The sequence below is a fragment of the Antennarius striatus genome, chromosome 9 (assembly GCF_040054535.1).
Source record: "Antennarius striatus isolate MH-2024 chromosome 9, ASM4005453v1, whole genome shotgun sequence".
In the NCBI taxonomy this organism is placed as follows: domain Eukaryota; kingdom Metazoa; phylum Chordata; class Actinopteri; order Lophiiformes; family Antennariidae; genus Antennarius; species Antennarius striatus.
This window is the reverse complement of record NC_090784.1, coordinates 19411763-19483851: the sequence shown is the minus strand read 5'-3', so window position 1 is coordinate 19483851 and position 72089 is coordinate 19411763. Positions and strand designations below refer to the sequence as shown.

Here is a 72089-nt window from a genome sequence, read left to right as displayed (position 1 = left end):
ACAATAAATCAGAGGCTCGATCATGCTGATGGAAAAACATCTGTATGGCCTCTTGTGTTCAAAATCTGTCCTCCTTTGGGCGGGAGTAGCTCAGTCCACCAAGTCTTGGCCTGGGGACCAGAAGACCCAGGTGGTGGGCCAAAACATCTGGAGTGTGAGCTGGCAGTGGGAGGTGTCAGTTCACCTCCCTAGCATTGATGAGGAGCCCTTGAGCAAGGATCTGCCCCCCCATTTCAAGCTGCTCATTTGGGGTGTACCACGACGGAGCTGCCCCTCTCTCTGCCTCCAGTTTGTATAAACTGCATGCCTACAGGCCCCTTGTGTGTGTTTGTTTCAGTGGTCTGTACACACATATATGCATGTTTCACAATATACTAAAAACCATGAATGAAAAAAAACAACAATTTCCACAAGGGGATCATTAAGTTTAAAGTGTATTTATTTTTTTCTTCTTTCTTCATCTTTCTGTCTTCTACAACGTGACAGAATTAATTACAAAGTTGAGGCAGAAATGTTCCTTTCTTTTGGCAACTTTTAGTTCTGTGATTAAAATAAAAGCTGAACAAGTTGCAAACAACTAACTGTGTTAAACATCCCCTAGAATGATTTCTATTAATACTTCCTCTGGGGTGGCTTTTTCCCTTGAAAGCTGACACATTCCATGAAAACAAGTTAAAATTAATCAACCCATGTTGACTAAAATGTGACTAAAGTTTCAGGAGGAAACCATCAACCTGACAGCATGCGGACAGTGTTTGATCATTAGTGCCAAGAATGAGGTGTTAATTAGTCTCAAAATCTATGACAGTCCAGGCTTTGTTTTGTAATTACAGTACATCTGGTAGTCTGGCCTAATACCTTTCTGTGCCATGTGTATCTATTTAAAGTGAGGGCTGTGCTGTTTGTCTCTGGGAGGCAATTATTTTCAGTTAAGTAACATGAGAAAGAATGAAACCCAGATGGTATCGTGAATGGGAGAAAACCCTGGAAAAGCACTGATTACACAACCTATTTTCATTCAAAAAGAGCTCCTTCCACTGCTGCTCAAAGGGTTTGATTGCCTTTTGTGGTATTTCTGGGTGTGAACATGTAAAGTTCGGAAACAAGCTGAGCTCCTGGTAAAAGGAGATTCTTCATAGAGAACAGGAACCGTTTGATTCCAGCTCAGTACAACCACTACTGACCTGAGATTGTTTTCAGGGTTTGCTTTTCAGTTTTTGACATTTTAAAACATAAAGCCAAAATAATTTTGGTGAGAAAGACCAATTTAAAACACATGATCATCTTTAAGAGGGACTGTAAGTGTGTGAAAATCAGTAGCTCACAGAGGTCAGTGGTAGCGGTTATAGAGAGGATTTTAATGATATTCAAAAGTATCACCTTACATTATTCGAAGTTAAAAGATTATAAATTGAGTTATAAAAATAACACTTTGCACTCTGAGGTTGGTGCATATTTCACATGTACTGTAATTAGATCTTCTCTAATTATCTGTTAACCCTCGCTGGAGATTGAGCCATCAGCAGGGAAACGGGTTGGTGTCAGTACTTTAACAGTGCGCTCACATTACTAGGGCAATATTTTCACACAGGTTAGCATTAAATTGGCCGTAAATGGCTGATAAATAGTAATTCTTGATCATTTAGGAAGTACTTTTGAAACATTCACATCTCTGAAATTTAAAAGCATCAAAATGGACATCTTGATCTTGTTGCATTTTATTGCACTTGTTTGTGTGTGCGTGCGAGGCGTGTGCGTGTGTGTGTGTGTGTATGTGTGTGTGTGTGTGTGTGTGTGTGTGTGTTTGAGAGACACATTTACAGATATGATGATTTCCCCACAGACTTCCCTTGCTACCTTGGGCACTCTCCTCTGGGGTTAAAGGTACTGAAAAACAAATACAAAGTCTGTTCATCTTATTTTGGTGCCATTCTTGGAAACTCCCCTCGGCATATGTTTTGCGAACAGCGGCACAACGCCACATTTCTAAAAAAAAGTACAATGTTTAGAGCATGTGCAAGCTCGGCAGAATTCAGAAAAAGTAGAATAGAAAAGATATTTAAATAAAAAAAAGTTTAAAAAAAGTCCAATTTATCATAAAATAAATACTCAAGTACAAATATCTAAAATGAACCAGTTGTAGTCTGTTACTTGCTATCATCTGCGCTGTTTTTTGCTCTGTAGTCTATAATGGACACATTACCATGTTTAACAGACATTTTCATTTCCACAATGACTTGATGAAAATGACATAATTCTTCCAGTTACACCAGAAGTGAAAAAACAAATCACAGCAGAACATCTGTATGACATCAGTTAACATAATAAAGACAGAGATGAGGAAACGCTGGTCAAGCTGAAACTAACTTTTCTGTGGTTTTACAGTTTCAAGTTTTGCCCTGGCACATCCACACAAATCACTCAGTATACCATTAGGGCCTCAAAAGTGGGCTTCAGACCAGCGGGTCACTGGCTTTAAACTTTAAACTGGCCGTAAATATCTAGGCAGCAACGTGAATAAGTAAAGTTTTCCGCCAGCTACTGTTGACGCACCATTAAGAAGGGACTTTTACTGCACTGAAAGAGCTGCTAAGCAACGAAGGGATGGGTTTGGAAGACAATCTGTGAATCTGACTCAGTGTTATTGTATGTTAAAAAGTGGAAGTTACTTGAATTTTTAAGGATTACAGGAAAACACATTTAAGGAAACCTTATTCAAATTGGTGCTGAACCTTCCCATCCATCCCGTTTCCTCTCGGTGGTGAAATACCTGCTGGGGTTCGCACCTCCGAAGGAAACACTTTCAATATTCAAGTCACGGTGTGTAGTTAATGTGCAACCACCTGCAACATTCACTTAGCCAAAGTAAATGGAACATCAGCACCGAAGGCCATTAATGACAGCAAGACAAATTGAAATACGTTTGAAAAAGAAATCCTGTTTGAATAGAAACTTTCTAGTTGAGCCTCTGACTTGTATTCTAAAATTTTATATTAAAGCTGCAGTTGAACATAGTTTGAGCGTTATATATCCACACTCAAACATAATTTTGGTCATGAAGACATGAAGCATGGGTCTTCTTCTTTTCCTTTCGGCTTTTCCCTTCAGGGGTCGCCACAGCGAATCAATTTCATAGGTTTGATTCTCATATTTGATTTGGCAAAAGTTTTACGCCGGATGCCCTTCCTGACGCAACCCTCTGTATTTATCCGGGCTTGGGACCGGCACAATAAGACACTGGCTTGTGTCCTCTTGCGGCTACATTACATGAAGCATGGGTAAGTGATCTAAATAGCAGACTGTGGTCAAGCTGTGATTACTTTCAGACGTTCCTGTCATGAATCCTGTTCCCTCAGAAATCAGCTTTATTTTACTTTTCAGTTTCATGTTAAGTAACCGCTAATGGGCTTTCAACATTTCCTGATTTTTCATAATAAAAGCCATTAAGTTAGGAAATAACTAGGAATTTTTATTGTAAAGACAATGCTGAATATGAACGTGGAGAAATATTCTGCGATCATTTGGGTTTTACATCTGCTTTTTGGACATAACATTCATTTCGACTGTTTTTTTTGTCCCCATCGATTTAAAACATTTGTACCACCAATTACAGATATACAATACTTTAATAATCATGTGGAATTTAACAAGGCTGTCGTGTGAAATTGTGTAGGTTGTGAAAATGCAAAAGGTAACTTTATATTTTGATTCCATGAAGATGCATTTCTACTTGTCTGTTGTTATTATTAATGCTGAGACAAACCAAGTAAAGTTAACCCAACATCTGCATCACAAAGCACCACTTGTGTGCACCTGGACATTGTTGTAGACTTACATCTTTTCAAACTAGTTAGTCATAAAACAATTAACCACTAACAGGTGAAGTGAACTTTACAACACAATGTTCTACCAGGACACATTCACGTGGATCATTTGAGATGTACAACCCTCCTAAATGTTGTTATAGTTCATGAACACCTCCCCAGATCAACAGTATTCCTTCATGGCAGAAGCCCAACTCAAGAAAGAAGATTCCTTATTTGAGAACATTCTCTACATAGCTGTTGACAGATCAAATGTTCTATCTTGGCTACTACATGACCAAGCCACTGTGAGCTGAAAAATTCTTCAAGCGACACGATCGTGAATGAGTGAAGGAATGGACAGCCTTTCAGTCTGACCTTCTTTCAGCCATCCATTTTATGATGAGTAGGAAAAATGTAGCCCTTGCCAGCAGCCTGTAAAGGCCCAGAGTTCACCACTCCTAAAGCCGCCAGCCCAGTGAGAGGCATCTCTTGTCCAGGCACAGAAGGAAAAACACAGCGGGCCTGATAAGACAGAGCTTCTCCTCTGCCCGTATGTATTTTGATCTCTGCCGAGAGCAACATGGATCCACATTTCGATCAATCACATCCACAGATCAGGTCGAGAGTGTGTGAGATTCTGTCGACTGTATATAAAAACACATAGTCTTGATGGTTCATTGCAGTCTTCAGAAAACTTTCCATTGCTGCTCTTCATTTCCCAAATGAATTTTATTTAGAGACAGTTTCATGCAGCAGAATCTTTCTGTATCTATTTATTTAGAATTCATTGCTTTTGTTTGCCAGTGTTTCTGCTTTCCTTGTACTGTTTGGACCTGTTTGTTGATGCAGACTGATACGAAGCCCTGCGGTAGGCATCTGCCTCCACTTGATGAAACCAAGATTTAATTTTATTCCCTCTAAGACAGGGCTTTTCATTGTGAGACAAGAGGAGTAAAGCCATTTCTTGAACCACAGAGGTAAAGGTACTTTAGGTTACAAATAAAGTCTTATCAAGTGTCTGCTCCACTTGATGCTACAAAATACATCAAAATTTTTAATGCAATCACAGATGCTGACTTTTTAACTTTTTAGCTGGTGACACTCCAGATGGTCCTTTTCTTCATGAGCCTGCAGAAAACAGCATCTATGATTTCAAGTCACATGGACGGAATCTACATTCGTTAGATGCAACCACAAACTGTGTTTACTGACAACGGCTCCAAAGTTCTCCTCGGCTCATGTTATGATCCCCTTCATGGAACCATGTTGGTTTTAAATACCGTGCCATCTCACTGATCAAAGATCACAGGCGTCCATGTTTGTTTCATCCCTTCCCTTTTTATGCTTCTCCAGATTCTAAGTCCGGTTTGATGATATTATGGACCGCACATGGTGAAGACCTCGAGCCTTGAGAGATGTTGGTGTTGAACACTTTACTCAATAAAACTCAGTAAGAATAAGCACAGATTCACAAAAATCAGTGAAGCTCAGGAGACAATTACCCTAAGAGTGGTCATAGTCTAAATGAGCAATGATTCAGCTCTGTGAATTTCAACAGCTGAAGTCTGACTCACTACGTTACTCAGTTGGCAGACATAACCGAGGGATTCCTGCAAGAAGCTGTAAGGCTCTATTCCTGGGACATGAAATATTGATATGATTAACTTTTCGCCAAGAGGTTTACCTCTGGAAGAAAATGCTTGGCTGACCATGAAATAATGAACAAATATAATTCATATGTTGTGAAGTAACTCACATTTCTTTAGTGATGGTAACAATATTTCTAGCTCTAAAGAAGGCCTTCATTTAAAGAAACTGATGATTCCTGATTTAGTTAAGTATACTACGCTCATTTGAAGTTTATTTGAAGCTTTTATTCCCGAACATGTTTTTTTCTCCTATTATTGCATGTATAAAATTATATTCTTTCAAACTCATGACAGCACAAGGTTATCTTTAATTAAAAGGAAAAACTGAGCAGTCTCTCAGATGTCAGGCGCCATATGCACGTTTTATGATGGAATATATAGCCGTTTTTTTTATGCAGCCTGTAGACTGATTATGTTCTCTGGTTACCAGTGATCCACTGGAACGCTAACTGTAAGTGAAACCGATGACAGCCTATCTTACTGAGTGGCAGTTCAAGAAAATAAGGCACCAAAAGGTTGGGTGGATTTTCACGGACACTAATTTTATCCATGGAGGATGACAGATATTGTAGGTGTGTTCACATGCAGTGTCTCTTCTGTGTTAAGGTGCTAATAAAAGTGAAAGACGGGTTAGCTCTTTATCCTCTCACCACATGCACAAACAGCCCCGTTGACTCCAGCTGGGAAGAGAAGGGTGATGATGTTTTCTTTTATTCATGTACCAGATCACAAACTACCCTCTGTGGGACTCGGCCAAGTCCTCGATCACTTGGGAGAGAGTGGCAGCCTCAGCTGCTCTTGATCATAAAGACTTTATCTCCGGGCATCTAGTTGCCCCGGGGGATACCTCCTTTGGGGTTCCTTTGCAAACTGTGATGGAAGCTAAAGTGTTTTTCCATATGCACCAAGGACACCCATGTGCAGTTGGCAAAATGGAAACAAATACAGGGGGTATAGAGCTACTGGCATGTAGACACTATCTTGATTGAAGGGTTAGACTGAGGAACCCTGCAAGTTGTGAAAATCCACACATATCTGCCTTCCCACGGGAACAGGAAGTAACTGAGTGATAATGCTCACAGCAGAAAATGATAGTTATTTATCTTTATCTGATCAATCACTTAAAGAGTGACGCACCGCTGATGTTCTTTTCTCAGCAAAGCCTCAGCTGCTGCAAAGAGCTGAATCACACCACGACATCTGTTTAGTGATATCTCTGGGGCAAAAATGTTCTCAGGCTTGCTAAAATGTAGCTATAGTTGCCACCAAGACCATAATAAGTACCTCTACCCCATGAAGCCATGCTCACTTCGTTATCCTTCAGTAGGCTTATAGAATATCAAATCTGAGAAGCTGTAAAGCAGCAGAAGGTAAGTGACAAACAGGATCCAGTGTCTGAGTTTGCAAAATATTTGGGGAGATGCCACAAGAGGTATCATGTGGTCTTAGTCCTCGGAGTAGTTCACTTTCTTGTCATTTATTAGCCATCATTAGCTGCTAGTATAGCCTTACCACCTGCTGTCTCCTCCTGCTGCGTTGAATTACCAATGAAACATCATAAATCTTACCACATTAGATAGAAAGACTGAAAGACGCTAAAGGAACAAAAAGTCTCTCCACTTATTGGTATCTCACGTCGGTTCTGTATTTGGCTTGGACTTCAAGTGCAACATTTTCCAAGTCCCCCCCCCCCCCAGGTACTGATTCATCAAAACATCATACAAGGAACTTTTGACCCCTTCCCTCCATCAATAATCCCCTACTTGACGCAGACTGCTCTTTGCATGTAACTCCAACTGACCCAGCTGCTGGGCGGTGTGTAAGCAACCAGCGCAGGGAGAGTTCCTCTTTTATGAGGCTGGGGTGCTGCATCATATGGGCAGTCTATTTAGGTCCACGGTGCTGGCATGGACCCTAAGTGGGGATTTAAGCACCAAACTTAGTTGAAAGAAGAAGCCTTGCAAGGGAAACTGACCGCTGGAAAAATGACAGTGAGCAAACCATGATATCCTTGGTGTTATTTTGTGTCTCCTTTTAAAACAGTGGGAAACATTGAAGACAAAGGATGGCAAGTTCTGACAGGGTTTGATTTGAAGACAGTGAGGGTTTGGTTCCAGACACAAAACATGTTAGAACACTATTTGGTCTATTTTTAACTGAAACTCAAATTTGGACATGTATGGAATGTTCAGAAGATGCGTTACTTCTTTTTTTTGATTCCAGATGGGTAGGTCAGGAAATAAAAGTGACTAACTGTGGGAAAGATGATCAAAACACTTAATCTGGCATATAAGAAGAATAATTCATGATGATGCCAGTCATGCTGGTTGAGTTACATGCAGTATGTACTTTGGTCTGGAGAAAAAAGAACATAAAATAAATTCCAGAGACAGTAGCTGCAGTTTTGTTTTGTTCTTTTTTAAATGCCCTTTGGATTCTGAGCTTGACATGTGCTTTCAATGCAAATCACATCTTTTAAACACACTTGTCTCTTTTGTTCCAAACTTTTTCTTCATACTCTGTTTTGTTTTGTTTTTTGTTCAGAACTGTAGGCTTGATCTCAAACTCATGTTAGAATACACACGTCTCTTTTCCAAATTACAATTTTCAATGTGAGTTAACGGATGTGATCTGATTAATTTTCTACCTAATTTCACACCATGGTGAATGAATCTCAATCATCGATGTCAAGTCTTAAATTTCAGATGCATGAATTAAACCAGATTCTGAAACACAACATTCATTTTGATAATGAGACAATTTTAAATAAGGCCATATCTCCTGAACTCAAGTGGTTCAATGAAAAACAAGGTTATATATAGATTATGTGAGGACACATGATGAACTGTTAAATCCTGTTAAGCCTGTATGCGGACATGCATGTAGCGTTCTGTGGTTCTCCACAACTGTATATTAAAAAAAAACCCTCAACAAAATAAAAGCTTTCAGTTGAGGCTCACATTGTCCTTTCATTAAAGTGTTTTGAATTTTAAATCATACTATATTGGAACAGGATGGAAATTCAAAGACTACCCATTGTTGCAAATCTGAATAAACAAAAGTGGAAAAGGAATAAAAAGGATTTAATTAGGATTGAATAAAAACAACATGTGCACAATGTAATGCATCCATTGCAACAGCCCTGGAATTAACATAAGCAATTCAATCATATCTTCTTAATGTTGATTTTAACAGCCAAAGACTCATACCAGTATTAATTCTTGCAGCTTATAATAAAGTTGTGCCTACTATTTCCTTTTAGCTGCAAAAGGAAGTAAAGCAGATTTTACTTCAGCGAGAGTTTTCCATAAAGACACTTTGGTCCCTGTCTATGATAGTTCTTCTTGGAGAACCAAGACATAATTAGAATGGATGCCAGACATCCCTCAAGGACAAACAATGGTACCCCTCTTTAAGCATGCCTGGTCCGTGCCCCACCCCTCCACTTAGTTTTGCAAGTGGAGAAGAAGGGCAATGCTGTGGAAAGTAAACAGTCTGTACCTCTGTCTACACAAAATCCTAAGGGCTTCTTCCAATTTTGTGTCAATCCATGCACTAGATTTTTGAAATTTTGCTCAACATAAACAAATATCAAAAAAAAAGAACCAAGAGAAAAATAGAAGAGACAAGGTCAAACATAGAACACTAGAGATGAATGTAAATAACTCATTACACCGTATTATGTTAGAGGCGTCAGAGGTACAGGCACAGATTGTTCTCACTATCTCATTTCAACAACCGCACACTTGTACTATTTAATATGACTTTTTTTGGCTCCCTTCGTTCGTTTCTAATCACATCAAGCCCGTAATCATAACTTTTAAACCTCTTGGGCAACCAGCTCCATCTTGGGTTCCCACCTTTATCCGCTATCACTGACATGGTTTCTGATGGGTGAGGGTGTGATTCAAGCCCAGCAGAAACATCTAGAAGGTGATAATAGGTTCTGGACAGGGGTCAGGGAACCCTCTGGGGGTACGAGCAGCTGTCCTGCTTATGTGTTCTTCTCTTCAGAGATAGTTGGTCTGACTTTGACAACAAAGAGTACCAGAGAGAGATCCATCACGTGTCGGGGAGGTGTCAGATAACCTGAAGTGTACGGTGATGGGAAAGGACAGTTTGGACAGCATCAGCATAATGAGTGTCTTTGAACTTTTTGGTTAGATATAATCAGTCAGTAGCATAGGAAAGTTTGATCTGCATGATTGAGCTAAAACACATTGCCTTTATTTGATGTCGATATTTCTGCTGAATGATGGTTATGGTTATTCCTTTTAAAATTAGCCGTTTTCTCTTTGAGTTCATCTCAACTAAAATAAGGAAACAACCAAGGAGAACCAAAATCAACCAACCAAAATCAACCAAAATTTATCAATGATTTGTAGGGAAGCGGAAAATGGAGAAGTGCCAGTTTTTTGTATTTGACAAAGAGTTGAAACTGAGTCTGGAACCAATGTGGGATTTGACAAGGACACATCCTGTTGAGCCACAGGGAATCTACTGTCGCCATGTGTGCTCACAGGCAGTGATGTTCCAGTGTGAATTAGAAAGGATTTTTGTTTTGTTTTTGTTTTTTTTTTTTTAATATAGCTATTTTTGTCTTTAAAACCATTTCCAAATCTTTCTTTGAAATAACTCTTTCCTGATGGACCCACCACAGCGACAATAAAGACGAATTACACAATGAATCACCCAGAAATTAAGAAGAGTTTAGCTCTTTATAGAAGTTAAGCATAACCAGATTGACTTTATCAAAGTATTTTTTTTTCATAAACAAGCTTCAATTTGGCAGAGCATTCTGAGAAATAAAGTGATTTATGTAGAAAATAATTATATATCAAAGACTATCTTGTTAATTATAATTTTAAAAAACAACAACTCCAATACAGCTACAGATCCTGTAGCCTCTGTAATGTTGCTGTTAGGTGCAGTAATTAGAAGTAATGTTGAACCTCTGTTAGTTCAGCCATTTCAGCAAGGTGACGGACAGGTCCAACAGGTGGGAGGGATATAAAGTAGGGGGAGTATGAACTCTTTTATCCTGGCGCAGAGGGAGAAAGTGGTGTCAGAGGGATTGCCCAAAATAACTTGCCTGGTGTCTGGACAGTGGTGATATGATGCAGAACTAACAGGCAGGATAGATGCATGGGACGGGGGTCATGGGGCAAACAGTAGGGGCTAAAACAGGACCAATGGATGAGTGACTTCTAACGAAAACAGTGTCAAGGTTATAAACTGGCGATGTGTTTTTGGGAATGCCTGACATTACTGTGTAATGCATTTGAAAGCGGTAGCACATAAGACAGTTTTTTAGGGAATCATCATCAACAAATAAATACAACACTATAGGACTCCTCTTCTGAGAATTATGAATGTACTGCACCAAATTTCATCATCAAGTATTGATGAGATTTGTAAAAGCATGGCTTCTATGAAACAGTCGTTCTCAGAACAACGATACATGTGACTAAGAACTAACACAAATTTCAACGTCACAGCCCACTTCCTGCCTAATCTACCTTGCATCTGCCGAACCACAAAGGCCTCCACTTTGCCTACATTAGCTGACTTGTGTACTCTATGGTATCAGTTTCCTACTCGTCATATTTTCAACTAACCAAATGAGCACTTCAGAGGCACTTCCAGGATGAGTCAGTATCATTCCAGTGCAATTCAAGGGTGAATTAATTTCCAATGCAAATGTACAGCACTGATATTTGCTTTAGCACTTTGGAAGAGCAAGACAAGAGATTTTATTTACATTGCTAAAATTTACAGTATTTACAGTACAGTATTTGGACAAGCTGTTTTACTGGATAAAATAGTAGTATATGGTATAAAATAAAATAAAAAGCTGATAGTGTAAACATGCTAGGAAGAAACAGAAATAGATTGAAGTAGATGGATAAATAATGAGAGAAGGAAAGGATAATGCATTTGACCACAAGGATCCTACAGAGCAGTGACTGAATGCATGAAAAATAAATCATATTTCAAGACAAAATGTTCATTTGCTGCTCAACACATCCCAACCTCTGATATGAGGAGATCATTAATGTTATTAACTGAATGCTCTGGCTGACTGGAATCTATCACATCCTACATCTGATCCTACATCTTCATTTAATTTCTTTGTACAACGTCAAGACGGATTTGTCCTGTTGAGTAAATGCAGTCCAACTGTGCATCTGCATGCAGTACAGCTTCACAGATGTTTGCAATGACATGTCTGTAAAACCAACAGACGAGACTTTGTAGCTTTTAGATTATCACCCTGTAAACATAATTTTGTGGTAAAGACTGAGACCGAAACAAATTTGGAGACAATAAGTACAGTAGTTTATCATTATATATACTGTCATTTATATATAATTCAGGTTTGTTGTGTCAGGGTTGAATTATAGGTACCCTGTCCCCTGTTTTCTGATGGCACTCCACCCATTCATCATCAATGTCTGGATTTGTAAGATTTTAAAAACATACAAAAATCATGTGACACTGCAACACATATGTTGGTGAAGCATGGGAACAAATCCCTTGTGACCTCAACGATGCTAACAACTGTCAGTATTTGCAGGAAGGTCAATGTGACACATCGGCTTTCAAGGTGTTAATGACCTCACGGGTGGTTAAATATCTAGAAGTCCCCCTTTGGTCAATTAGAACCGATGAAACCTCTCGGATGAGAAATGAAACACATTCAAACCTGAAATAGAAGTCCAGGTGCTTTTTTTATTTCACCTCTTAGGATGACTGGTTTTGTTTTGAAGGGATTACATTTTTTAATTCATTCCAAGTCTATAAAGGAAGCTTCAGGGAGGGGATCAAATAGCAGCAGTGTCTCACTACATTCATCAGCATTTCAGTCAGTACGATCCAAAGATTAAAATCTGCAGATGTGACTCATTTTGTGTCAGATTTGCAAAGAAGCAGCATTTTCTTTTGGCAGAATGGAAATTACTCTGTTATAGATCATTAGCCCATATAATCCTCCAGTGAAAGGATTATCTCCAGTGGAGACAGTGTTCCTTTCTTCAGAGGTCAGGGGTGGTCAGGGTAGTCTACTGGACATATACAGTACATGCACATGTATTTAAGTGTGCTCTTCCATGTGCAAAAGAATAGAAGAGCATGCTATTGCACATGGAAAAACATGCTCTTCCATGCTTTTGCAAGCTTTTTCATCCTCTATTTTGTGGCTATATGTTTCTTGTACACATTTAAAGTTTTTTGTGGATGTTAAATGTACACAAAAAATATAGCCACTTAAAATGAATAACAATTCACTGTTATGTTTCTGCCTGTCTGAACACGTGCAGTGTGTTTAATGTAGCACAGATGTCCACCCACTGCAGGAATCAGCTGTACTTTACATTTAGCATATTATTTATATCAGGAACCTAAATACGCCCTAGAATGAACTGGTTACTTGTCCAGGGCGTACCTCTCACCTGGGAGAGGTTACGTGGTAAGAAGCATTTGTATTGCTGGGTCCATCTCATTTACTCATGACTATGACTGTATGGGCCGTGTTACTGCTGGTTATTGCTGTCTTCTCCTTATGTTAGCTACATCACTACTAGTCATCCAGGTCCCAGAGTGACCACATGTTTGATGAGACCCAGTAAAGGAAGACCAGTCTTCAGTGAGGTCACGCCTGACCCAGTCAACAGGTCCCTGACGCCGTAGCCTCACCTCTACACAAATCATTTACCTGTTTATTTAAGTGTACTAAAATTCAGTCTGGTTCAACCCCCCATCATACGTTGCCCATATATTAAAATTTCGTTCATATAGTCATAGGAATGGAAATCATTATGATTTAAGAGTTCACAGCAAGTATGCCTGTATGTATGCATGTATGCCCTTGTGAACTCAACATATATCAAAGAATCTACATTTAAAAGCGGGTATTAATGAGGTACTGATGTCATTATGTGGCAGCGCACCAATCAGGATTCTCCTCCAGCGCGTCACTGAACTCCGCTCCCGTTTGTCCGCGACGCGACGCGTTCAGGCTGACGGCGGCGCAGGCGGAAGGAAACACGAAGCCCCGACCCAGACGGAGCGCTCACACCTCCCTCTGCCCGAACACACGCGCAACCCGGACGGATCGGCCAGACACACACTGGAAACAGCAGCAGCAGACACACACACACACACACACACACACACACACACACACACACACACACACACACACACACACACACACACACACACACACACACACACACACACACACACACACACACACACACACACACACACACACACACATAGAGGAGAGAAACTGGCTCATCCCTGCGTTATCACACAGTCCCGACTGAATGTGACGCGAAGAGGCTGAACGACGAACCCGACCGGTGAGTAGATTTATTTATTCATATAACCTACTTTTTTTTATTTGACTTTTTAAAAACATCTGAAGTAGAGGATTTTAAATACATCCATGTATTCCTATTTCCCAGTTATGCTATTGCACAACACGTGCCAAAAAGTCAATATTTCCTGCATATTCAGCCTGGAAATTACCTTCCTGACCTCAGATAAATCAAAAATTACTGAATTGATGTGTTTTATTCTAAGAGGGAGCTGAATTTTCACCTGTGCATGAGGATGAAGCTTGCACTGTCCATCCCACCCAGCACCATTTTTGCTTTTTATTTTCTACTTATTTTGGAAATATTTTTCTAGGGATGATTTATTACCTGGAAGTTCATATGTGTATAAATACTGTTTGTTGTGAGCGTTAAATCAAACTGCATGCGGTGTAAAGGAGGACTGAGCTGTTATAAAACTCACCAGTCTGAGTGCTCTAGGTCTGACTTGGTGTTCAGCATGATGACACAATGATTGATTGCAGGTAAAAGTAAACAACCAAGTTCAACAAATCGTGTATGGGAGCAAAAACAGAAAAAAACCTGTCTGGAGGACGAGTATTCTTTAAATACTTATGCAAATGTTTCGATAGAGCACGAGTAAATGATTTGTAAATGGGTTCATGACTGGTAGAAACAGGTTTGAAAGTATTCTTAATCAAATTCAAATCCTGACTTCAAGATCCTGTTTGAGGACAATCCTATTTAACAAATACCAGCCGCGCTAAAAGCAAACACAATGTAAAGGTGTGTCTATGTATGCTGCTACGTACTAAAGTTGTTTCACAGCAAGAGTCATGTGTTATTACATTTTATAGAGCGTTACTGTCTCTATTGTTTAAATCCACCTGCCACGCAGTCTAATCCTTTCAAACCACTCACACACCTCAACCAACAAAATGCATCCAAAAATAACAAACAATAAAGTGTGTCTGCAGCTCTATGCAGAGAATTCATTTTTTCATTTACAGTAATTTTTTTTAAAAGAAAAATAATTTCTTTAAACAGTTGGTTATGAATACAAAAGATCTTGAATCTCATGTCGGGTTGTTCCAACTTGGGACTAAAATAAGGTGAACCTTTCTTCAGATGATGAGTTCCAGCGTTGAGTGCAGCGGGCTTCTGATGTGGTGATGACAGACAGCTGAGAAGCATGTCGGTGTGAGGATGCCTCAGCGGCACCCTGCTGTTTACCATTTTCCATGCAACTGTAGCCCGACATACAAACGTATAGCCGCTCCGGCCACTACGTCTCTTGAATGACAGATTGAAGAACAAGTGGTACTGAATGTAGAATGCTGAATGACTTTTCTTCACAGCAGGATGTCTCTGAAGCAGATCTTTTTTTCAAGCAGCCTATGCTCCATTGCCAAACACAAACAAGAGTCAGATAATAGTTATCCTGAATGAATCATGCTGTTGGAAGTTTGTTTTTTCTTCCATTAATAACACAGAAGGAAGCCGTGAGGTTTATCTTAGCTGAAACAGCAGTGCCAGTGGCTGTGGCTTCGGTGTCCATAGACCCCCCCACCCCACCCCCTGGAGTGCGAGCTGTCTGGACGGGATACCGAGAGGGACTGCCACATTTCAATAACCCAAGATTGTGCCAGTGGCAGTTGCTGTGGCTTTTCTGAAATAGTGAGCAGGGTGTCTCAGGGACACATATAGATAGCAAATGTGATTCCAGCTGCCACTGTGGCATCCCAGTCTTAATGATAGGGCGGTTGATTGAGTGGAGGATTTCTGCTTTTACGCTTTGAGCTGTGTATCAAGTTGCCTGTCCATTGTTGATTGCAGCTACATTAGCTTTTACATGGAATAAACAGGTGATGAGGCTACAGCTGCTGTTCTCTACTCCATGGGGATTTCCTTAATCACGTCTGTGTATGCGTGCATGGGCCGTGAACTTCATTACGTTTTTTTCCTGTTTGAAACATTACTGTCCAGCATACTCCCTCTTCTTCTGTTGATTAATTTCTTTCTTGTAATCTTTTTTGTATCTTATAAGATACTCCTATTCATTCTAGAATCACACACTTGAGTCCTCAAGCATCAAATTCCCAATAACAGTAAGAGTAATAGCAAAAAAAGAAAAAAGTAACAACCCCAGCTGTGTGTGTCGGCATTGGCAGAAGCGTTAGCTCAACAGTCGGCAGTCACACGGATGAGGTCAGCAGTCGGTGAAGTTGTTATTACACTGTTATGATATGCAAACAAATTAGAAAGTAGACATCAGTGACTCAATGTGACATTCAGAACAAATCCACATGAGTGCATTTGTACATGTGTGTCAATACGTGATGTTGTTTGCACAAAGCTAGTAGTTAGTGATTAAAGATCGGGCTTACGCCTGCCTTTTAGAACGGCTGGAATCTGTGACTAGGCTCTGACCACACAATGTAGAACAGGGACAGAACAGAACACCAGCTGTTATCAATCGTGGGCTCAACTTGAAGCTATCGAAGCACATAACTAAGTTCTACTCTATAAGATAAGGCTTTTTCAATACTGGAATCAAGAACAGTGCTAGCGATCTACTGTTTTGCCCATATACTTTGTTTTAGATACACACTTTGCTAAAAACAGGTTATTCTGTGGGTCATAATCTATTACTTTCATTATTTGTGTGGGGGCGTAGCTGTTTTGTGTACAGTTTCTTCTCACACTCATTCAGAAGTTTCATTGAAACCATTTTCAGCCATGTGAAACACAGATGTTCCATTAATTAGAACCGAAAATAATCAATGAGGTTACGCTATAACAGGCTAAGAAAGGGATGCATGTGACTGCCATTCTCAAAATGTGCACCGTAAGCAAAATTGATGGTCTGTTAAGGCTTGATCTTCAGGAAACAATCCCCCGAGAGCCAAAAACAACAAGCTGCCAGGAAGTTGGAGAGAAGGAAGTTCATAGAGTGTAAGGAGGAGAAGGAGGAGGCAGGACACGATCCATTTCAAAACCCTCCAAGACAGTAGAAGGCAAACTGTGACCACAGTGTGAGCTGATTTTGAAATCCAAGTCATGTGTAGTCTGCAATTTCCTCCTTCCAAAGACCCCGAAGACGACTCTTCTCCTGAAAGATCAGTTATTTGATCTCTAGGATTTAGCGTATTCCCAGAATCACGTGTCACAGATGATGCCTTTTGGACCTCAGGAATAAACAGATGCTCTCACCGTTGAGTTGATTTAAGTAGGAAGTAAATCAGTGAAGCACCGGCAGCGTTGTCTCTCTGCTAATTCGGAGCAGAACTTTAACCACAAGCAAAAGTCATATAATGAGGTGGCTATGGAGGAAATAACCCATTCTCTCATCAAAGAGCGGTGAAGGTGGTGACTAAGAATCTATCCTTGAACGAGAATGAGTTCAGAAGTTTATAAAGATTTTGATCAAAAATGGCCAAACAATGATAAATTTAGTCCAACGTTACATTTACTGCCCATTCCAGTGTGAAAATACATTGAACAGTGTTTCAGTCTTAGAAATTTCATTAAGTCCTCACATTCAGTTAGGATTTAAGGACAGATGGGATGAGACTTTGAAGGAGACGTCCTGTCATACTGACTTTCCTGAGAACAAGAAAAAAACAATTTTCAGTTTCAAATTTTTCTAACTTATTGTAGATATTTACCACGTCCCTCTTTCAGCGGGAGTTATTCAAAACGCATGCTCCGTGATGCTGATGACACACACGTTCGCTAATTTGACAGATAAGGGACGACCTAAGACGGCCCTCTACGCAAATGACCAGCGACTGAATAAAACTGGTTGTGTTGGGCACCGTACTCATTCACAGATTACTGCCCTGTTTCCACAGCTGTCCTGTTTTTTCACTCAGCTTTTGCATTAAGTCAGCTTATAAGAAAACATCCCGGATGGCTCATCTCCTCTGGATATTATGTTTCATGACTTTTTCTTTTTAAATTCTTGACTTTCTTTGAAATGATTTGTCCTCCGTTATAATCGTTAACTCAGTTGTTGATTGACATTCGTCTTCTTTTCTTATAGCTAATGCCTTGAAAAAGGTGACTTGATGAATAATTATCTGTCTTGTTTTGACTTCTGAAATTTTCTAATCCTCATTCGACCCAAACTCTCCTGTCTGACAGTGTAAGGTGGGCTGGTTGCAGTGATGCCCAGATCCACGAAATCTGCCTCGTCTTCTCGGAGCCGCTCCAGGTCGAGATCCCGCTCCATATCTCGCTCAAGAAGCCGCTCCAGATCCCGATCCAGGAAGCGCCGCTACGGGTAGATTCTCTTTCATAAACAATTATTTCTTCTGAAGAAACTTTGCTGAAGGCGTTTGCTTTGTGGTCAAGGTCAAATGTATTTTATGTGGTTGTTAAAGTTAGCTTTGGCTTCCCAGGCCTATTAAAAGACGTCTTAACAACTGATTGTTTAAGAACTGAAAGGTATTAAGGAGAAGAGTACACACAAATTCAGTGCTTTAAGTCTGAATGACTGGGTCCAGGTCAAACCAGTTGTCATGAAAAGACAAACAGCAGATGCAGCAGACATCAGTGCCAATAATCCAGCTTCATGCTTGGCTCCACCAAAATTTTACGCTTTATATCTTAACTTATAAACCTTAACCATAAAATATTCTGGTAATATTTTGCATTTAAAAAAAAAAGATATGCATGAAGTTTATTTGTCACAGTCAACAAGCAGATCTGTGTTAATATTTGTTTCCTGTTAACAGGACATCTGTTTATTTTTACCTGCAAGGACTCGTCTTTAGCTTTCATATGAGCGGACACACCTAGTGCATAGGCATCCTGGATTTGATGGATTTGGATTAGACCCAAACTCTGTAGGGAGCATTAGTATCCACAGGAAATTGATGTTTGAGATAGAGTTCAGCTGCAGGTTAGTAAACTTAAGCAGTGTGGATTTGATTGCAGTTTGCATTGCATAGGAAGTCATTTCCATAGTGGTCGACCTCAGCGAAATATGAAAATATTGTTTAAAAAAAAAAAAAAAGGGCTGTGTGTTGTTGGTTGCTTTGCTGAAATCAGAACACGCTACGGTGCGATCTGCTGGCTGTGGTGTGTTTTTAAAGTAAGAATGAGACTTCAGTCTGGTGCCTTTGCCTTGTCTGGCAGAAGGATTGTAACATGGCAATAAAAAAGAAAGCACGGCTCATTTCCTGGCAGCGCTGCAGCATGTTTTAAAATTAGCGTAAAGAAGGGACGAGAAAGGAATCCGATGGTTTTTGCTTCTCCTGAACCCACCTTGTATGTTTTGTGTTTGTGTTTGTTCTGAGCATGAACCTGTATTCTTGCTCAAGTTGTAAACACAAAGACTCTCAAACAAGCACCCAAAAAGCAAAAACAGGTCATTTTCCTGCATTTCCAAGGCAGTGTATATCCCAACATGTTTGGAGAAGCACTTTCTCCTTACTTTTTAAAAAAAAACCCCACAGATTAAGACTGAGTAAAACATCTATCTTGGACCATAGTTTATAACTTCTGTTCAAGAGCAGAACTTACACGCTCTATCTTGCACAAAGGCAGCATTCTGCTTTCTATCTGCTGGATTTCTCGGTCATATATGCGAAGGAGCCTCAGTAAACTGGTATAACAGCCTGTGTGGTTGACAAGCAGAAATTATTCCAGTAGATTCCCCCTCCCCCATATGGTCCATGTGACTGTTTCCACCAGAGCTGGCCAGAGGAGATGGATCTGTAGCTCGCACTGTGAGTGTGCAGTGCTGCTCAGTGCGCTGCCGTCTTTAATCACGCTTTATTCCAATGAAAAAACGCAATAGGTGAGTTCTGTGGCTTTTTTTTTGAATGGCCTTTTTTTAAAAAAAGAATTTGATCAAGTACTTTTATACTTTTAATTCAGAATTTTGCTCTGCTGTATTTGGAGGAGTGAATATTTGTATTTGTGATTTTTAAAACTAGATCTCTACTTTTGCATGACTTTATTTTAAAGATGGTAATTGGGAAATCTGATGTTACCTTGTACTGAGAGGTCACTAAATAAAGATGTCTGCATAAATGTAGAGCAGAACTGGTTTTGTGTGCATAGATTTATAGTATTCATAGGCCCCGATGTGTCAGTGGAAAGTTGTGGATGCTGTGTTTACATGCTGTTCTCATTGAACTCTTGATTTGAAGAAGAGAACACACAATATCTTTGTTATAATCTCTGGACTGTTTTATGTCCAGACTGGGGAACAGAAGTCTTCTTATAGGAAGTGCAGCAGCGCCACCATGTGGACCGGCGTGATGCTGCAGCCTATCATAGCATGGCTTTGTGAGATTCCAGTTTTTCTCTGTACACCCCTCCTCTGTGGGCCTCTTATATGCTAGCATATGTTTAACCAATTGCAAAGGACATTTGAACACTGGCTGCAACTGCAAATCTTTTTTTTTTATGGTTCTGTGACATGCATGACTTTTACATATGTTACATGTTGGGCAAATTGTTTAACCACACTTTTGTGGTCACATTTGATGTTATTTGAAGTAAACTGAGCAGACTGGTCTGTTTTGTGTTGGACTGCTCAGAGCATTTAGCTCATATTCTTGTATGAATATGCATACAGAATTTTTCTGGTCACAAACATTTCTAATATTGCATTTATGAAATTCTGTAACAGCTTTGTGCTTCTGTGTTTTCCCTAAAATCTCCTTCACAGCTCTAGGTCTCGGTCACGCTCAAGATCTTTTTCTCCAGCTCACAATCGTGAGAAAAAATATCCAAGGGGGTACCAGAACAACTTTGAGTTCCGGGGCTTCCACCGCGGCTTCCGGAGGCCGTACAACTTCAGAGGCCGAGGGCGAGGCTACTTCCAACGTGGACGTTATCAGCGTGGTGGTGGTGGGGGTTATAATAATAACAACAACAACAACTTTCGCCCCAACTGGAAAAATTATAAGCAGAACCCTCACAGGCAACAGCAGCAGAAGCAGCAAAACTATTCACGAGGACGATATTACAACCCTCAGAAACGCTCAGGAAGTCCCTCTCGTAGTCACTCCCACCACTCTGACCGATCCGCCTCACCCTTATCCAGACACTCGCAGCATTCTTCCGCTTCCTCACACTCCTCCTCTCCAAAATGCAGGCAAGGCTTGTTGTTGACAAACCAAAACCCCAAAGATGTGAAAGAGGAGCTGCCAGCCTCTAAGGAGGTCCAAAAGGAAGGAGGGGAAGATGGGGAGATAGTGGAGCTCATGGGGGAGTTGGCTGGAGACGCCAAAGAAGTCAGAGGCGGAGGGAAAAATGAGGGTACTTGGCAGAGCCTAAAAGACTGCAGCAGCAGTCCAAAGAGAACAGACCCCGGAGCAGCCCCCGCTGTTATTGTTGGTCAGGAAAGCCACACTACTACCAAGTCTAGTCCCTCCCTTAAAATCACCAATGACATCCGCAATGACGCCTCCTCCTGGCAGGCAGGGTGCAGTTCATCCCCAACAAAGAAAGCCTCACCTGAAGGGTTGAATCCAATGCTTTCCAGCTTTGACTTCTTCTCCAAAGAGGATTACCTGGAAGGAAATAAAACAGCCATCTCCATTGCCTTTGGAAAGTAAGAGAGTTTTTTTTTCTCTCAAATTGGCAAGGGTTGTGGATGCATAAATGCTTTCATGTGGCCTTTTAAAACAATATAAGTTTTATTCATAACTGAAATTTCTTGTGTCCTTATGTATTTGTTTCACATTTAACAAATTCCAATTTGTAAAGCCCGTCATATAAAATCTCAAACAATCCTTTGTTTTTCTGTTTAATTTTTGCTGTTGCATGCCCAGTTACATCTCTTCAATCTATTTGTCTCTGTTTAGGTTTTTGGAGGAGCAAAATAAAAAAGCCAAATCTCGAGAAAATGGGAAGAACCCAGACACGAATGATGCAGATGCCGAACAAAGGAAAGTAAATGGCAACGCATCCGCGTTTCTCTCTGACTCAAGAAAAAACAAAGAAGATGTGGATGGTGAAGTGTCTCTGAGAAGCTTTTTGAAGGCTTCTCCTTTTTTATCTGCTGAAGGGGAGGAAGAGGAGGAGATGGTGATCAAGCCTCAATCAAAGGCTGTTTATAAGAGCTGGTATGATGAGGATGAGTCCTCTAAGTCATCCTCTAAGCCAAAGAGCAAGATCACTCCCTCAGCCCGGGAACTGTTTGAAGAATGCTTCAGCAAATGGCAGAATGTGGCCTTTTCACAGGTATCCAACAGTGATCTTGATGCCAAGGCAGGGGAGTCACATCTCAGCCGAAAGCAGGATAAAGGGGCTGCTTTTGCAGCTGCACTTGCTAAGAAGGAGTTGGCAGGAAAAATTGAGGAACTCTCTGCAGGCAGGAAGATGGAAAAATCTCCCTCAATCCTATGTCCTCCGCAAATGTCGAGGAGGAATTCTGACAGAGAGACGTTTATGATCAGGAGCGATGGCGTGCCGTCCATGCCCATACGAAAGCAGGAAGCAAAAGTAAATGTCAGGATGGATTTCCTTGGCGAGAGTCTATTAAGGTGAGCATGATGTAATGGATTCTGTCCTCAGGTTGGGCTTCATCCGCAAGTCATCATCCTGCATTCTCTCTGTGTTAACCTGTTATATACAGAATCCATGTTTCTTTGTCCGTTTTTCAGCTCCTCTGATCTCTTAGCTGAGGAGCGACAGTTGTCTCAGGATCTCGTGCAGGGCTCCAAAAAAGATCAGGAGTTCCGTTCCATCTTTCAACATGTTCAAAATGCTCAACGTCAGAGGAGTCCCTCTGAGATGTTCGCTCAACACATAGTCACCATTGTTCACCACATTAAAGGTAATTCCTCATTCATCTTCATCACCCTCGCATTCGTCTTAACTGCAAAACATATTCGACATCTTGCCTTTGAAATGACGCTGCATGTTTAATGAGCCCCCCGACATTGGAAAGACCGCGCAACACTTGGTGTAACTTTAAAACTGTGGAAACGCAACCTAACCATAATTGCAGGTTGTCCCTTCAGGCGCAGGGTTTTCTAAAACACAACTTTCCTAGTATTTCACCTGTTGGCTGACTTATGTTTAGTTTCAGAAAAAAAAAAAAAGCTACCATCTTTAACAGCTGTTCCAACCATCTCCTCGCACAGCTCAGCACTTTCCTTCTTGTGGAATGACTCTAAACGAGAGATTCACCGCGTACCAAAGGCAAGCTGCAGAGAAGGAAATGATGAAGCCGAGAAAAAGCCCAGAAATACACAGGTAGACCACTATTGAGTGACCTTCTCACCTTCAGTGTGCTGTGGCTTCATCTCCTCTTTTAACAGCTTTCAGGTATTTCTCTCATCTTTCCCGCCTGAAAATCAACAAACTATCTTGGCTTATTTGTTCTCATGCTCGGTGGAGGTCAGTTTTGTTTTCACTCCAATTTTTCTTTTGCCTGTGTTTTTTTTTAATGTTGTCGCTGGCAGTCGGGTGATGCTCGCAAAGCTACATGTCCTGGCGTCCTGTTGCGTGTTGCGCATTAAATTATCTTATCCTAACTGTGTTGCTGTTTGTTTTTTTTCCCACAGGAGAATCGATGTTTCACCCAGAGCTTTTAAGAAACACGCTCAACTTTTTGAAGCGATGAAAAGCTCAGAGGATGGCACTTACAAGGTGACTGAACATTTTGCAATATGAAGTATGTTGGAAAAAAAAATAAAAATCAAACAGCAGCAAATGAGTGAGCGAACCAGACGCCTTTAGACTGCGCTCTCTTAAAGCCTGTGGCTTTCCTTGAAAGGAGATGCACAAAGTCTAAGAAATGCAAATGCAAAATAAGGCATTTTGTAATATATTGCCTTCACACATGATTAGACTGTGGGTGCAAGCCTGACAAGGGCTAATGAATCATAAGAGTTCAGAAATGGAAGCCAATGTGCCAAAGGACTCTAAGCAATTGTTTTTGTAAGTATTCTTAAAAACGAAAGAACGGAAATAACAAACAGCAAGCACTTCATGCATCTGTGCTTATATGCTTTCTACGTAAACCCTCAGTGTTTCTTCATTGATGCGCATGGACACATGGACACGCCTTTAAAGCCATGAGGCACAGATACTACTAAAATGCAGTACACTTAAATTAGCATGAACAGTCCCTTCTTCTCTGTTAAAGAACCGTACTAGTGGTTTTGCTGTTCTCTCAGTAGCTCGACAGCTTTAAAATGCGTAAACTCAACGGTAACTTCCACCAAAGCATACGCTCAAGAATTTACATTGGTTTCCCGCCTTCCAGGCAGCTATGGGTTTTAGCTTATGTCACTTTAATATGATAATGAAATTACAATGACTGTGCATATTCATGGATTATTTTTGAACATGGATGTATCTGAACGCACCATGCTACGGAGGCTGTGATGGTCAAGACACGCGGAAGACAAACAAGGGAAGATGACGGAAACCTGGCGTTCATTGTTGTCGTGACGCCGACTGGATGATGGAATCTGGTTGATCATGTCAATGAAGAGGTTTAAGTTAATTGCATTTTTTTCCCCACAATATTTAATTAGCTGCCTTGAAGGTTACAAAAAAATACCCCTCAAAAAACCTTTGCTTTGGAGAATAAACAGAAATAAAAACATGCAAAACTACTAGTTTGGCCCTTTAAGTGCACTGGAAATTTGACTTTACTCAAAACCTCCCTATTTAGTTAAGGAATCAAAGAACAGATTGATAGGATCTACATGCTAATCCAAAGTCTGTCCACGACCTTGTGTTCTGTTTAAATTTGCTCAGGACGATGGAGACAAACTGAAGGGTGATCCAATGGACCTCCGTTTGGATATTGAGCGTCGCAAAAAATACTCCACCCACAAAAAAGTTTATAATCATGATCAAGGACGAGATATGGGCGATTCCCCAGATTCTAGCAGAGAGAGATCAGTGGAAAAGATCTCCAAATGCCACAAGCGATCAAAGTATGTGCACCTGGTCTGCACTTTGCATCACTTCATATTGTCTACAGACATGTTCAGGAATTTTTTTTTTAAACCTATGTTGTATTGCGTGCGCACAAAAGATTTTGTACTATTTTCTCCTTTTTAGGAAAAGTAAGAAGAAGCGATCTCGTTCAAGTTCGTCCTCCTCCTCCTCGTCTGATTCCCAAACAGAGGATTTTCCTCATGGCAAGACTGATCCGAAAGATAAATGTTTTAACAGGATCCGACTGGATCAAATGGAGCCTCCGGGATCAGCTGACAGAGGGAGGCCACGTGGAGGATTTGTGAGTTTGGGGTCGATGAGGACAACAGTTTCTGTAGAATTGCAGTGTCGGCATAGATGAGTTCTTGCACGTTGATACATTTGCTGTTTTTCAATTCCTTGTCCTTTTATTGGATTACAGCAATTCCAAATTCGTGGAAGAGGCTGGAACAGAGGCAATTATCAGGGGAACTGTTCGCAAAGTAACATCATGCCAAACATGGCAGTACACCCCAAGAATGAAGACTGGGACCCAGAATTCACTCCCAAGAGCAGAAAATACTACTTGGTAGGGCTCATCACTTTCCTATTCATGTCTCCAACCTCTGTTTAAATTAACCGCACGAGCGTTTTCAGTCCAGTCAAGCTTGACATTCATTTAGTTGTTGTTTTGCCTCATCTCCATCCCTTATTCTATCCTTCTTTCAGCATGATGACAGAGAAGGGGAGATTGACTTCAAGTGGGGGGACAGTCGAGGGCGAGGAAGGGGATGCCTCACACGTGGAAGGGCGCGATTCATCATCCGGAAAGGGGGTCCGAACACCAATAGCCCCAAATGGGCCCATGACAAGTTCCAGGTCAACGGGGAGCAACGTGAAGAGCATGAAGAGGAGACACAACTGGACCACAAAGTGGGAGAAAAAGACGGAGCGCATACTTGAGCGGGCGAAGCGATGTCCTGAAAATCTTAATTTTCCTCTGTGTCATTATGGGATCTGACTCAGCGATTTTATCCACCACAATGGATTTATAAGTGCAGATTAAAATGTTTTAAGACTCATTCATTTCTATGTAAACTGTTAAGCTTTATTGTCAGCATAGAATAATCACTCTGACCATTTCCCACATGAGAATAGAACGATAGAACTAGTAAAATTTACTGTTTCAATGTGAACTGCTGTTTCTGAATTATCTACTTTCATTGCTTTATATGTTAAAGTGAAAATTTCCAGCATTTTGGTATTATTCACAATTTTTCTTGTAGGAATGATATAAAAAAAATCCTTTGTGACATTTGTATTTGTAAGTAGAAAAAAAGAATTGCATCGTAGATTAAATCAGCTTGTGCCTTACACTGCAGAAATGGTTTTTGTGCGTGGGAAATACAATAAATAGTTGCAATGATGATTTGAAAGCTTTGAAATCGACTCCAACTACCCAACAGGGTTGTTGTGATGAGCCGCCTCTCGTATGGATTTTTAAAAAAACAACGACAGCAATAAATACACTGTACATACCAAACATGGCATCTATGAATGACCCTGATCTGATAATGGGACCAAAGTGTGTGGGGTCAAAAGGTTACACTCTGCAGTGTCTCATTAAACAGCATTCAACAAGTCATTAGTATCAGCTGGCAGCATAATGCAGGAGACTGTGGGAGAACTTCCTGCACATTTCATGTTTGGCTGTCAGGTGTTTCTATACGTTGCAGTCGTTCCGATCTCTGAAGCTCATCCTTGTACATTACTGAACATGACGGTACGCTTTTCAAAGACACTCTGTCATTTTTTTGTCGCTGGCTAGGCAGGATTTTGACTTTGTGAAGGAGAATCCGTTCTTACTACCATAGATAGTGATGTGTTTTTCATTTGCTGTTTGCAGTCTTTTATCCAGCCAATGATGATTTAATAAATTATGTAACTGTGTGCAGCTGGGTCAATGTTGTGATAAAAGGGGTTTTGTTTAGTCTGTAGTCTATAAGTAACAGGAATATGGATTTACTTATCTCCTTAAATAAAGATTTGGCTCATGTCTTTTTGGCAAACTGCCCATACAAGAGTTTTTGTCTTGGTGAGGGTACACTGGTCTTATTTGTACAATACAGGCCTACAGATTTAACTGTTAAGGTAACACTGCTTTTTTTTTTTTTTTTTTTTTTAAATTGGTGTTGTTGCTATTTTTTTCTTAGATACTGTAAATTAAAGAGACACTGATTACTTAAATGTTTGTCTTGATGCATCTTTTATTATGATTTATGTAAAGCTCCCTGGAAAAACTACAGCCAATTCAGATAAAACAGTTTATTAGCTTTACAACACTCAGGAGAGCTCAGTGTCCCCATTACGTTATTGCGCTTACAAGTAATAGTTCATAACAGTTTGACCTTCATAATATGGCTCCGTGACCATGATCATACTTTGATATGTAGTAGAGGGCAAACTATTCCCTCCAGCGTATTCTGATAAAGACGTTTAAAAAAATCAAATTATTCTTTGGGAACCAACTTCTCAGAGAATGTTGACCAAATCCAATCATAATTTTTTTTTTTTTTTTTGCATAATCTTGTTAATAAACCAATGGCAGTGAAAACCCTCTCTAATGGGTGGAAGTAGTGGGAGGTACAGCTGGAGTTACATCACAACAAGCTCAAGATGGATTTCCTCTCTGTACTGGAAATTAATAAATGAGCTACACTTCAAATAAGTCATGGTTGAGTCCTCAATGAAGTTCTAGCAAAATGTAAAAACTGAGTTTGATTCGTTTTCATAGACTAACCTCATATATCTTATTTGTGCTTTGTTTACCAGGAGAAATTCAATATTCTCTTCTATCAGCGCTAAATCTATGCTGTTTTAGATCATTTACCAAGGCTTGGTGGGGGTTGGGGGGTGGTGGGGGGGATGAGGAAGTACCTGAACAGAACAGGTCTCCACTGTTATAACTGAGGATAATTATCCCATTAAGAAAGGTGGATGCCTGAGTTATTCTGACTACAGCCAATATGCCACAAAATACACTTCTGTGCAAAGATCCCCTGAACTGTGCACTTTTGTGACTTTTTACCACGTGTCTTTTTGCTGTGTGACAGTCTTGTGTATCGTGGTTCTGCTTTTTATAAATATCATTCCACTTTGCGTCAAAGACCAAACAAAAACAGACTCCTCCTGGTAAAATAAATAACATACCGAGTCAGAATTTATGAGTATGAAGTTATATGAACGAGGGCAGCAAACAAGGATAGAAGTGTAAATGTACAGCTCAGAAAAGTGTTTTCTTGAAATGTTTTGCTGATTGAATATAAATTATGCTGTCGTGCTCCACTTTAATCATTACATGTTATAAGCTCTGTTTTTTCACTATAAACTGGTCTTACCTGTTCCTCTCCACTTGTTACCTCCTCTTCTCACCCCCCCTCCCCCTTGCCGTCTATAACCCATCCTACTCCTTGACTTGTCATAACCAGCCTCAGGAAAAGTTGCTCAATGTTAATGTTTGACAAGAAGGAAGAAGGGCCTTGGCTGTCGTATCGCTTAGACAACACAACCGCACTTTTTCATTTCTCCTGCTATTTAAAAGTTTGTGAAGGAACAACACATTCTGGTTCATAGGAGAAAGACAGAACAACACCATGGGTGAGTCAGTTATGTCCCCTATCTTATTTAGAGGTTGGATTTTTACATTTTAATCATCTGAGACATCTCTTTGCCTGAATACCTAAGACTCAAAGGTAAAACACCTATACAAGAAAATGAAAGGCAATGAAATACGTACTCAGTTTTGCAGGAAAAGGTATACTTGTTATCAAAAATAAATATTATAAGAAAGCTGTGTGCTTTACAATTCATTTGTAAGAATCTATAGTTGTTCAAATGTTAGATAGCAGTGCTAAAACAGTTTTCTTGGTTTTGAGATGTCAAGACACATCTCCCTTGAAGAACGTAGAACAGTGTTTGTGCAAAGAATCAAATTTTCCGCCCCATTTATGGCTGCTCTGTAGAGGTGCTGGTGCTGCTCGACTTTGTTGGTACCATGTCGGACGAGCTCACAATAAGAATGGGGGATGTGGTTAAAAACGTAACCAAGGGCAGCGAGGAGGGATGGCTGGAGGGTGAACTTGATGGAATGAGAGGAATCTTCCCTTCCAACTTTGTCAAGGTCTGTAATGCAATACAGGTCACGGTGTGCTTTTCTGTGTTCATGTACATTCACGGGTGTTAAGATACGCTCTGTCTTGTTTCAGGAGGTGCCAATCTATTTGAGGGGTGACAGTAAGAGGGAACCACGGAGCATTAGAACAAGTACAATTCTAAAACTCTTAACACTTTTCATTTTTATTCAGTGTCACAAGCTTAAAAAAACCCAGCTCATTAAAATGCAAAAAAAAAGTGATGAAAGTCTGATGAAATATGTAAGATAAGAGTACTGCAAAAGTTCATGACACATTAGGCTAAAGACTTTCATCAGTGACTCATCTGCTCCTACATCTGATGTGTACTACAACAGAACTAATATTTCTCTGTTTATTTTGTATTTAAAATTGTTCAGATGGCAATTTGCAGCTAGAGGCAAACTGTGTTATTGTCAGTCAGATTATTCTATTAAGTATATAACATATATTTAGACATTTTTCCTGTTATAATTCCTGTTCACATTGCAATACAAATCTCTTATCCAAACCACGCAAATTTATTGACCATCCTAATTAAAAAACATGTTTAAAATATGTGTGGAGTACATTGCATGCAGCCAAACTGAGTGTAAATACTGCATGTTAACTACAACCTCCTAAACAGGATAGGATGTTGAAATCCTTCAAGATTCCCAAAGGCTAAATACTATTTTGCTCTCTAATGGGGAACTCACTCTGTTAATGTGGCTACTTATCCTTTGTCATTCCAGCAAAGAAGAAGAATCATACAAGGAAATGTGAGGTAATGTTTGCCTACAGCCCCCAGAATAAAGATGAGCTGAAGTTGGACGTTGGGGAAACGATTGAGGTCATCAGAGAGGTAGAGTACCCTCACCTCCTTAAACAGCAATGCTCTTCAAATAAGCGGTAGCATATTGTCAGTCTTTCCTTCGTAATACAAAGATGTTAATACAAAGTTTGAAAGATGGACTTGATTCGTTAGTTTTGCGTTCTCTTTGTGTGTGATTGTCAGGTTCCTAGTTGTCCTTGTGACGGGTTAAAGGAAATGTATGTAGACCGATCGCTTGTATTGACAAGTGATCACAGGACTTAGAATTACCGTAATTGACAGAATTAATGGTGAATGTAGTTACTTTGTTTTAAGAATGTTCCCGTTCATACTTTCCTCCGTCTCTCACTGACATTGTTTATGTACCAGATTGAAGATGGATGGTGGATGGGGATCAAAAATGGCCAAGTGGGAGCATTTCCATCGAATTTTGTCAAAGAAATTTTTGTTCCTTTAAAAGGTTGGCACAGTCAAAATTTCCAAGTAGTTATTTTTTTTATTTTTATCTAACTTAAAAAAAAAAAATCACCAATTGTTGATGATACTTTTTTATTTACAGACGGCAAACACAATGAGATCAAAGCAAGACCAAAGCTCAGTGACGCAGTTTTCACTAAGGAAGTACGTAAAGCAAAACTAACATTTCTGAAACATATACGTTGCTTAACCTTGACATAATGTACTTTGTTGTTATTTTCATAAAGATTTCTCAAAGGCCATCTATCAGGAACCACACAAAAAAAGGCAAGTTCACTATTATATAAAAAAAAAAAAGTATTTCCCATGCTTTGTGACCCTTCTATTTTTGCACGATGTCTCGAAACTGAGTAGACAGGTCTATTTATAACCACATGCTTCATCAGCATGTGATAACTGGGAATTCCCATACACTGACGTGAACAATTAATGGGTAGGGTCAATTCCTTATCACCACATCATGGCTTGATTAATCACGTTTACAGAAACTCTCCAAAAGGATCAAGTTTTACAATTTTTATCTCCATTTGTCATAGTCTCTTCCTGTTTGTGCTTTAATTTAATTATGTGAAGGCTTTATACAAGAACACCATTTGTCACTGTTGAAACGTGTGATTCCTGTTTTCTCAAACACCAGAGTGCTGCCAAGCGATGTTTGACTACAAAGCCAGAGCAGAGGACGAACTGGATTTGAAGAAAGGGGATGTCATTGTGATACTGAAAAAGGTTTGTGCATGCCGTGTTGTGATAGGTGACATAATATTCCCATGATGACATGCTTTAGAAAGAATTCTTCAAAAATCCTCTGTATTGTTTTTGTTTTTGAAAGCAGTTGCATGACAATCATACAGTTAAACCCAGTCAAACCAGTTGTGTTACTGGAAATTATGTGACACAGTGCACAATATGACACTTAAATGGTAGTTAGGAGGTCAGTGAGCTGTTAAAAAAAACAACAACCAAGCAGCCATGTTTTGCTTGACAGCTTGGCAACCGTTTGGACAGAAATTTCACCTCAAACGGATGCCGCTATGTTCAAGTTTCTTGTATGAATCTTTATCTCCCTGTGAAGGAAGCAGAAGATGACGGCTGGTGGGAGGGAGAGCTGAATGGACGTTGTGGTTTCTTCCCTGACAACTTCGTCATGGTGATACCAACTATGGACAATCTGCAAGTGAGTGGCTCATAGAACAATCCCCCACAATACCCTTGTTGGACTAGACTGACTAGACTGTCCCTTTACTGAAGACGTGACAATGTCATTATACGACCATGGGCATTCACACCTGCTATACTTCATTTATTTCATGGGTACAGCTGGATGACATTTACCTTACTTAGCAACTCTGTTGCCAGTATGAAATGAGGCAGGGTTGTGTTTATCATCCTACGTTTTTGGAATTACTACTCCTTCCTTTTTATTTGCCAACTTGTCTGAGCTGTCTGTGTCTCTTCCTCCAGTCTGGGATATTGAACCAGCCACCTGCACGCAACGTCGACAAGAAACCCCTAGGTAAGATAAAAGCTCGAGGCAGGACAGGGACAAACACTGGTTGACAGGGTAAGGAGTAAACACGCTTCATGCTCATGTAAAGGTTCTCTTCTGACTCACAACCTCTGGCTGCGGTGATGTTTAGTTTGGCAGTACTGACAGTCTGGTCTGCAATAGTCTGCTGTTACAGCAGACGGAGAAAGTGGCAACCTTGTTAGCTGGGGCCTGCTATCGGTAGAAAAACAGCCTCTGATACAATAAAAAAAGTAGACATAAAATCTGCATGTCACACAGGCTGTGTAAATTGAAGTAGGAGTGTGTGGTCTGCGACGCAAATTTCTTATAATGAGCAAAAATAAAAGCTAACCTATTCAGCATGTTTCTTGGTTGGAAATTAAAAATTCATGTAAAGTGCTGTCTGTGCAAAAAAAAAAAAAAATCAGCTGAAACAAAATCCAACCTCAACCAAATTTGTACACACGTTACACTTATTTTAGTTTTTTTTTTTCCTCTCCATGCATAGTATAACAGGGACTGCACAGGAAGTCTCTGATTCCGATGGGGGTGGGGGTGGGGGGGTTAGACGGGTCATGTGACTCCGTTCAGGAGTCTTAGAGGAAACAAGGGGGTGTGGGGGGGGGTATGGAGGAGAGTTCTGTCACAGAGATTTTCGCAACAAGCCGAAGAGGCAACACTTGTGTCACCACTGCTGTGTGGATGGTTGTTTGAGAGGGAATATTACAAAATGCTTTGAACATTGAAGGTAGGCTTCCTGTTTTCTCACTTGGACTGTTACTCCTGTCTGACTCCTAGATTATACAAAGTATTGTGCTATTCTTGACAGGCTCTGAATGAAAGCTTTTGTTACTCCTTTAACTGGTTCATATATATATATAATAAGCATTACTGGGACAGGGTGTCTTTGACTGTCAAGGCAAATAAGAACTATTTAGGCTGCATCATTTCAAGGGTTTATTCTCTCTGTCTTCAAGACAAAATCCTCTCAGAGGATGCTGGGGTTTTTTTATTTTTAGCTGAGCCAGAGCGTCTGTCCCTGATGTACTTGTTGACACCCTTGGGTGCTGTTGCTGCAGTGCTATTGGATACTGCTGTGACCTGGCATGCTGCAGTGATGTACAGCTCACAAATTAAATTACATTAGCACCATGAGACTAGTAGACTTTTCCTCCATCATATATAAATTTAAAAAAAAAAGTTGTGCCCCCTGGGCCAAATAAATCCTAATTCTTCAAGACAGTCATTAAAATAGATCTGTGGCTTTTTACAAGCAGGGTTCGACTCTTGTCAGTGATCTCAGTGAAACCAGAGAACACAATCTATCATTACTTCACAGGCCACACCTGCATGAGATGTGAAAGCCAACTGATTTACTCAAGGCGCTTGCTGAGCATGCATGCTGTTTTTTTGTGTGTGTTTGTTTTAGCAACAATTTGCTGTATATTCACAATAAAAAAATATAGATTGATATATGATAGACAGACAGACCATTTCATTATGTGCAGCAGTTTTGTATAATTGACAGATAAATACTTTAAGCAATCATCTATTTAAAATGTACAGTAGTTATGCTATTTACATTCCTCCATGCAAATGTGAGAAAAATGTCTTTCCTGCTACTTTTTCAGTAACGACAGAGGTCACAACAATGGACAGAGGTGGTCCAGGAAAAACAAAAGGTAGAAATTTCTATGACGCTAAATCATAATTACAACAAATTCCTTTCAAATTCCAATAACATTGTTGTGTACTTGGTGTATTGATTTATTTTCTTTACAGATAACAAACCAGAGATTAAGGACCTGAGAAGCAACCCCCCAACAAAAGTCAAACTACCGAACATCAACAAACCAAGCCCGCCTCCAGTCAAAGACAAACCCAACAAGGTTTTACCCAAGTGAGTGAAAGCATCCCTAAAATTGTGTCTCAAATAATCCTGCAGCCGTTTTCAGAGAATGCGTGTTGGAAGTCAAGGACATGAATAATGTTTCATGTGCAACCTTTCCAAACCAAAAGGCCTTTAGGAAATGTCAGGAACGCTGTCCCGACTTTGGTCTGGCACCGGCAGCAGCTCCTTTTAGATGTCAGATGTTTTGGTTGCCACGGTGCTCCGAAAAAGAATGCCAGGATGCTCAACCTTTAGCAGCTTAGTGGAAACTTTAGGATGAGTCAGATTGAGCTTAAACAGACGAAAGCAGCCCATTTCCTGTTTCCTGAGAAAAATACACACACACACACACACACACACACACACACACACACACACACACACACACACGCGCACACACACGTGAAAACAAAAACATCCCTGTCTTGAGGGGACTGTTAATGGAGGAAAAGCTTTTTTTTCTCTGGAAATTATTTCCAACCCGATGTGCTCAGGACTACCTGTCTCGTTTTGTTAAGTTTCCTTCTAAATGCTTAATACGTTCAATTTTCCAGGTCTTTAACTCAAGGCTGATTATACATTATCCCCTTTCAGAACCAACCAATGCATAAAGGGTTATGATTTCGGAGGACGGATGTCAGCACAAAATAAGAAAAGAAACTGCAGCTGCAATGCCCTGCACCTGCACCCGTTTTATTTCAGGAAACTGGAAACCACATGCTAACACTTTTTCCTTTTCTTTATAAAACATGAACTTCAGTGTGGGCACTAGATTTTTGAGACATTCAGATTTTACCTTGTTTTCTGTTCATCTGTATGAAGATAACTCAAATCTCTCAAGTGGTTCCTCTTTTCATCATAGAACCAATGGTGTTGTGGCCCCTGTTCCCCCAATAAAACCAGCAGAGAAAGAGGTCGACGTGTTCGAAGGAGTGGATTTGCAGACTGACAAGTTGAGTCATCCCACAGCCAACAGAGCAAAGCCCCCACAGAGGAGACCACCATCAGGCCTGGTTGCAGGAGTCAATGTGAGTGATAGGCTCATAGCAGTTGGCTTGGAATTAAGTTGTTGAAGTTGTACACTTAAGAGGCTTGAGAGTAACCTGGAAAACTACAGTAGCACCAACAACAATTTCGGTAGAGGACCTTTGCATCTTTTGAATATCACAATAAGTCGCTGAGGCCTACACCCTACTTTATCCTGTACAGACTTGCCAGGTAATAGTGATGCAATATAGTGGTGCAAAAAAGACTCAGTTCAGAATTCAACTTCAACTTTTCACATGTTCTGGCCTGATTGAAAGGGATTATCAAAAACAATAATAATTAAGTATTCTTCAATGTAGGGATGTAAATAGAAAATATGAAACCAGTGTTTAATTCACATAAAGCAGCGGTTTTAAGATGAATGGGATCATATGTATACAGAAAGTTAACATCAGGCTTGGCTTTAACAATTTATTTTTCATGATACGAAATATAAGAGAATACATCTAGAGAGCTAATATTATATTTATCATTAAGAGAAATCTTTCAGGGCTTTGAGGTTTGAGTCTACTTGAGATATGATTCATGTTTGGGAGCCACAAACCTTTTTATTGTTTTGGTGGGTGAACTGAACTTTGAGCACAAATTGATAAAATTGTGAGCTGCAATAGAACCACCCTGCTGTTTAATCTTTGACTTGAGGGATCATTCAGGGTTTGGCCGAATCTTACAGTGGGTTCCGGGAACTCTAGCAGAAAGGTTTCATTTAGCAAGTTCACTGAATATACTGGATGTACATGTAATATACAAATGATGTATATCATAAGACTTTTCTAATTTAACAGTATATTTTTAAATTTCTTATTAATATATTGGGTTCAAAAATCAAACTTCATTATGACCATTGTGAAAATATTGTTATTCAATTACAATTTTTGTTTCTCCAAAAAGGAAACAGACAGACATGGATATAAAATTATTTCATTAAAATGATCAAATCTTTCCAGTAGAGGAATGAATTCCATGGCTGTGCTCCACAAAGCGATGGTTTATGTGTCTTTGCAGGCCCAGAATCTCACTGATAAGACAGAACCAGAATTATCACCAAAAAAGCTCCAGACAGACAAGGTCTGTGACATTGAGTACAGGTAGTTCCATAAGAAATCAATTACAAAACGCTTATGCATTTTCCCTACTCTGCCACTTCAATTATTACAGGGTACAGAAAATCTTGTGCCACCACTTGCAAAGCCAGATCGACCCAAGACGCCACCTCCGATTCGACCAGTACCACCCAAAGTAGCTATAGAGGGAAGAAATGTGTTCCATACAGAAGAACCAACGATGGAAAGCCTGCAGGTGGAGATTAAAGAGCTAAAGATGGCTCTGGAGCTGTTACAAACACGACACGAGTGAGTAATCATCACCTCTACCAAGGGGATTTATATTTTCAAGCATGTGTTTATTGCATTTCTCAATATTTTCTTTGTGGATTTTAAAATAAAATATCAATGTTTGGGGTAGGAGGGGGTACTATCTGGGAATAAATGCAAATATCTAGATCTAACAAATATAAATGTTTGACTGGTACAATTCCAGTAAACATAATTTATGATAATTATGTTTGATTGTGGATAAGCCTGTTTTTGCATGACAGTAAATGGGACTGTTAGAACTTGGCAAGAATATGCTCTACTGTAACTTTGTAGTTTACGACGGATTCATTCGGTTTGTCAGATTCTTGCCTGTGGAATGTAAGCTGTTGTGCTATTCATCCCCCATCTGTAACCGAGGCAGTCAATGCACTCTAATTTTACTGAATTTTCCTGGTAAAATAATGGTTAAAGAAACAATAACAACAAATAAATAAAGGCACATTCCAAATTCAGTTGGAATGTTGTTTGCACAAACAGGAAGGGACTAATGAAAAGAGAACAATGCGAGCGGTGTATTAATCATAGCGACTCCATCAAGAGAAAGAAAGAATATGAAATGAAGAATGTTAGATCTGGATTTTTCTACCAAGAGAACAGCTTTAGTTGCGATACTCATTTTGGGGTGTAACATATTTCTTTATTTACTTAAGAACTTAGGCAATGCAGAACATGTCTTTTATCAATATGACTCATGATAAAGCACACACCCATTAGGGGTGGTTTTCCTTGTTAGACTCGACATTTCTCTCACATAGCAATTAGTGTAGTTGCAGCTACTAGGGTGTTGCAACTTAACCGGTAATGATCGCTGTAAACAATAGTTTTGTTCATCATTTAATTGTCCGTGGAGTTCTGGCCTGACAAGATATTCCAAAGGTCACACACATAACCAACGTAATATTTGAAGACAACAAGGCCACTCTGTCCTTTTGAAATGCCTTAAAACAATAGTAACAGACAATCTACATTTACCTTCATTTATTCACTTGTCTTACAGAGTATATTATGACCTATTTAGATGTACTAGATGTCTACAAACTCCTCTTTTTGTTTCTGTCACTTTTGATCAGACGAGACATGCAAGAAATAAAAGAAGAATTGTTGGAGGAGAGAAACAAGCGACTGGCTCTTCAGGTCGGTGAAGCATTCAGGCTTCAGTTTCGTGTTTATCTGTGTGAACTGCACAGGAAAGAATGCAAATTTCTTAATAAGATCATGACCTTGTTATAACTGACTGTTTAAATATGTCTTATCTATGAAGGAGGACATGCAAAGCTTGAGGATGAAGCATTAATTCCAAAGCAGACTGAGCTGGTTCAAGCAGGCCGACTGTCTGCACTGTTTCACAAAGGCTATCACATGGAAAATGCAGACTAGACAAACAATTTTCTGACAAGGAGAACACCAGAGAGCCAGAAACTTGAGCAAGGGCTATATGACAAAAATATACGGACATTGGATTAAAGCAATCAGGCACTGGCCCTGATAAACTTGATCCTTCAAGACCTCAATCTGATGTACTGTTAAATGGTTTTTTCATGTTCATTTCCAGAAATAATTTTAATTATTTCAAGTTATTTTCTTAATAATGTTTTACACTGTTCTATTCTGACTCATTTTCTTACTGCACTTTTAAAGTTCTATATCAACTCAGCACGCTGTAAATATGAGAAAATACTGTGATGTACTTTGCAAAGACCTAAAATATACTTTTAAGTCATCTAAAAGGGTTTTCATCATTGGAATATTTATTGTTCAACTAGGACAGTGACGTACTGGGGTTCAAGTGTAATGTGGAATAAATCTCACTGGGTGGCAGTATTTGATAATTAAACATAAAGGAAGGTGAACCTCAGGGGGAAAAAAAGATTGGTGGTCATGATCTGTCACTTGAGACCTTGCATTATAAATGAAGAATACTACTGTATATCTTAGTCAAGAAACAATATCTTACAAACAATATCTGCTTTTGGAAGACAGCTTTTTTGCAGTTAAGTGAGAAATATATGGACATCACTCAGAAAACCTGACTCACTCTTAAAACTACAACATAGTCATGACTCATTGCGATGGATTTAGAGAATAAGCAAGTCCTGCATCTACCGTAGAGAAAGCAATCAAACCTCACCATATTTGGACCATGTTATGGTTTTTGTTCCGAATGGTAGTTGTGACGGTTCTAGGTTGTCATATTCTAACACTATGACTGGTGCACAATGAATAACACATCTGGTTGACATCTGGAGCTCATCGAGGAATGAGTGATTCTGTAGCAGCTATGGGAACATACTATTTTTAAACGTTGTGTCAAATAATGGTCGTTAAGGCACATTCACCTGGGAAATTAATTCAACAAAATCAGTTGATATGGATGCAATTCAGTTATTTTATACAGCTTGAGCAAATATTTGACAGTAATTCAACATGAGCAACAGAGAGCTGATGGGAGGACTGAACAGTCATCGCTCAAAAAAACCAAAGAAAACACCCTCTGAGTTAAAATTAGAAAACATGGAAGACAACTAGAGCTAATGAAGAACAGAACTTTGGCTGTGTCAAAGAAAGGAGCTGGACAGAAATAAACATATGACCTCATGGGAAATGGCAAAAAACCTGCTGCATATTAAAAATGCTGTTTTAAAATTGCGTCATTGCCACTGTATACCCTGAGATTTATGTACTTTTTTATGAAATTTCAGACTCTTAGAATAAAATGTAAAACCTTTACGATTTTAAAAAGTGCACAAATGTACACAAATAGCACAAATGTAAGATTGTAGTAGACTTTCTTCTAGATTAACCAGAAAAGACAGTCAAAATGTTTTTTGTCTTCGTACATATTTGTTGTGGGCCACACTGTCATTTATGGCTTATGGCTTTACCTAACCATAGTTTTTCAGTTTTGGTAATCTATTGTTCCACAACTTTGACTTATGAGGTTCCAGTTACATGACAGTCTATACTGCTTCCTGTCAAATGAAAATGACGCCATTCAAAAGGTAAGTCATGGGTCTCGGATGATGAAGAAGAAGCCACCACCCATTCAGAAAGTTTATAGCAGAACCTCTTCAAAAAGCCTGAATCCCTGACTTGTGGAAACTGGTGACCACATAAGCGGCTTTTCTAAAGACCTCAACAGAGAAAATGTCTGTGAGAAACAGAATGGATCCTGAGGAAAACCTAGATCTGACTTCTCTCCCAGCACACTTTATTCCATAGGGATGACCCCAGCGGAAGTCCTTGGTCTGCCTCAAAAAACTGCAAACTCCCTTCAAATGAAACAGCCTCGAAACACATGGAAGAAAGTCTTAAATTTCGTATTTCAGATTGAAGACTAGAAAGAATGTGAACATACAGAATGCACGAAAGATTCTGGATAGATTCCCCGTTGCACAAGAATCGCTAAACCTAACTGGTAGATTACCAAACCGCTGAAGACTACGTCCTGCTAATGTCCAGCACAAACATTCTTCAAGTGTAGGTAATACATCAATGTTCTGTAAGTCTTCATTGGCAGCCAGGCAATATTTCAGTCCGTCAACTCTCGTGCAAACAGATTTATTGTGTGAGTACAGAGTTTATATTGGCCATCTAAGCTTCTCACTCTCTGTGAGCATGCATTCAAGTAATAAAAGCCAAGTTTTGGGAGTGACTTTATGCTTTCCCACCAAAACCACATTAAAAAGCGAGCCTGACGCCACAGCAGCAATTATGTGAACTCTACTATGTGTGGCCCATTGCTCCTCAAGACATTAAATACAACAGTTTAGAAAGATATATGTCAATAACATAGAAGATGAACTAATTAAACCCCCTATCAAAGCATCAGAAGCAAATGTCATCAATCATTAGTACAAAAGCAAAAAATGGTTGCACAGAAGATAGATTTTTTCATCTACATGAAAAAAGGATGGATAGTTTTAATGGAATGAGTGCAAATTCATTCATCAGACAAATTTCAACAGCATAAGATTGGAAATTATCATCCCCCCCGAAAAATGTTCAAATCAAATGTTAAGACTGAGTTTAATATTTCTAGTCCAGTTTTCTTTTGTCTTCATGCTAGCATTTGATATGAACTGAACCTAAAGTATAGTGGAGATTCATGGGATGATTAGTTTTGCATGTGTTGGGTTGTAAAAACTAAGTTTTGGAGTAAAAAAAAAAAATTTTAATCAATAACTATCAATTTCTTTCTCGTCAAGACAAAAACAAAAAAGCCAAACTGCTTGTGTTGACGTGTTGTGCTTTTATTGATTAGGGTTTACAAAATAAGTAGTCTCGCCGAAAAATAAAGAAAAATGCTGACTGGCCAAACTGACCTGGATGAAAAGAAAAAAGAAAGAAAAAGACAGGAGGCCGAGAGAAAGATAAATAAAAGAGAGAGCCATTGTTAGAGTTACAAGGACCTTTATTTTAGCTATTTACAAAATGTTGCTATAGTGCAAGCTTTTTTTCTGAGACTTCTGGCCAGTTTTAAATTTAGCAACTGCAGGAAGTAAATTTAGTTATCTGTCCTCTTTAATGTTTAACAAACCACAGAAGGCAGAGTAAAAGTCTGAACGAAGTTGTTTTAAGTTAAATTTTCTACAGCTGTCTGTACTACTTTGAATGTTAAGGTAGCGTAAGTTAACAATGTTAAAGGTCGACATGGGTCGAAACCTGTTAGTGTTTTGTTTTGATGTCCGTGTGCCTGAAAGCCCAGAGGCTTTTGCAATCCAACCTTTTCTGTTAAAGTCATATCTGTCATCACGGTTTTTCATATCTCGTGGAATTTAAGCCGAGATGCTGAATTGAAACCATTGACACACCCAACAGCAGCACAGGATAGACCCATAGTTCATGAATTTCTGTCATCAATTCAGGGTCTCTGTTTTCCACACCTGCGTCACGTGACCAAAGCAATGACATCACCATGGCAATAGTTCATGCATTTGTGTATATAAAATTGCCATTTTTGAATTGGAATTATACTGGAAAAATATAATTAGAAAATTTCATAGACAATATATGCCAATCGAAAGCAGAAGTGTCAGCATCATGGACACACAGGAGCAAATAGGATTCTTTGTAGGTTAATCTTTTTTCATTACCAGTACATGACAGTTAGTACTGTACTTAACAATACTGTACTTAGCTTGATGAAGAGGGTCCCACGATGACAGCAGAAGATGAAGGAAAGTGAACGTGTTCAATTTTATGTACACAAGAAGATGACAGTTTTTAAGTCGGTGCTGAGAGTAATAATATCGTTGAATAAAACGACAGCTAACATAGTATGAGGTTCTGGGTGAACAGGTGTGGAGATTAAAAGCACCGCCCTTTGCCAAAAGGTGCGCTTGACTTATGATACCTGAGTTGTCTGACTACCGGTGGTAGCTTTCAGTCCTGTCTCCGTTGGGAAGTTTTGTCCTCCTGTAAACTGGCAGGAAATGAATTTCATTTGAAGTTATCGCATTGCATTTATGATAACAGTACATTTTTTCACTGTGTTAATGTCTGAGTCCCAAGCCTTGTGAAAAAAATCACTGTCCAAGGACACCGTTTATTCAGACACTTTTATTATTAAAAAAAACTGTATTTCTAACCTTTTAAGACAAGTACAGGAGACATTGTGCAAAAATAACAAGTTGATAAAACAAACTTCCCATTAATCTTATTTTAAAAAAATGCATGCTCTCTTTTCTCCTCTTATCTCTGTTATATAATCCTTGCCCAAAAGGTATGAAGAGAATGAGCTCTGCTGTATATTTGTCTTACATCTGAACATTATCAAGAGAAACAAAAGTGAATAATTTCACTTTAATACTTTAATTCTGTTATTTCCTTTGGTGGAATTATATTTTAAAACGCAGACACTAATTTCACAAACGTAATAATTAAAGATCATCTTTACATCATACTGAGTGTTTTATGTCTCCCTTGAAAATATTATTCAAGCTCATTCAAACAGTACTGATGAGAATGTTTCCTCAAATCAATTTCAAGACAAGTTTCCCTACAAAGTCGAGAAGGATATTGTCCTCACTGCAAATAAATCATCTTCATTGGAAAAAGCCGTAGATTCCATGTCTTCACCTCCTACATGCTGTCATCTTGCACCTGTTAAACACATCATCCAAGCTCCTGTGTGCATTTTTGTCGCCGAATGTCGTGAATGTCTATCTTTTGATGTACATTTACAAGTCATAATCAACCTCTTGTTTTAATCTCATGTAGTCAGCTGAAAATAATACTGCTACCTGGAAGTGCAATGTCATACAGTTCATGTCTGTCACATGTGTTACATCACTGCTGTCTTTTTCTCCTGTATTGAACACAAGTTCTCAAGTCTCGTAGGCTTCAGGGACCACCGAGGGGTCTATGCCAGTCCTCCATTGAAGTCAGTGTCCCCCCTTTAAGCATTAAATGTCTTAGTAGTAATGCACTCTTCCTAGAGTCCCCGTTCCTGTCCCTAGAATATCAGGTTGTCCATTTCTCCAGATCTCACGTATGATACGTTCTCTCTCCTCCAATCGCTGCGCCCTCTCCAGTTCCTCAGCGGAAGTAAATACATTCACGCTCAGCGTCCCGTCTGAATGGTTGGTGTGATTACCAACGGGGATTTCAGTGCTGGGCAAAGGAATTGTTGCATCTGCATCCTCTCCATCTTCTTCTTCATCGTCCTCGCTCTCCTCATCCTCCACGCTGATGTCTTTTAGGTGCTTTTTCTCAAGCGTGGAAGGAGGGATGTTTGTCCGTGGCTTGCAGGAGATACGGATGACCAGGAGGCAGAGCGTCAGCACCAGTCCGAAACACACCCCCAGGACAAAGTAAAGGCCGAAGCTCTCTGGGTTTGCTGAGGAAAACACGCAAATGATTGAGTAAAATGTCCCTTCATTGGTTTTTAGACATTCCTGACACAAGTATTACATTTAATTTATTTCACTGGGCTGTGGTGAGACTCACCCTTAATGTGTGCATATGCAGCAATGCTGTTACTCAGGAGGTCCATTTCTTTTTTCTTCACATCCATTGTGATTGTGACTTTACTTCCTTCACACCTGGAAAACCGAGATGTGACACATCATTAAATCTGACTTTGGCATATAATGCAACTAGACACGTAACTAAAGCTGTGCTTATATCTGTCTCTGTTCTCTGTTTCCAAAACACCTTGCTAGTGTCAAGTTCAGCTGGGTGTCAAACACACTGATGTGGCCTTGGGTGGGTGGTATGGGGCCTCCAAGTGTCAAACAAAAGCTCCTCTGTGTCTTCCCAAAGTACCAGCTTCAGCTGGGATCATCATAATGCATTTGGCACATGGTATTCTGTCTCTGCTATTGTCTCTGAACCTCGACAACCCCTCAATAAAAGAGGTCAAGAGTCAATTTTCCAAGTAGCCTCAAAGGATTCTTTCCTGCCTGATGGGAGTCCCAGATCAATTTGTAGAGTTCACATTAAAAGCTGTTCTTTTATTTTTTATTACTTGAACATTATGTACCTGATATTTAAACTAATTACAGATAATTCCTTGTTTCCTGTTATTGTGAGTAAATCTGCTGTCTTTTTTAATCTATTCAGCTCACATTCTTGATTCCTAACCCTCTCAAGGAAGCTTTTCTTAAAGCCAGATGAGAAACAAGAACATCTTGTGTCCATTCTCTCATTTGTCCTCAGCAATGACCTCTTATCTTTCTACTCCTATGTTTAACATTCACACAATTTCCTACTTAGTCACATTTGTCTTTAGGAGAAATAAGCCTGTTTTGCATTTGATGCAAAAAAAAAATAAAATTGAATATGTCTGTGTGGAAGCAGGATTATTTCTGCATTCCCTCTTGTAACATTTCCCAGCATCTCTTCTTCTCTGCCCTGCTGTCTTTTCTCGTTGATTGCGGCTTTTCTCCTCCAATTTGTTAACCATTTCCTCCTCGCTGGCTCGGTGACATCATGGCTTTGCTCCATGAAACAAGTGTATGATGGAAGACAACTTTTACCTTATCCCTGAGCCTTTCTCACGCTAGATTTACGTCTGTAATAGCAGGCGTTTAACAATGAAGATTACAACTCCCTTGAAGCCACATGACTTTGTTGCATCATCAAACCAAGTTCTTTGTTGTTCTTGTTTTGACTAAGAGACCATTAGGGGCAGGAATTCCATACTGTACATTTAACATGTGCTATGTGTTGTGGTTGGCTGTGAAAAAACTTTGACTCAAACCTGAGTGCACTGCTCTCTAAGTTGAACCACATGTCAGGAGGCCGACAGATGGATCATATGGGTGTCTTCAAATTGGACAAACCGCATGTTTGTGTTTGCATTTACCACCAAATTGTACCCACTGATAACCCAATGGCCTTATTTTCAATCATGATGTGAATTCCTGAGTGATTTATGCAGCATTTGCTTTTATTTGCTAAAGCAGCATTCGGTAAAACTCATAAAACATTTAAAAAACAACAACAGAAAACCACACTTATGTAAAGCACGTGTAACATGGGCCGCTAATAAACTTTAAAAAGCAGTAAAAAGCAGAGGAAAACAGAGAAAGGAGAAAAGATAAAGCATAAAACTCACCATAAAATGAAACTTTGGATTACGTCCTCAGTCCCAGCTCATTGTTTAATGAGAAGATGGAGAATGGAGGTGAAATGATCACGCTCTGCTCTTTCTCCCCCTCGCTGTTGAATCAAGGCCTGTGATCTTTGGTCCTCAGGCTAAACAGACAAGAGAAAACACACACGTACACACACACACACACACACACACACACACACACACACACAAACACGCACACACAGATATCAAGCTTCATTAGATCCAAACTCACTGAGGCGTCTGAAATGCAAACAGCGACAGTCCTGTTGCAGGATACACAAGAATAGAGGCTCGTCAGTTTTTCAGTGGACTCAGCGATGTTGAGAAAGCTACACATGGTTAATAAGTATGAAACTGCAAAAATTCAGAAATATGTATCACCGTATAAAAAAAAAAGCAAAGCAAACAATGATTTAAAGTCTGAGTGGAGCTAAAATTGACTTTAGCAAAGAAACCAGCAGATGAATGCCATTGTGGAAATTCTAGCTGCAATCAGTGTGATCTAAGCTAAGATATCTGTGTGATGATGCCCTTTTCGGGAATTGCGTTGGTGCAATTTGAGTGTGGCCAAGATAATTATAGCAGGAACTATGGTTTGTTGAATCACTTACTAGAAGGAAGCAGACCAATGTGTTTCTCTTTACTGAGAGACACATTCAGAAACCGATCTAGAACAGCCCCAGAACCACTTTGGTTAGCTCAAGCAAAACCCCAACAACTTGCTGTTGGGGTTAACGCTTTGTCATGCCAGGTGGAAATTTGAGGGCTCTGAAAAATGCTGCGTCTGTGGAGTTTTCTAAGTTGTGGCCCTGTTTTGGAAAAAAAGCTCCACTGCCAGCTGCAGTTGGTTTAGTAGAGCCTCTGTGCTGTCCAGGGCAGATTTTGATCTTGCTGACTCTTGGCAGAATCTATGTACACTACAGAGCGCCTGACCGAGACAGTCAACCTGAGGGGGAGCTGGGGAGGTGGGGGTAGGTGACATAACGGCCGCTATGGCAACACGCTCCCAAACTGTCTCGTCTGAAGGCGAGACGATGGACCTTTTGTTTGTGCAGCTCACGCTGGACATACACGCCGTTTTCCTGTCGAGCTTCCTTCCTCTTCAATTATGAACGAGTTCATCTCCTCCTCTCCCGCAGAGTCTAATCACTCCCTACTAATAGTATTTCTTCATCTTTATCCAAGCAGAGGAACATGGACTTTCAAGGACATGTTTTAATTGTTTTTGGCTCAAGGCAAAGGCCAAAGGTAAAGATGTGCTCACATTGGTGAAGCAAATCTGATTCCTGAGGAGACAGGAATCTGTTACCGGTACGCCATAACAACTGGAGACCTGTTTAAAACCTCTAAACACACTAATTATCTTGCCCACCTCTGTCTGTTGTGTTTTTGTTTTACTCAAGGACAGAAATCATTAACAGACCTTCTCCCTTCCAGCTATGTACAGTCTTATGACTCAACGTTCAGTGATTTTCTTCAAGTCAGTTAATTTGCTATTCCGTTGCAGATGCAGTGTTTAGCCTACAGCCTTGAAAATAACGCCTTTATTTTTACAAATGAGTCATGTGTTGGTGATATGTTGTATTTCTTGCACTAATGGGTTGTACTATAAACTTTATAGAATTATGAATGAAGTGCTTGTCAAATAAGGCTGAAATTACTCATTTATGGCTCCCGCTGTGGACAATGATGATGGCCTTACTAGTTTAACTCAATAGATGAAAGAAAAAAATATTAGCAGATATCTTGTGGCTTTATGCTTGAAATTTATTTAATGTTTGATGATTAAATCATTTATATGGAATCACTTAAGCAAACAAAACTTTATACATGCCATGAGTGTAAAAATTCCAGTTACAGAAAATAAAGTCAAATGTGCTGACTTTATATGAAGGTTTCCTGTGTCTTTTTTTTAAATCTAGCTATAAGAAATGAATCATGACTTTATGTCACATCTGAGGTCCTATGACGTTAATGTTCAGTCCTATTTTTTTGTCAACACTAGCTTATCGTTCGCTCTTTCCCAGACTCATATCCGGAGGTTAAACACCCAGGCATCCTGTTCCTGTGTCCTTTGCATGCTGCTGGCTGTTAAAAAATCACCCCGATGATCCCCATGTGGCTTTAACTTTGTGGGAAATGAATTTCTGTCTGTCTTTATCTCATATGAAATACAAACAAAGTCAAACTATAGTCCAAGTAACTAATTATAAAGACTAGCTCAACTAATTCTTCCCAAAACCTGTCTGTCAGCAATGAGCTATTTCTGTAAGGCTAAAGAAGGAAATGTCCCCTCAATGAAGCCAGCATAAACACAGTACAGTGTAGCATTCTGGCCTGAGAGGAGAGCAAACACTATTTCTGACTCAGTATTGTTTGCTTTGGTATAGATAGAGGAGCCAAGTAGCAGAAAAACTCCAAACTATCACCAGGGATATTTTTGTTACCATCCACTTGGAGATGACCACAATGGCCCTTCCTTCCCACAAGGTTTGTCTCTATTTCGTAAGGACAACATCCAGTCAGTCTTCCTTCAGCATCACGGCCATTGTCTGAGATAAGTATGGTATGACAGAGCTGTCTACTGTACGCACATGCCAAGTGAGTAATTTATTAACAGCCTCCCAACAGGGGAGAGACCTCAAAGCAGAACTAATAAATTATTACGATAATGACACACGCCAAAGACACACTAAATGTCAATTATTTTTATCATATCAAATTTATTTGCAGCCACAATAATTACTGAAGATTTCCTGATTGGAATCTGATGTGTTCTTTTTTTTTAAAACTGAAGTTAAAATGCAGGCGCTCTCTAGTTGGGAGATCACAATGACTGCCATTAGAATTGATAGCACCATATTTCTGATGTACGTGATTCAGAGGCTGTCTTAATGATGCACAGCATCAAACAATCTGGGCAATTTCTCCCCTATATTAAACTTGCAACTAAGCTTAAAACTTTGCATGTGCCTCTTAAATATACGTATATACCAAATCAAAGCACTGTCTTATTTGATTTCTCACACATAAGAAAATTCTTTCAGTAGCAAATGAAATGCTTACACACAATCTTTCAAACTGCCAAAGAATCTGAAACTGTATCATAAAAGTGTCTTCTGAATGTCTCCACAAGCAATTCATCAAGCACCTGAAATCAAGCCAGAATATTTTGTCCAAATACAAAAGCCTCACGGAACTCCAAGTTCTCCTTAAAACAGCAGATGTGAAGACGATCACTTTCCATTCACTAAACGGTAACATTATTGAGCCTGAAATCTTCCGATGGTGTCTGTCAAATCACTCAAGGTGAAGGTAATTCCTCGTGGAAGCCAAAGCGAGCTTTCCTAGCATCCAACAAGATTGCAGGGGACGTAACTGGAGTGTATTCAGATCCTCTTGATGTGAGCGTCTTAGGGTTTAAACTCTCTGAACTGTTAGTGATGCATCCTTCTTGCCAAGGCCTGTCAAAGCATCTGACTGAAAGAAAAACTAGAAGCAGTGCAGGCATGTTCTTGTCATCAAGACAAAGGCGGGAGACTGCACAAAGTTATCCTCAAAAGACCTGGACCAAAGAGTGGGTTAGAGCCCTGATGAGGTAGACGTGTGATGGAGCCTCAGACAAGTTTGAATGAGTAGACCCAAAGGACCAGACGCTAAATGTCTGCAGGCTAGAAGGAGATTGCAAAGTACTTTAGGAGTTTAACAGCCCACAGAAAACAAAATGTTGCACTTTTTCAACATGTCAGGAATACCAGCAGCTCCACACTTGGTAGTCTTGGTGACTCCGCTGCTAAACTGCCTCAGCTTGATGATGATTGAAGAACTTTTGTCACACGTCATATTAGTTTATTCCCCTATTCACTTTCTGACTGTGTTCTGTACCCTTTCTACTGAATTCAAAATACTGGAAAAAATTGTACACACAATGAAAGTGCAAGTATATCTCTGCCCAGAAACACACCAACTTCCAGATGCACCCCCACCCCACCCTCCCACCCTTCTTTTCAGCAAAAGGTCACAAAAACGATGAGCTGGCCTCTTCAAATGCCAGGGGGAACAGCAACTAAAAACCAAACTAAAAGTCCACTTTATGTTAGGAGACTACGGTTTTATGAAAAACCTAGTCATCTATCGCACATGGAAAGTAAATAAGAAAGCATATTTCAAATCATATTTGACCCTAGTATGAACCGCAATCTTCCAAATACAGAGGCAAACTGTCCCTGTGAAACCAAAGTTACAACTTGTCCAACTTTTCTTTAGAGTGGGAAATTGTAACCTAAACCTGCGCTGTTTGTGCAGCTTTCAGGGGTTGTTCCACAGAGTGATCTTATCCAAACGTCTTGAATATGGTTAAGTATTTGCTTCAGTGCTGAAAGAAAGCTTTCTGTTTTCATGCGCTGTTTCATTTGCCTTTGGGCACGTACTTTATTGTGTCTGACATCCACTCAATGAACAACAGCTTTTCTTCCAAAGACCAAAACGATTCCAGGAATAAACAGAGAACCAACCAAGTCAAGCATTGTTGGCCAATAATTATTCCTCTTAGGATCTTGTAGTTTTCATTGAGAGCAGTTCAGGAATTCAACTTGACTCTGTGCACCATGGAGATGTCGCCTTGTCTCAATCTAAGTACAACCATTGACCCAACGACTCCATCTGTATTTTTATATCACAAAAACTAACCTCAGTGAACTGCTTATCCTGTGATGAGCACATTTTGGGAGCTATGGCAGGTAATGGGAGGGTAATGGAGACATGGGACTGAGCTGGGGGTTAGGGTAAGTGGATAATAGCACCCAGATGTGCCCCTGATGTGAGGTAGATTCAGAATGCTTTACTATGTAAATCAAGACGAGATATCCTGAGTACCATCTTCATACTGACGTTATCGTGGAGCCAATCGAGCAAATCAAGCAGCACTTTTGGCATTAAGAAACCACATTGGAACCACAATGTGTGTGTGTGTGTGTGTTGGTATTTGTGAGTATACGATATTACATCTTTGTGTTGAGAGTAAATGTTTGTCTGTTTATGTTCCTGTATGTTTAAAGTGATTAAACGTTCCACCACCATCCCCTAAAGTTCAGTTAACTCAAAGCCAGAGCTCCATAAATAGACCCATGACTTCACCCTTCCCATTGATCATGGCCACCATCCAGGAGCTTCGCCAACACACTGTATCAATTACACGGACCCTACGGATTACGCGGTGACACAAAACACGTGTTCACCCTTCGTATGATGGGGCCTATGGCATTAACTCTATGCTGCTCATTAACTTGTTGCAGCTACATAAGATTTAGGAGGTTCAGAAATGTTGTTATGACAGGAACTGTCTGTGTAGTCAAAGTAAAGGTTGGTGCCTGTTTTTAGCTGCTTCAGAGAAGCTCGACTTTAATTGGCAACCAGTAGGAAACACAAAAACATGAAGATGATGTAGAGGTTAATGAGTCGTCTTTTGGTTTTTAGGGCTGAGGGGTGAAACTTAAGTTATAATTGTTAATTTGTGGGGTTGGGAACTTGGAAGGTGGAGTCAAGCGCTGTGCTCCCATTGGTTCTGATCATCTAGAAAGCCCACCAGGAAAAAAAAAACACAAAAGAAATATTTAATACTGCCTCAAAGCTTTAAAGTTTCTTTTCCTTCTACACATGTCCATGTACTTTTATTTTTTAATGTGCGCATTGAGTCCTATGTAGGAGTTTGTTTGCTTTCAATTTGTGAAAATGAGCCCTGTTGTTGTAATATCATTGACATCTAGCTGTAGATCTATTCATAAAACCACCAGTTAACAGTATTTGTGTGAGCAGAACCATGTCGTCAAGTGGGACAGCTGTTCTGAGCGGATCCTTCATATCTCTCCCATGTGATGACTATTATATATCAGATTTATGAAGGTTTGAAAAAAAACAAAAACAATAACGCAGCTGCTGCTTGATGGTCGAAAGACCAAAGGCTCCTCTGAAACAAAAACAAGATGAGGAAGACATAGTGGAAGAAGACGAACCCAACAGTTGATGATCCACCTTTAAGAAAACCACATAAGCGTGTATTTGCAGTTTGACGTTGGCTGAGAAGAAAGCAAAGAAGTAAACAAAAAATCTCAGCAGCAACACACAACACAAGCAACAGAAATATTCACACATGACGAGTCAAACATCTGAATGGAGAATTGTGTGGGTTATGATCACATCAGCTGATGATCAGCTGATGAACTAAGTAGCCAGACGCCAACAGTCAACTGATAAATCTTTGTTGCTATTACTGTTCCCTAAAACATTGAATAGTAAGTTTTACATAACAGAGTTATGGCCCTTCACTGAGCTGGTGTCATATGTACCCACTGGGACGAGCTCCAGCGATTGCGATCGTCTCGTCTACAAGAAAATTGATGAATGGATGGATAATAGAGTTCTCTTTAGGCTGTGAACCAAATGGGATGCTGCTCCATGCATGTGACTGGGAGATCACACACTGGGACTTTTTAAGTGATTGCCTAACACTTTTTTGGTTGAAAATAAATGAACCAACCATTTTCATTATTACCAAAGATGCACGTCACTTGGTTTATGTTTGTTTCTAGTCCCTGTGTAAAGCTGCAGACGTGACGGTTCTATTGTCTCCGCTTATCTCGCCGTTGTGTGCGCCGAAACATTCTGTGATTCCCCTCCAAATGGATTGCTACCCTGGGAGTTTAGACAAGCAGTTCAAATCAGAGCACGACCTCTGGGTGACTAGAGTAAGTTAACAACCATCCTCGGGACAGATAAGACATGTCGATGATAAGTGAGCCAGCGGGAAAAAAGGAAAGCCTGCTGGTATGATTTAGTTGGGTGAGGTCACACAGGAGTCAAGTCTTCCCAGCCAGCCTTAAAAGGGGGTTACTTAACCTTCCATAGGATGAGTGTGAATGCAGTTATCTGATTGCCTGGAGAAGGCACAGCTTATGTGTTGCCAGCCCGCTATGATATTGTAAATTACAGCAGACCCGTGAGACCAACCCGGCCCTATCCACCCTCCAGCACCCATCACCTCCTGTCCCCCTGATAAGAGGTGCAGACTGCAAACATCCAGCAGAGAGGGAAAGCTTCAGCAGCTGAAGCATATGGTCAACTGCTGCTCTGCAAGAATGCTTCTACCAGCTCATGGAGAAACGGGTGACAGCTGAAATACAGCCATATGTGCAAATGACGACGAAATACAGCCATAAGCAGTGTGTGCGTTCATGCTTCATGCCTCGTTTATGAGACCCGTCACATCACTTGTCTCTGACTGTGTGACATCTGTGCTTTCTGGTCACAAAGAAATAAAAAAAAAAAACACATAACAAAAACTAGATAGAGTGACAGGATGTTTGCTTTGATTGTTGCGAGGTGACAAGTAATTCATCAACACAAGACTCACAATATTGTGCAGCTGCACAGGAAAACCACACACAGGCTTTGATTCTACAGGCACTAATACCTCCTGGAAATATAATAAAATAATGTAAAATAGCTAAAGTAATATTTCATGTGGAGTAAAAAACTCACTCAACCTACTGTGATGGAAACCAGAGACTAAACCATACTGCACATGGAAGATTTCCAAAACATACTTACCTCTTCAATCAGGTAAACAAGACTGCTGAACTAAGGTTCCCATTCAAAAGAGGAGCAAAGACTTGAAACTGTGAAATGTTTCTACAGCAGAACATCTGCTGTTGTAAAAGCTCAGTGACAGAAGAACTGCAGCTTACCAGGGTTTCTATGGTATTCTGGAAATGCAGAAACACACTCACCGGTCTGTGATGACAAGAAAAGTCCCTCTGAAACTGCTCAGCCAACACAAAAAGCTTCAGGCAGATTTCCGTTTTCTTTCCCTCCAAATAGAAACGAACAGAAACAACAGCATTACAAGCAAGTCTGACTGTTGCGTCTGACTTGCTGCTCCTGCTGTGGTCAAGTCATGCAGAGCGTGTGCGTCTGCCTGAGTGTGTGTGTGTGTGTGTGTGTGTGTGTGTGTGTGTGTGTGTGTGTGTGTGTGTGTGTGTGTGTGTGTGTGTGTGTGTGTGTGTGTGTGTGTGTGTGTGTGTGTGTGTGTGTGTGTGGACAGAGTCTGGGGAAGAGGTGGTAACTTCCTCACAAAGTTTGGAAGCAAAGTGAGGAACAGAGTTTTCTCTCTCCCAGCTACAATCCACAAGAAGCAGGAAAAAGCTGTCATACAATCCCCCCCCCCCCCCACTCTTTTCAGATGAAAAAAAAAAAGGAACAGCCTAAAAAGGGCAAGCTTGGAGAAGAGGGGAGGGAGGAAAGCAGAGGTGGTGTGTGTGTGTGTGTGTGTGTGTGTGTGTGTGTGTGTGTGTGTGTGTGTGTGTGTGTGTGTGTGTGTGTGTGTGTGTGTGTGTGTGTGTGTCGTGGGGTGTGATGTGGTCTTGGTTGGTGGGTGGGTGAGTGAGTGAGTGAGTGTGTGTGTGTGTGTGGGGGGGGGGGGGGTGTTCCCTCTGTTGTTAAGGAAACAAGCAGAAAGCAACTGCAGGCAAATGGGCTCAACTTTTTTCCACATAGAATCTGGTGCAACTGCAAACAACAACAAAGACTGCATTGTGAATGTGAAGCTGATGTAGAACTGTGTATGTGCGTGTGTGTGTGTGTGTGTGTGTGTGGATGCTATATTAAAGGACTAGCACATCATTGTCACAAATACACTTGGAGATTTTTGAGTAGATGGATTGGCTGCGTTGCTCAAATCATTGCTTTAAATTAAAAAAAATCAAAAATCATAGTTTTTATGCAAACTGACTAACTGGCTGCCAGCTCCAGCCATGTTGGAAAGAATTAGCGCCCAGTTATTTCTGTTTGTATTTATACAGTAAGGCAGTTTTAATTCTCCTGGTGATATTTTATTCTCTTAACATTTAACATTCAGCTTCCAAACCTGTTGATTCAGTATAATCGGAAACGTTTTTACAAGTGAAAACTGTCCTAATGTCACTGGATACTGGATCAAATGTACTGCTGCACATCCCATAAAGAAGAATATGAGGACGGTTTTCAGTTGTTTTCTTTATAACTTGAATGTTCATTTCAGAAGAGCTACAAGTGGTTGCTTCATTGATGAAATCCTATTCCTCAACTGCAAGTGTGTTAAAATGGCTGCTCTATGCAGCTTCACACCAAACATGACAAACATGTAATTTTTTCTCACATGCTGAATGATCAGCTGCAATCTAAGTAAAAACAAAACAAAACTGAAAACCATTGTTTTGTCGATACATTTAAATTCTCAGCGTGAACACTGCTTCACATCTTTTATGTTTCCTTCACTGTCTCAGTGGGGTCACATGTAAATATTCATGGCCAATGAGCTTCTCCCTCATTACATTCAATTGAAGCCTTACGTTGTAGAAGGCATCACAACATGTTTTGTTCGTGTTCGTGGAGAAGGAAGAAAAAAAAAACCTGAGAGCATTAAAGTTCATTTTTAAAGGTTCACTGATGCTGAGGCTGAAAAATACGTCTTGATTTCACTCATTATCTCAGGCGGGTTGCATGTGAGCGTCTAGAGAATCTTATGATAGTCACACTTGCATTGAAATTTCAACGCACCGTTGCACCCTTATGGTTTATCAGGGTCATCCCTCTAAATCAAAGATTCTTCCACAGCCTCCTCTCCGATTTCCGCCTCTCTCTATCTCTTGGATGCAAACAAAGCAGAAAGAAAAGCAAGAAGGCACCTTTCCAGCATCTCTCACGGTCAACTCAATCAGTGCAGAGATGTAGGGGCTAGAAAAGGGTTTTCTGGAAAGGCCAAGTCCCTTCAGTGCCAGGGTTTAAGTGCTTCCCTGAGCTGCATCGGTGATCACATTCCTGCCTGGATCTCCTCACAGCTGGCAGATATCCACCTGTCCTTGGAGCTGATTTATACTCCAACACAGGGTCGGTGGTTGATGGGCCAAATCCAGGCTGCAAGAGGCTTCCCATTCAGACTGTGACGCCTTTTGGCAAAGCAAGTGGAGGAGAATTTGTCCTATCATTAGTCATATTACTAAGTATTTACTTCAAAGGGCTTGACAAGATAGCAGGTACACCCTGAAGGTAGAATATAAAATACTCTTATGGTAATCAGATGATCTGAGGATGACATTATTATTAGGGTTAGAGTTACCATTGGGGCATTCAGACTTCCACAGGGGGATGGGTTGATGTACTGGACCTCTTTGCAATTTTATATGCAAAGAGAACAACAATTTGGTTGTTCAGGATGGACATGTGAGGGGAAGGGGAATGCAGAGAAGGAGAGGAAGAAAGGGAGCTCCAACAGGGGAGAAGAGATGATTATGAAGCCTAAACAGATACAGGAGAGTTCTAATTACAGGGAACCTGCAGCCTTCAAGGGAGACTTTTCCTGGAGGAGTTATGGCGGCATGTCTTTCAACGTAAGCAGACTCTACATCGTGATCATGGGTTGTGGAGGTGGAAACACGGATGGACGATGATGTCTCTTGAACAGGAAGGGTCTGTCTTCAACAGATGAAACCAATAATGAAGGTGTGTGTGCGTGGAGACGTAGAGGAAGTGGGGACATTTCAACAAGACAGCACTCGCTCTCAAAGCTCGCTGCTGCGATGCTGTTAGGAGACACACTCCAAACGCATAGGAACAAAAGATAAATGCAGTCCGACCTTAACCTAGATTAATATTTGCAGTGTTTTTCATGAGAGAGCCACCGCACCCACTCATTTTACAAAGGTTGCCATAGAGCCTTTGTTGGCGATCAAGCATTGTGGGTCCGCTGTGAATGAATGATGCCTAGAAAATCTCTGATCTGAGATTGAAGTTGATCTAAAAAGACAAACATAAAAACAATGAAACTCTTGTGTTACTTTACTTTAGACCATGGAAACAAACGGCAACACAAAAACAGAGAAGACCAGCTTCTCAAGAAAGCCGATGATCTAATAATTGACTTGGAAACAATAATTAAAGTTTTATCTTCCCTGAACAGCTTCAAGAGAGGATGAAAAAAAAGAAGTGATGCACCACCCATGGATGAGTCATCTGTGCACTGAAACAAGTATCCTCTGAGGGTGTCCTGAGAGAACTGACACAATTTTTCCTAAATCAAAAACATGCTGACATATCAAACTGCAAACACATGTTCCTCAGCGTAATTAAAGTGACAATACTGATAAAAAAGTAAAATGGAAATGAGATAGAAGCCAAAAAAAGAGGAGGAGGAAAACATTTTCTGTCCTTTCGTGATGAATGTTATCAACAAGCTTGACAAGATAGACTTTGGCACCAGCACACTGCTCATTAAAACATCCTCAACAAATGGTTTGAAAAAAAAAATAAAAGGAGTCTAAAGCTTTACCTCCAAGGACTCTCCACACCTTCTTTCCAGTGCATGAAAACACATGCCTCTGTCTGTGGCCCCCAGTGCACCCACATAAAAAATTGCACTGGAGGCATCTGCCAGCAGTTCTTTCTTTATGGGGCTGATGGGAACCCTGAGCTCCTGTGCTCTGGTCTTGTTTTGTGATCATAAGTCTGACCTACGTCCTGCTGTGATTTTCTAATCCCTCTGCATGAATAAAAAAATAAGTCCAAAGCCCATTTGGAGATGCATACAAACATACTAGCACATATATAGACACGTATGAAAACGCAATAGATCCTGCACATACTTATTTTTGTTCTAGTTGTTAATATAATTCAATCAGAAAACATCATCCTCATAAAGGTCCAGTCACAACAGATATCACTACAAAATTGGTTTATTCTCTGAACTTAATAATCTACACTGATATTATTCTTTGTTCCCTTACTTTATTTGCAGCAGGCATGTTTGAATAGTATAAACAAGACATGTCACATGACAATATATCAAATTATTACATTTTTGTGTGGATGAAAAGGTTAGAATAACTCACCTGTGGGACAACCATGCAGTGTGCTCAGAGGAGAGGGGGCTTAGGAGAGAGGTCTGTTTGGTATTAGGCGGGAAGCCTGGGACAGGAAACGGTCTAGAGACAGTCCATCCACAGAGCGGGCGGCGATCTGACCACCATGACAGTAAGAATAAGGCCCTAGTGTTCACCCTTACCCCCACCGCACTCTCTGTCACTCAACACAGAGGGGCCGACAAAGATTGAACGGGGCGAAGGGTGAATGGAGGGATCGCAGAAATTGAGGAGACTTTGTGAGTCTCCAGTGAGATTCCATAAACATCTCAACGCCTCAGCAACTTGTCACAGCGCTCTCTGCCTCACACTTTCGCTTCTCCCAACATCCTGGCTCAAACTCTCACATTCGTCCTGCTTTTCTTATCACTATGGCGATGGTGATATTAAAAATGTCAGTTTAGACATATTTAAACTCATGAGCATTCCTTCAAAGATAAGAGTGTCTGTAATTGTGTGCTCTAATGCTCTAGTAAATCTACTCAAGGGGCTGATAATGGAGAAAATGTATGGCTTTGTTATCTTTGCAGATGTCAGTTCATCTTTAGCTACTAGAAGTGTACTAGAAGTCCATTTTTATTTGTTGTTCACTCCACTCAGACTGAAAATCAGTAACTATGGAATGGGTGGTCATTAAACCTTCTGCATGAGTCATCAGCAGGATGGGTTACACTGGAATTCATATACCCATGATCTGTCACTTTTTTGGAGCATAGCTTTTCATTCATCATCAGGTCAAATATTTATTATTTATTTATACTCAAAACCTATAAACTTTGACTCATTTTGATGGGTTTATTTTTTCTTGACTCATCTGTCTGGTTGTCCGCAGGTTTTCTCAAAAAACACAAGCTAAATTTTCATGAAACTTGGTGAGAGGTTCACGTATGTTGTAGGAAAGAAACAATCAGATTTTGGAGTAGTTCTGGGTAAAGAGAGGAATTCAGAACTCTTTTTTCTCTTTGACTCTTTTGTTTTTACTTTTTGTCTAATGAAGGAAAATGGGAACGCAAATTTTGGAATAGATCCGGATAAAGAGTTAGATCGTTACTTTACTTAATAGTACAAGAACATCAAGAAGAGTCATTTCACTCAGAAAGTTGGCAGGAAACTTGCATCAGCGATAGGCGTCATAGGATGGGAACAGGTGACAGAACTTTGGGAGGAATCTGCCCAGTCCAATCGAATATGTTGTTCCTTCTGGAACACCTGTTCTTATCACAAACAGCTATGGATGGATCTAAATCTGAGAGTTTGTGGTGAACATGTCTAAATACAGGCATTGTATACAAATAAGAATGCTACATGTAGGAGGATTGACCCTTTGGAGGGAATGCTCAGTGTTGGCGGAGGTTTGCGGTCTACAACGTACTTGCTCTGTTGTGATAACATTCCAGAGATGCAAAATCTTGTCTGCAAGAATTTAAAAAAAAAAAAATCTTTCTTTAGTATGAAAAGCTTTTTAATACCTCAATCTGTTAGTAAAATCGATGAAACATGAAAGCAGCTTTAAAACATGACAAAAATTCTAATCCAAATAGCACTGGTGTGTGGCTTAAGAGCAATATTTCTCTTGCCAACGCTGTTCACATCTGAACGACATTATCAAGAGCATGCAGGAGCCCATGATTCAAACAGCTGTCGTCCTTTGTATCTCTAAGAATAGCTCCTTGTGTGCATGCAAGAATGTACCACAAGGAATCTATTTGATTGACCAACTTCCTTTGGCATCCGTGATGTATTGGACTTCCTGGCTATTTTTTGTTAAAACTGCGGATTCATTAATAAACTCAGATGAGGACCCAAACATCCGGTTTACTGGCAGCCATTCACATTAATTCACTGTCAACCCTCCAAGAGCACAGAGGGAAAAATGTTCAGCTGCAGTTTGTGATAATGGATCATTATTTCCATGCCTGGCCACCTCTCAAGCAGCGCCGCTGTTAGCAATGCCAAAGGTTTACACATAGGCATAACGACGAGGTTTCTTTTACAGGGAAATGTAAATGATTCTAAGTACACACCCCAAAATATACAGGAACAATGTTGCTCTGTTTTTATGTCTTCCTTCATGAAATTTCTTAAACTTCACTGTTGGTCAATAAAACACTAGTTTCCATTTTGAGATGAGCAGCAAAAAGCACTGAATTTGGTCAAATTCTATTTGAGTCATGAATGAAAACCATTTGGAGGATGGAAATATCTTTTAACAATGAAGTTGGGAAACAGTCAGGAAAACAACTGGAGGGAATGACATAAAAAGATCAGAAAAGTTTTCAGAAACGTAGACATTTCACATGAAACATGATACTTTTCAAAAGCTCCAACTGGACGTCACTGAAGTGAGAAGTTGAGTTGCTAAGGCAGGAAAATTGCAACCGGCGTGTTTCAATGATTACAGCTGTTTTTACAGCACAGCAGGGTATATTATGGGGCATAACCACAGCCACCAACACTTACACAGAATCCAATCTGAGACTGACAGTAAAGAAAAAAGAGAGTAGTTATTATGGCTTGATAAAGGCATAAGACTCAGAGCAAGCTGGAGCCAGTTTGCCCGTCACTCCTGCACACACACATGCACGCATACACACACACACACGCACACACATGCGCACACAGACACACCCACACACACATACCGGTTCAAGGTGGAAACTCTGCATAATCACTAAAAGTAACAGTGATGGAATGACAGGACAGAGGGGTCATGTGACCTTTTGAATGTGTATAAAACGTCCAACCAAAAACCATCCGACTTAAAAGCTAGCCTGCAGAAATTAGCAGCAATTTCAAAGAAGACAAACACTTTTGTTCAAATTGGAGAGTCAGCACAAGGTCAGGAAAGTCCTGCAATGAAAATATTACCTGCCGTGCAACACAGAAGGTACATGATATCGTTGTTTACGCAGTGCAGCTCGATGCATGTGCAAACAGTCACGCTAGACGGCGAGCGTGAAGCTGCGTCACGCCGGCATGTGATCTAAAACTGAACAAAGGAGGCTTGAAATGTGATCTTTGAGGGCTTGTAATCCGATGTCTGTGTAAAATGGTCTAATATTCTACTGTATATTTTAGACTCAGCTTTGCACATAACATTACATCTTCATTGTCCATGATCCAATGCTCTGAGCACCAGAATCCTCTTTGCTCCACAGATATATCAAGACGGCACTCCAATCTCTGTCATATCAATGCAGAAGCCAAAAAATTGTCATCGCCATAAATTAATTGTTTGATTTAAACATATTCTCAAGAGGAAAAAAACAATTTGACTTCATAAAGGGTCACTTGTTTAGGCATAAAAACCGTCCTCAGGGTCCTGATGTCATGCACGCCCATCATCAATCAACTCTGGAAAACATCTTTTAATCTGCAAATGTCTCATGGTGATGCAAAGCGAATTGTTCAAACCCTTTTCTGAGGATCATTTTTCTGTAGAAATTCTTGTTTTGTTTTGCATGACTTTGTAAACAAATGCGTCAATCAGATCATGTGTGCGACAAGACGGTACTGAGGGAGAGGATTATTATAGAATGATAATAATCCATTCCCTCATGATAATGATAATATGAAACAATACAACAGCTTTATTTTTATTCACCCTGCCAATCTCTTTGTTGCCAAAAGACACTCTCCTGGGCCCAAACTTGTTAATCATGTACCAAATAAACCCCTCCCGATGTGAACTAAAACTTGAGCCTCCATGATATACAGTATGTGCTGGAACCTCAACTTTCCCAAAGAACACCCTTTTTATGGCCTTTTACACACAGGCCTTTATCAAAACAGCCACTCGTATCCTTGCAGGCACTGAAAACATAGCGGGGTGATAGATAGACTTTTTGGAGTGGGCTTGAACCATCCCACAGAACTAAAAATACAAGCTCTCACTGGTATTCATAGCTGCTGAGAACAATTTGAGCAAAGCATCGAAACAGATTTGTGGAGACAGTTCTGACTCTGCAGCTGTATATCATAAGCAATTGTGCAGCTTTGGGAGACCAACACTTCAAAACCCTACAGATGATGAGAAACTGGTCTTAATAACATGTCAGAAAGTCAGAAACAATCTGTTTCCATTCCTGCAGTGGAGGCTGCCACGCAGAAAGCTCACACAGTGGGTGCATTGTATTCTGCAGGATGGAATTGATAGAAAATAATCTAACCATCGGAGATCCATTGTGAGTCACTATTTTTAGCCTTTTTGTGGGGGAAAACGGGACTTTTAGGAGAGATGGTAGATCAAAATGATGTGACACATAGAAGTGGTACATAGCTTTATTCATTCCATGGGAAAAATCCACACATCCTCTGCGTGTTTAAAGTTTAATGAGGTTGTGATTATCCCAGTATATTTTGTGCAGCCAGTTCAGGAAAAAACAAAAGCAAAAATTTCAGTTTTATGAAATAGTTGCTGTGGGGTCCAATGTTATCACATATCAACAGTTTGGTTCCTTGAAATCACAGAAGTCTCAACTTTCCAGTTATGACTCTTTAGGCACAACAGAGTTCAGAGAAACGTTTTTAATTTGCATAAATTATATTTAAACTGCACGGTTTGTGTCAAAATGTGTCGTAAAGTTGATTTATCTGTTAACTCATGGGGGACGTCAGATATTTTGTTATCTTGAGGTGAGTTGAGAAGGGGCCCCCTGTAAACGGGGGACCATAACTTATCCACCTACTCATCACACTTTGACATGACATGGCGCCAATGCATGCATTAGATTATGGATGCATAACCAATGTCAGATGAGATGTTTGTTAACGTAGCCAAATGTGAATTTGCAAGGGTGTGAAGGGTGGAACCTTTTCTCTTTCTCCTACTCATTAAGATGGAAAGCGGAGGTGTCTGCACTGGAGGAGGAGGAGGAGGAGGAGGAGGAAGGTAATTGAGATAATAACACAGTTGCACACACAGCTGCAGATGGATAGCTGGGTCAGGTTGGAAGTTAACGCTACTGATGTAGTGCAGGTTTGCTCGACAACACATTCTAAGGACAGGACCCGACAGGCCAAGAGGAGACAGGAGATGGAGAGAGGGCAGATGTGAAAGATGGATGATCAATATTATGCATCAAGGGTGTTCTTACACCTACTGTGTGTAAGCTTTCATTTTTGCCCAGAGAAGTTTGAAGTTTGAAGTCTTTTGTTGCAAATGGACTCTGCAGTTGACTGGAATTTGCAGGGTTGTTGGAATCCCAATAATTCCACCAAAAGCATGTGTGCCCAAACACTTCCTGCAGCATAATCCTCTCATGTACCATTCAACCATATCCTCAGTAGGTTCTAATGCAAATTAGCAATCAGCAAAACAAAGGTTTATTTGGATCATACTGAGCATTTTGTGCAGGAGATTTCTGAGCTGTTACTATGGTAGCCTGTAAATGTTAGAATATGGAGCTATGTCATCATTGATCTCTGTGCTGTGAGGCCATCCATGAATTCCTGAATCACTGTCAGTTTGTTTGCTAGTTCCAAACTGATGAAACTCCAAGTCCACCTAAAAGAATGTAAAAAAAAACCCCTTCCTACTATGAGTTGGTAGTTATCCTTGAGTCGGAGTCATGCTCATTTTTTCAGCTGTAGAGAATGTTTTGTTTGTAATCCCATCTGTTTGAAGGTTTTGTTGTACTCTGACATTTTCAAATTAGTTAGTTAGTTCCAGAAACAAAACAGGCTGATCAAATTTGATTAAGTTGGACTTAAATTTAAATTCATGCTAAAAGCTTAGAGGATTTCAGTCCAGCAACCATAGGAATCGGGACCGTTGCAGCAGTCTGTGCTCACCTCACATTTTTGCCTCTGAATCACTTGGGCATCCGCTTCCTGTTTGCACCCACCCTAGAAGCTTAAGCCCCCATGTAATTGTTCAACACCGCTGCACTTCCTCTCCACTGTCCCTCCATCCTGACATCCCCCTCCTGCGGGGGCAACTGTTGACTCACAGTTGACTGGATCAACAGTTTCATGTTAGAGGCATCCATCTGGACTCTGGTCTCCGCTGTGGTCTGCCGGTCATTTACCTCTTCACCGGAACAAACCCCTGCAGATACAGCCAACACACGCTGACTCTTGTGATAACAAGAAGATCTGCTTTTCATCGGGAAACAAGCACTTTGACAGCATCGCACGGTCGGCAGGTCACAAAATTATGTCAAAAAAAAAAAAAAGCTGCTGTGTGATTTTGCTGGAACAAAATTCTGTTTTCCAGACCGGAGGATTTCTTGAGAGGCAGACGTCCCTTCAGAGAACGTCTTCAGCCTGCATATGAGTGTGACCTCTCTTTCTTTGAATCAAACTCAACCAACAGCAGGAAGCTTGTTCGGTTGCAAGCCGCTGACTGCATGTCAACATGAAGGAGCTGTTAAAGTCTGTCATCTGCCAGCATCTTGATCTTCAATGCATGCATTCACAGCTGAGTTAGCAGCCAAAGCACTTAATGATTTATTCCTCTATCCAAGGAGCCGGAGCAAGAGCAGACATGTCCGGGACAAATCGGAGCTCTTTGGGCACAGCCAACCCTCATTAAAGAACCCTCTTACTGTAAAATATCCCTTCCCCCCAGGCTCAGACAAGAATATATTACCTTCATTCAAAATTGTGGAGCTTTTGAGTTCATGAAACATTTTGTTAATAGCATGTCTGCAGCACACAAAGGTCAGAGTATGATGATATACCCTGGAGAGGCTTGAGGCTCAAAATCAAACCTCAGCGATTTACAAAATCTACAATTATAAAATCTCTAAAGATTTAGGAGAGGATTCTGCAGCTACAATCTGCCGACAGCTTTCCACATCATTTTTACAGGCTTTCCTCATGGAGGTTTAACACTAAACATAGCCACACCTGAGATTTCATGGAGTGTAGTAAGTTACTGTCTGAGTATATGTGCGTGTGTATATGTGTATATATGTGTGATCTGTATTGCATTTCTCAGCTCTTCCATGACAGAGGAATGCAAAAACATGACTCCCTTGGAGTGGAAACCATCTGCCTCACTTCTAATCATCTTTTTTGCAGCGTCAGGTTGTTTACACTGAGGCTGTACGCCTGGAAGAAAACAAACGGGCAAGTCTTCATAAATCAGTTTCCTGTTCAAACCCCCGGAGTTTTGGCCACAGCAGCAAAGATGCTTATCACCGAGGAATGAATGACCTGCGATCCGTCAAAAACCGCCAAAATGCTATGCTGACATGTACAAGCTGCTCAATTTACCGGTTCTTTTAAGTCCCCTTGTGTCATCCGGATGTTTTTCGATGGACAGATATGGGATGGAGATTATTTAGAATGTTTAATGTCGTCTCACTCCTCACTCTGAGGAAATCTCATTCTGTTCTCCATGGTTGAAAAGCAAAAAAACAAACATCACACCAGAGCGAATCAATCCAGCGTTGCAGCTGTGACATTAGACTACAAAGACAGCAGGGCAAGACTGCATGATCCCCCCCCCCCCCCCAATGGGTTCACCTCCCTTCCAGTATGTAGTCCTCCCTGCTTGCTGGCAGACATCTCCTGGATCCCACGTGAGGAGCTGCAGTATTAGACATAACAGAGGATGAGGGTGGCGCGTAAACGGGAAATTAAATAAATGGGATAAAATGTGCCTTCGGCATCCAAGAGTAATGAGTATACCTTGAACATTCCTCTATATAAGGACTCCAAACAGAGCGGTTTCCTCTACATTAAAATCTCATTGGATTTTTAGCAAGAGCGAGATTTTGTTTTTATCCGCACGACTTCCAAACATACTCTTTAAACTTTAAATCACACATTACAAACACAATTATGCATTTACAGTATTGTAAACTGCAGCTGATTCATCTTCGACTCATTTACGGGCATCCGTAAATAGAATGGACCACTCTGTTTGGCTGGACAGTACAGTATGGGGGTAATGTTCTGCCTGGAGTCTCATTGAGGCCAGATGTGTAATCTGGAGAGCTCGACTGCTGAGTTCACCCCGGGACATATGAGTGGGGAAAATAAACTATTACAGGCTCGCAAAATATTCACCGAAAGCAGTGAGGTAGTTTGTATGTATGTTTATATGCTTGTGTGCAAAAGCAAGAGAGAGATGAGGCATTCAAGTGTGTGGGTGTACACAGGTCTTTCTTTCTTACTGTGGATTGAAAAGGCTCAATTTTGCATCGCCCAGTTAATCAGAAGAAATGCATAATAAAGTGTAAAAATTAATAGTTAATAGTATATATATATATTTCAATTTGATTTGACGAAGTAGAGTGTGCTCTTAATTTCCCTTTGGGGATAAGTATATCAAGAAAAATCTTTATATATATGTATATATATATATATATACACACACACACATACACACACACACACACACACACACACGCACACACACACACACACACACGTAATATCGACACTTGCTTTTCTAAGGTTTTCTTTTCTCCACCCTGTAACCAAACCTTTTCAAATTTTCCCTAGATGTTAATCTCTCCTGGTTCTGTCTGCCGTCTGAATCCCTGCTGGTCCCAGTGACAAGCCAGATGTATGATATTAAACCTACTGGTGTAGCGCGTGAGTCAATGGTGGAGGTGAAAGATCGACTGCAGCCTAGTTTTACAGTTAGAATCTCTTACAGTTCTTTTTTTTTTTTGACAAAATAAGGGATCAATTACATGAAGAGCGTTGCACGTAAAATATTTCTGGGCCTTGGTACAAAGTGTTTCTACAGATGGAAGAAAAGTTATATTTTTGGGGAAGAAATAGAGATACAGGTTTCAGACATTTCCTTTCAAGAGAAGTAAAGTTCATCTGTACAGTACCTGTCAACAGTGAAGAATTTTCATGAGACAAGAAAGGGCTCTGAACAAAATAGATGATGGCTTTCAATCCTCTAGACCGGTTGACTATCTCCTGGAGGCCAATGAGTCGTGCCACTCATCCTTCCATCTTGACTGACCAATCCTATAAGGAGAGGGAGATCAGACCTCTCACCAGAATCCTGTCCCTGCCATGGACCCAGACTACACACCATCCATCCTCCATCCTCTTGTCTCACACCAACTACCGTCATGTCCTCTTTCACTTCATCCTTATGCCTCTTATTTGGTCTTCGTCATGAAAGCTCAATTTGGTTACTCCATATTTTTTGGTCTACTGACACCAAAATTTCAAGCTTGGAAGCAAAATGTTGTGGAATTGTGATTTCTTTCTTTTTTGCAACCTTCAGCAAGTAAAGGATATTGATTTTGGACATCCATTAATTGATTTGTGAACATATTTGGTATCAAATGTGGTCTCTTGGTAATAAAAGACAACAATCAAACAACAATAAACTGCAGAGTTATAATATTTCAGTCAACACAAGAAGAGATGATACCTGTGGAACATTCAGTTTCCTGAAGCTGTGCCTTTATCCATGTTACTTCAGTGTTTCTATAGAGAACTCTGAGGGTCACATCTAGAAAAAATACGGTGATATGTAGCTTTGCTGCCATATTTTTTAATTACATTCATTTTCTCTAGGGAAATGATAGCCTGTGGGAGATTTCAGCTACGGCTGCCTTTAAAAACAGTCGTGTGTGGAAAAGGCAGCAAAGGGCAGGTCTTAATTTTCTCAATCTAAACAGAGCCATCGTATAAACACCGTTTGTGCGCTGTAATTTATACTGTAATCCATTTCTGTCAAAATGTTAAATGGTTTTCAAACATTAGACACACAGTACCTCAGCTTGTTGCATTTAAGAGAGGTGCAAATGTGCCGTTAAGCTTGATGTGAAATATCTTTATTGCATCATCAGTTAAAGTTGCTGCAAAAGTACAATGCGCGCGCACACACACACACACACACACACACACACACACAAACACACACACACACACACACACACACACACACACACACACACACACACACACACACACACACACACACACACATACAAGTGATATAAAGTAAGGAAGTACATTTACTCAGGTTTGCTATGGAAATACAACTGCACCTAGATTTATTTGAGAATTACTGCATTGTTAAGTTAGACCGGTGGTGCTTGACCTCTTTAGCCGGTCTGATTCAGGCTCCATAATACATTCCAGATGTCTCTTGTTAGCACTTCTACTAAATTTCATTTAAAGTTAAAGGCCTAGAGAACTAAACAATTTTTTAAAAAATTACAAATTGCACAAGATTAGCAAGGAGACCCCACAGATTTATGTTGTGACCTATCAGAGGAGAATTGGAGTTGCATTTAAAACGCTTGGTGGATCAAAGACTTGTTCACGACCAGAGTCCAGACTGATCCTTAACTTAGAGAACCTCCAGAATAACTATCAGCAAGCATGCAACCAAAAATCCTCAAACATTCTGCTGAGTAACCAGGAAGCAGCAAACCACCAAGTATCTCGTATGCATATGACAGTCCATCTTAAAGCTCACTGCAAAAAAATGATGGACCTGCAAAGCAAATCAGCTGCCAGGTGGGACTCATCCCAAGCCAGGCTCCCCAGGAATTCACATCTGGGTCACACGCCGCTGGGGTTTGGTCCAGACATGTTATTTTTCTCCCTTGGTGCCCGGCACTGCTTGGGAAACTGGTCTAGTTTCAATAAGTGGCACTCCACCCATGCCTCATGGGAGCTGAAGACACCACCGCAAGAATTGCACCCTACATGGATGTTTGTCACCCAGTATCCACTGAAAGAACCACCGTGCACCCACTTCATCCTGACTGTGCAAGAATAGACATGAGCAGTCAGTCAAGCGTTACCCAGGGAAGCCTGTAATGACTACCTCCAGCTCTATTTGGCTTTCTGTGGGAAGAGCGAAGGCTCCGAGAGAAGCAGAAGCAGAAGGTAAAAATACATCTCCACAGAGTTGTAAGAGGGGTTTTGTTTTCTGTTTTCAAATCTCGGTTTGTTTTTTTCCCACCCATGCAACAAAAGTCGCAAACGTGGCGACGCTGTCGTCCAACCGCTTGAAATAAAAGTAGGAATACCCAACAGAGGATAAAGTAATGACTTTAATGACAGATTGACACACTTGCAAGGCTTCAATTAAAGGCTTTATCTACTTGCCAACAATACACACGATCACTTAATGCCAGTGAGTTTCAAAGTCATGCTGTTAAGTTGAATGTATTTCTTTTTTTTTTTTTTATGTGCTCGTGCTAACTGATTGTCATACTATAAAGAAAAATAAAACTTTGCTTGGAGGATCAGGGAAATGAAAATTAGGCTGACGTTACAATGTTTTTTTTAATTTTCAGCGACCGCCATGAAAAGAGGAAAAGCAATAACTTTAATCTTTAAAATAAAATTATATGACTTTCAGCCTCAAGCTCATTCATTCCCACTTGTGTGGTTTGCTGGTGTGTTTTAGAGATTAGACAGAGCTCTTATGTTTCAATTTTTGATTGGTGGAAATATTTACATACACACACACACACACACACACACACACACACACACACACACACACACACACACACACACACACACACACACACACAGACAATAATGCTGGTTTTTAAAGGGGCAGTGAGAGGACACGTCTATTTGCTACCAACAAATACAGAATGAATGAGTACAGGAGGATGTGAGAGTCAGACTTTAATCAATATTTTGGTAAGTCTGCCACAGTCGTAAGCATAAAGCCTTGTGGTTTTTTACAGCACACTGCTTGTGGGCTTTATTTTCATTCCCATTCTGATGTGTCAAAGACAATCGTTTGAATCCTGGAAATGTTGCAGTTGTTAAATACCCACAAAACAAAATTTTTGAAGTGCCTCCAGAAAATGTTCAGTTGACTAAATGCTGTGATGTCAGGGGGAAAAAAGCAGATCTGCGCTGTAGTCAGCTTTTTAGTCTACTTGTCTCTTTTCTTCTTGGTTATTTTTTTGATGATCTGACTAAAAGTTTGCTTGTTCTCACCACTGAATGTCAGCATGCTAACATTCTCACAATATCAGTGCCAAAATCCTGATATTTGCCATGTCAAATTTTTACACTCTTAATCGCATTCTCGGCCTTTTGACTTCCAAGTTTCTGCAGGTGTTTAAAAGTATACTCATATTTTGAAAAATCAGACAGAATCTTGGCATGATGATGGTGGTGGATGACCAGTCAAGTTAATTGCATGATAATCTGAGCTGTAAATATTTCAGCCTGGACTGACACAGAGGACTGACCGACTCTCAGGCAAACATCAAATCGTAAATCACAAGTCAACACTCATGTAAAAAAAAGAACGATAAATGAGATCATGGTCTTTATTTAGAACTTCAAATGATCCCAGCATAGTGGATCTTTTATTTTCTTCACAGCTCAAACGGAAACATTAATCTCCAGCTCCTTCTCCTCCTCCAGCTGTCATCGTGGATGTGCAGTATCTGATTCAATAAAACAACTTGACTGTTTATGTCTCTGTGTCCGAGAGAGAATGTGGCTTGAGCACAGACATCCTTCAACACAGTGAGGTGAACAAAGAAACGCTGAATGACCCCCCCCCCCCCCCCCACAGCATACATGAGCAGCCCTTTTCTTTAGCTAATGCCAACCCCCACCAGCTGATCAGTGTGGGATTGGCTGGAGTGTGGCTGAATTTGGTCTTGTGCACAATCAAACTTCTGTTTACTGCTATTTCATTTGGAGATTTTGTAAAGTTTGGAGCACAAAGATCCCGGACTCAGAAACACAGTTTAGTTCTAAAAGGTCAGGGCCTGATTCTGTCATATTTCAACATTTGGGAGTTGGATGAAGACCAAAACTGGATCCATTATTCCCTCTTGAGTTTACATCAACTCAGTTTTTTTCTCTTTTACGTGAAGAATGTATGACCTCAACCACCTAGATTGAGGAATAGGTGTTCTATTTCTCATACTGTTTAACCAAAGTCTCCTAATCATCTTTTGCCCTCTGACATTTGTAGCACTGGGAGTGACGTTATGGAAGCAGCTGCGATAACCGCTCAAGAAAAATATTTTTCTTTCAGGCTTCACTTCTGTCAAAAAGAATAACATGCACATGGACTGACTTTTGCTCAGGATTTGTGAGATGACATTCTGAAAAAAATGCGACTTCCAGTATCCAAACTGTAAATTCCATGTTTTTATTGTTGCACTAAGGTCAAAGGTCTATTTTACAAGCGAGTCCAGGCTGAAGATTGGCTTCATTTCACATTAGTGGGCCTTTGAGAATCACTTACAAAGGAATAGAGCATTTTTAAAATACATTTTCCCACTAAAATAAGTTAATGAACACACAAAACACCAGAAATAGCCAAGCTAAGAAACAACAACAGTTTGTAAACCTTGCTGATTATTTTAACGGCAGGTCGGGAAAATAAAAATCATTCAAATTACAGTGGCTCCTTCCACCGTGGCTGTTAAACCTCATTCCAGTATGAATATGGCCGCTACACACACACACACACACACACACACACACACACATACACACACACACACACACACACACACACACACACACACACACACACACACACATACACATACACACACATTTCCTTGTTCACCTTGTGGTGGCTGTTCTCATGGTGTTGACAGTGGAGACAAGGGCTTCCATTTACAGGGTCACCCTCCTCCTGGCAGGACCAGATGTTTAGCATTAGCGGGCAGTTTGAAAATGACACACTCACTCTTGCACCATTTTCAATTTCCCACTTAGCTCCTGAAGGACGAGTTAAGGAGGTGAAGAAAGGTGAAGGGGGAATTCAGAGAGATTCCATTTCAGTGTATGGAAAAAAATTGAGAAAGCATATAAGAGACAAACAATATTTGAAACGTATTTAAAAAGTTGGGCAAACTTTTCTTACCCCACCGTTAAATAACCTGGATCTTCTCTGCATTTTCCTCTTGAGATTCAACCCTTCTCAACACAGACTGAAGCCATGTGTAAAAACAAAACAAGTACTGGACAGACCACTTCAACCTTTTCTGCATCACATCAAATCCAATTTGCAAATCCACCAAAGACCTCTGACAGAAATACCGCCGAATCTTACGAGAGACGAAAACCAGAGGTTCGTTCATTCGCAGAAACAAGGCCAGAAGGAGGAGAAGCGGCCGTAAACAGTCCTCTGCAACACATTGATGGGTTTCAGATGATAATGGGTGAGAAGGCTTTGTCCTGGCTCTGCACACAGCTCCCTGGTAACATTGATTGTTGATGACGAATCACCCTCAGTTGGGGGCAGAGCAGCACAGCATCTCAGGAAGCGTGATTTTTTTTTTTTTAAGACTTTGACCCTTGTGTTTAAAGAATGGGCCTGGAGCTAGGAAACAATTAGCCTTGCTTAGGTTATGCTAACCTTTTACCTCTGCTGAGAACTAACAATCAAATAAAATCCAACATGAACATGTTCTGTCGGGTCTGCATGATGGGGAACATTGTGATATTAGGTTTACTGGGCCATTTGAAACAGTCTCCAGTCAAATATTTGACATGTTGTCTGTGATATTTTGGTCGTTGTTTTAAAACTATCACATCCAGAGCAGTAATCATCCATATTGGATGTCCCGGCCACTCCTGTGATCGTGTTGCTGCGGGTTTCGCCACATGTACAGCGCCACAACAAAGTCTGTGCCTCTGCTGGCACCAGCTTCATAACCACATTTAAAGCGACTGTCTGTTGCCGAATGACACTAAAGTCTTTAATGTGAACGGAATATGAGATCTAAAGGATTTGAGATCTTGTTTGTTTTATTGTCTTAAATGAAGGGCGCATGTGAGACTACTGGTGTAACAGAACATGACCATTTTGAAGTCTCTATGTTGAGGTCTGACTTGATGACTTGTCAATAAAAATCAAGTTCGGCATATCTGTGACCACAAATACCACTGGGAGCTCTTGCTGCCTCACAGCAAAGCGTTCAAATCCACCTGAGGACTTGGGGGAGAATCCTGTGTAGAGCTTGCACGGACTGTGTGTACAAGAAGGGGCAGAGAAGGATGTACTTCCTGAGGAGGCTGGCCTCCTTCAACATCTGTCCTAAGCTCCTTTTCATGTTCTATCAGTCCGTAGTCTCCAGTGTGCTGTCATACGCCATTGTGTGTTGGGGTGGTGGGGCCAGGAAAAGAGATATGGACCGTCTGAACAGACTCATCCGCAGAGCGGGCTCAGTGGTCGGGCTGAGCCTGGACTCTGTGGAGACAGTTCTGGGGAGCAGGACCATGTCTAAATTCAGGACCATCATGAACAACACCAGGCACCCCCTACACACCACCTTCTCCCAGCAGAGGAGCACCTTCAGCGACAGACTGCTGTCACACAGCGCCTCCACAGAGAGGCTGAGGTCCTCCTTCGTGCCCCGTGCCATCAGGGGGTACAATGACACTTTCAGGAGGAGTGGGGGGGGTGAGGTCAGCACGCGGTTAAATGGATTTGGATTTAATTTAATACTGTTTGAAATTTAATTTTATACTGTTTATATTTTAATTTTTTTAATGCTACATGTGTCTGTTAGTGTAGTGTATGTCTTGCGGTATGTCCTGTTTTGTTTTGTGTTTTTTTTCCTGGTGTTTGGCTGAGCAGTGGATATGTGCAATTTCCTCCGGGATCATTAAA

At 40.4% G+C, this 72089-nt stretch overlaps 3 protein-coding genes across 5 annotated transcripts; 2 read left to right on the top strand and 1 right to left on the bottom strand.

Annotated features, from left to right (window-relative positions):
• The first annotated feature begins 13686 nt into the window (after window positions 1-13686).
• Window positions 13687-26128, top strand: thrap3a (thyroid hormone receptor associated protein 3a). 2 transcript variants are annotated; one of them, XM_068324013.1, is made up of 11 exons: window positions 13687-13821; window positions 17944-18082; window positions 20483-21370; window positions 21624-22304; window positions 22425-22597; window positions 22908-23019; window positions 23331-23415; window positions 24535-24716; window positions 24844-25021; window positions 25142-25288; window positions 25429-26128. In XM_068324013.1, the coding sequence occupies exons 2-11, from the start codon at window positions 17967-17969 to the stop codon at window positions 25660-25662; spliced, it is 2796 nt and encodes a 931-aa protein (XP_068180114.1). In that variant the 5' UTR covers window positions 13687-13821; window positions 17944-17966; the 3' UTR covers window positions 25663-26128. The 2 variants fall into 2 exon arrangements, with proteins under 2 accessions (XP_068180114.1, XP_068180115.1); XM_068324014.1 differs by lacking the exons at window positions 13687-13821; window positions 17944-18082 and adding an exon at window positions 19454-19603.
• A 2070-nt stretch (window positions 26129-28198) lies between these two features.
• sh3d21 (SH3 domain containing 21) lies at window positions 28199-38585 on the top strand. Of its 2 annotated transcripts, XM_068324659.1 has the most exons (17): window positions 28199-28356; window positions 28722-28879; window positions 28965-29022; window positions 29624-29733; window positions 30073-30163; window positions 30263-30324; window positions 30408-30447; window positions 30818-30906; window positions 31253-31354; window positions 31642-31693; window positions 33319-33369; window positions 33470-33587; window positions 34441-34606; window positions 35631-35693; window positions 35784-35977; window positions 37072-37135; window positions 37263-38585. In XM_068324659.1, the coding sequence occupies exons 1-17, from the start codon at window positions 28353-28355 to the stop codon at window positions 37293-37295; spliced, it is 1455 nt and encodes a 484-aa protein (XP_068180760.1). In that variant the 5' UTR covers window positions 28199-28352; the 3' UTR covers window positions 37296-38585. The 2 variants fall into 2 exon arrangements, with proteins under 2 accessions (XP_068180760.1, XP_068180761.1); XM_068324660.1 differs by lacking the exon at window positions 35631-35693 and having other exon boundaries at window positions 37263-38580.
• Window positions 38586-41239: 2654 nt separating this feature from the next.
• Window positions 41240-52682, bottom strand: eva1ba (eva-1 homolog Ba (C. elegans)). The gene is made up of 4 exons (XM_068323903.1): window positions 52367-52682; window positions 44562-44701; window positions 42950-43044; window positions 41240-42839 (listed from the first exon to the last, which is right to left on the bottom strand). The coding sequence occupies exons 3-4, from the start codon at window positions 43014-43016 to the stop codon at window positions 42415-42417; spliced, it is 492 nt and encodes a 163-aa protein (XP_068180004.1). The 5' UTR covers window positions 43017-43044; window positions 44562-44701; window positions 52367-52682; the 3' UTR covers window positions 41240-42414.
• Window positions 52683-72089: the final 19407 nt, after the last annotated feature.

Bases quoted from the DNA above. Each gene is read 5' to 3' on its own strand.
- sh3d21 (XM_068324659.1), top strand. The intron at 29,023-29,623 runs GTACAATTCTAA...TTGTCATTCCAG, and splicing joins ACCACGGAGCATTAGAACAA to CAAAGAAGAAGAATCATACA. The intron at 37,136-37,262 runs GTCGGTGAAGCA...TTATCTATGAAG, and splicing joins ACAAGCGACTGGCTCTTCAG to GAGGACATGCAAAGCTTGAG.
- eva1ba (XM_068323903.1), bottom strand. From the start codon at position 43,016: ATGGATGTGAAGAAAAAAGAAATGGACCTCCTGAGTAACAGCATTGCT. The intron at 42,840-42,949 runs GTGAGTCTCACC...TGTTTTCCTCAG, and splicing joins TGCATATGCACACATTAAGG to CAAACCCAGAGAGCTTCGGC.
- thrap3a (XM_068324013.1), top strand. From the start codon at position 17,967: ATGCCCAGATCCACGAAATCTGCCTCGTCTTCTCGGAGCCGCTCCAGG. The intron at 22,598-22,907 runs GTAATTCCTCAT...CTCCTCGCACAG, and splicing joins CATTGTTCACCACATTAAAG to CTCAGCACTTTCCTTCTTGT. The intron at 24,717-24,843 runs GTATGTGCACCT...TCTCCTTTTTAG, and splicing joins AAATGCCACAAGCGATCAAA to GAAAAGTAAGAAGAAGCGAT.